This window comes from Lithobates pipiens, unplaced genomic scaffold (assembly GCF_037356315.1).
Source record: "Lithobates pipiens isolate NorthernLeopardFrog02 unplaced genomic scaffold, aLitPip1_a1.2 Scaffold_68, whole genome shotgun sequence".
Classification (NCBI taxonomy): Eukaryota; Metazoa; Chordata; class Amphibia; order Anura; family Ranidae; genus Lithobates; species Lithobates pipiens.
Window position 1 is genome coordinate 400154 of NW_027507890.1, and position 72089 is coordinate 472242.

General features: G+C 42.9%; 1 protein-coding gene across 1 annotated transcript; it reads right to left on the bottom strand.

The window, feature by feature from the left end:
* Positions 1-2380: 2380 nt before the first annotated feature.
* Positions 2381-38339, bottom strand: LOC143959268 (uncharacterized). Its single transcript, XM_077467945.1, has 23 exons — positions 38067-38339; positions 23428-23526; positions 22296-22403; positions 21994-22047; positions 20988-21041; positions 20827-20880; positions 20545-20598; positions 20347-20454; positions 19558-19611; positions 19373-19426; positions 17223-17384; positions 15888-15995; positions 14160-14267; positions 12977-13030; positions 12290-12397; positions 11554-11607; positions 10636-10743; positions 9015-9068; positions 8806-8913; positions 7419-7656; positions 7106-7296; positions 4323-4565; positions 2381-3026 (listed from the first exon to the last, which is right to left on the bottom strand). Exons 1-23 carry the CDS (start codon positions 38337-38339, stop codon positions 2880-2882), a joined length of 2595 nt encoding a protein of 864 aa, XP_077324071.1. The 3' UTR covers positions 2381-2879.
* Between the last annotated feature and the right edge of the window lie 33750 nt (positions 38340-72089).

Below are 72089 nucleotides of genomic sequence, written 5' to 3' on the forward strand. Positions count from 1 at the left end.
ATCTTGTCCGCCAGACTCCTGGCATTGGTGAACATGCCACATAATTTAGACCGGCCGCATACTATCCTCTTATTGGGTGTTCTGAGATTGCAACTAGGACTTATTACTATACTTACCTTGGATTTAAGTGCTTTAGTCAACCTACCACTAATTTACCACTAATGCCCCCAATACTACCCTCTGGAATATGTTCTGTGCTGACCCCCCGTCACCTAGTTAAAAAACCCCTCTTGCTTTTGGCCATCCCTATTCCCAGCTGATCTGCACCCTTCTATAGTACCGGTTATCGACTGAGAAGTCGTCCCAGTCCTCCAGGAACCCAAACTCCTCCTACTACACCAGCTCTTCAGCCACTTGTTTACTTCCCTAATCTCCCACTGCCTTTCTGGTGTGGCTCGATGTACTGGTAGTATTCCTGAGAATACTACCTTGGAGGTCCTTTTCCTCAGTTTAGCTCCCAAGTCCATAAAATTGTCTTCAGGACACTGAATCTTCCTCTGACTTTGTCATTGGTGCCAACGTGCACCATGACAGCAGGGTCTTCCCCAGCCCCTCCTTCTAATCTGTCCACCAGATTTGTGGTGTGCTGACCCAGATCGCCCGGTAGACAACATACAGTTTGGTGCTTCAGGTCTTTGTTACAGATTGTCCGCTCTCGCCTTCTAAGAATTGAGTCCCTCTACCACCAGAATCTGTCTTTCCTTTCCCTTCGCTTCGCCCCCACTCTTACTGGAGGAGTTCTTCCTCCGGGAGCTAGGAGAGTCCCACAGCTCCAGCAGTGCTGATCCCTAACTGGTTTCACCAATATCACTCAATGGAGCGTACTTATTTGAATGGATCGGCCTCCCTGGCACTTCCCCCTCCACCCTTCCTGACTGTCACCCATCTGCTCTTTCCTAGTGCCTGCACCTCTTTGTCTCCACCCACTTCCAGGCTGGCACCTGCCGTGTATGTCCCTGGTTCTCCTTTAGTATGGAGGGACTTCTCAGTGCTGACAGTTGCTTCGCCAGATTCAAAACCTGAGCTTCCAGGGAAACAATGTGCTTATATTTTGCACAGCAGTATTCGCCCTTGATCGGATGATCAAGGAACACATACTTGCCTCAAGATGTACACTGAGTCGCATCTCCAAACCCACCGGGCATCTTACCTAATAATTTAATGAGGATTGGGGATTATACCCTGTCCAAATTACCTAACAACTAGCTTCCTTACACTAATACTCAACAAGACAATACACAGGTACTTGCTGACCAACGTGCACTTGCTGACCAACAAGTACTCGCTGACCAATCTGCACTAGCAGACCAACATGCACTCGCTTACCAATGTGCAATCACAGATTAACGTGCACTCACTGACCAACGTGCGCTCGCAGACCCACGTGCACTCACAGACCCACGTGCACCCGCTGACCAACGTGCACTTGCTCACCAACGTGCACACACACAATACACAAGTACTAACAATACACACACGCTACTCAAAGAATACTCATGTACTTAGAATACACAGGTACACACTCACCCTACACAGGCACTTGACCCCTGTTACAACCTCTTGTTTTAACTCACCACTTAGTCCAGTTCCACTAACTCTGGTTTTTTAACTCACCACTTAGTCCGGTTCCACTTGGTCTGAGTTTCAGCAAGCTCAAAGATGAGCAGGCTCACAATAAGTTCTACAGTAGGTTATATAGGCCTCAAGCACCTGTGACCAATTAACCACTCCCCTTAATTTGTAGGCTGAAGGAAGCAAAGAAAAAAAAGCTGTTTGAAAAGTGACAGAAAAAGGTGTTAAAAAGCTACAAGAAAAAGCCCCAAAAATAACCTAAAAATGCAACCCAGCAATCTTCAGCAATCAAAAAGCAAATCTTGTTCACACTCTCCACTCAAGGTCCCCACCGTTTAGCTTCCAACCAGTAGTCTGGTTCAGTGGCAGTTGCATCTAGGAAAAATAGAGGAGCAGATCTTTTTTATTGAGAACTTGACAGAGGGTCTAACCCTTTCCTACGCTATCTACAACTAAAACTACAATGTTTCCTTTTCATATACTTAAGAAGGCCCTAAACACCTACAAACTAAATTTTTACCCATCCAAAAATGAATTGTTTGTGAGCACTGGACTAGTTTTTAAAATTTTCACAATTTATTAAAACATCTCACATATACAAAACACAAACACTTAAAAAAAAAAAAAAAAAAAAAACCTCCCTCAGCCCAGTCAAGATGATGAGTTTTCCGATAACATGAAATACAATGAACACCGGAATTTTAGAATGATTGGCCATTCCAAGTGTTTTACTGGCTTCTGGGCACAGCATTTGGTCTTTTTCCAATAATTGCCACCAACCCCAGACAATTAACACAATACAACTTGATATGAAAAAAGTTGGATGTTAAGCTTTATTAGCACCATTGAATATGTTCAAGTACCTTAATTAGCACCTCTGCACAATTTTATTGCTCACTCAACACCATTTTTGACTTGCTGGAAATCAGATGATACTTTGAGTTATTTAAACCCTACAGATGTTGTTGGTTTTTAACTTCCTCCATTAAAGATATTCAAAAGGCCACAAATGGTGCAAGTTTTCACGTTTTTTTATTTGGGTTTTTTCATTTTTTGTTACAAAAGCTGACAATTATTTTCTTTCCAAAACGTGATGTTAAACTCGTGGAAGACTTCCAACTTTGTTTTGACTTGTATTAAATTGCATTGCACGATGCTCCCTTATTGTTCCTTCTCTTTTGCCCAAGGTGGAATCACATCGACAGTTGGAAAAACACATGGAATGTGTCAGCTTTTGTTGTTGCGAATAAAACAGGGCAAAGAGAGGATGGTTCTTAAGTTAGTTTTTTGGACTGTAATAGTTCATGTTATTTGAAACAGACTGGGCCAATTTCAAATCCAATTTCTTGATCATGACCACCAATGTCCAAAGGTGCAATGTCTAGGATGGGTAAGCGTGACGGCTTGTTGGTTCTGTACTCTATGACTGTTGTGCCCCATTCGCCGGTATGTTTCTGAAAGGAAAAGGTAAAAAGCAAATCAGTTATGGGTCCTTCATTTTACTTGGGCCATTTACTCCATCTGGGAGCCATTTCTTTTTCAATAACAAAGGAATTACTAATTCATAATTCATGACAGTTTTCAACCAAAATTTTTTTGTTGCCCTTTTTTCCTTTTTGAATCTCTGAATTAGATCCCTCAACCCACAACGTTGTTCGATTATGGAGCAGGTTTTCGCAAAAAGGGTTTCATCGAACCTTAGGGTTTCTCCAAAGGTTTCTAGGAGTTCCTTGAGCAATGAGCAAGTTCTGCCTCTCAGATAAGCTCCCATTGACACCATTGATCCATTTAGCTATCTGTAAGGGGTAGTTCTTCCCAATGATTACATGTGCAAGGAGCATTCTTCCCACTGATCATCACACCAATGTATTATGAGTTTTAGATATAGTAATTTGTAGCAGGGGTTCCCTGAGACCAGAAAGATTTTTCAAAGGTTCCTCTGTGTGGAAAAGTTTGAGAAAGGCTGTTCTAGAGAGTTAAATCATGTGACAATGGGGGTTATTTACGAATGGCAAATCCACTTTACACTGAAAGTGCAGTCGCTGTAGATCTGAGGGGAAGATCTGAAATGAGGGGAAGCTCTGCTGATTTTATCATCCAGTCATGTGCAAGCTAAAATTATGTTTTTTTATTTTCCTTGCATGTCCCCCACCGATCTACAGTGACTGCACTGCCAAGTGCACTTGTAGTGCAAATTGGATTTGCCTTTCGTAAATAACCCCTATGTCTTCTACCTATCAGATTGTCTGCTTTGAGTTCCTAGATCTGCTCACCTGCTGTACCTATCATGATGGGCTCCTACTCTCCATGCTGGACTTTTTAATTTATAATACAGAGATTGTAGCAATAGGGGCTAGAGCACAGAAAGGCAGGGCCACCCACAACCTTCAGTTGAACCAGGACAGAGCTGGGGATTACAGGAAGAAAATCTTACTCTTGGAGCATCCAAGGCCTATAAGAAGCCTAGAACTGACTCTAGCAGTGGGCTGTTTGATTGCTTATGGCACCACTCAAAGTAGAAGTGAAAGCATTCCCCTATGTCACAGAACATGGGATGCAGGCTTGTTTTGATACCAATCCATGGGGTTAGTAAATGTACATGGATGGCCACTAATCCTGACCAGCCCAGGTGAATAAACGATGAAGCGTGGCATCAGCCTACATGTCAACTAACTGTGGTCTAGTGGACTGAAACTTTAATAAGCCACTTTGATTATTGTGGACCAATTTTGTTTTGCCCCTTGACCTACCGTGCAACCATCTTCGAGGACGCTGTACGTGAATCTGGTGTTGCCTTCTGCCCTCAGCTCAACATCGTTGGATCCTTGCAGGATGACGGCCTTCTTCAGGTTTCCAGTCTCTTCATCCATGTAGGCAATGCTGTTCTTGCAGTGGTAGGTGATGTTCTGAGAGGCTTGGTTAGCCAAAAGGCGCATGAAGGCGAGTTGAGTGGCCATATCCTTGGCTGTTATTCCTTCGTCATGGTATTCAAACTGTTAAAGAGAAGGAATATGTTCTAGCTTAAATATTTGGATAAACATATACTTAAAAGAGAATACTGAAGCTTGAAAGAGTCATACACCTTTCACCTTTAACTATTCAGAACTGTTATTTTACCAATAGTTGTCACATATTTGCTTTGGAGTGTTTTGGGAAAGTAAAAGAGGTTTATAACATTATTAATAGAGGTCGACCGATATGGGTTTTTCTCTGGCCGATGCCGATATTTAGAAATCATGGCGGCCGATAGCCGATATATGATGCCGATTTTTTTGGGCCGATATGTTAGGCCGATTTTATTTTATTTATTTATTTTTAATCCCCCTTGATCTAACACACCTTTCCCACTGGGGCGTTTTTTAAGGCGCTTTTGGGCTAAAAATAGCGCCTGTAAAGTGCCTGCAAAATGGCTCCCCTGCAGTCTGTGTGAAAGACAGAGTGCTTTCACACTGAGGCGATGTGCTGGCAGGATCTTAAAAAAAAAAAGTCCTGCAAGCAGCACGTTTGGAGTGGTGTATACCGCTCCTCCACCACTCCTGCCCATTGATATGAATGGGCACCACTGCCGAAGCGCATGCAATGCGATTTGGCAGCGGTGCTTCATGGGCGCATTTAACCTCTTCCTTGGCCGCTAGCTGGGTTATATGTGCCCCACTAGCAGCCAAATAGCACCGCTAAAATGATGGTAAAGACCTGCTAAAACTTGCGTTTTACCATCAACGTCTGCCCGCTCCAGTGTGAAAGCAGCCTTCATAAGTGATACAGAAAATTTCTTACACTTAAAGCGGAGGTCCACCCTAAAATGGACCTTCCGCTCATCGGATTCCTCCCCCCCTCCGGCGCCACAATTGGCACCTTTCAGGGGGGAGGGGGGTGCAGGTACCTGTACAGTACAGGTATCTGCACCCACTTCCGGGCTAGCTCTCTGCGGAAAGGGGCGTACATTACACCCCTTTCCGCAAGTGCCCGCCCCCTTCCGCAAGTGTCCCGCTGCCTGCTGGGAAACACACAGATCCCAGAGGCAGCGGGGACCGTCCTCATTGCGCAGCGCGGCTCGCGCATGCGCAGTAGGGAACCGGGAAATTAAGCCGAAAGGCTCCATTTCCTGATTCCCATACCCAAGATGGCGGCGGCAGCACTCGAGTGTCGATCTAGAGATCGGCTTCGGGTGCCGACATCGCGGGCGCGTTGGACAGGTAAGTGTCACTATTTTAAAAGTCAGCAGCAGGAGTATTTATAGCTGCTGGCTTTTAAAAAAAAAAAAAAAAAAACGCGGAGTCCCAGCGGACTCCCGCTTTAAACATTTATTAAACAAAACAAACCTCCAATGAATGAATGAATGAAATACTTATATAGCGCACAATGCGAACTGAATCGCCTCAGTTTACTTGTATGTATGATCTAGATAAAAAAAAAAAAAAAACCTATATATTAAATAAAAAACGGGTAGTCAAAACTTTTGGACAAAAAAAAAAAAATGGGCTAACTTTACTGTTTTTATTTTATTTTACTTTTTTAAATGGTGTATTTTTTTCCCAAAAAAATGCATTTGAAAGACCTCTGTGCAAATGCCGTGTGACATAAAATATTGCAACAACCGCTATTTTATTCCCTAGGATCTCTGCTAAAAAAATATATATAATTTTTGGGGGGTCTAAGTGATTTTCTGGCAGAAAATACAGGATTTTTACTTGTAAGCAACAAGTGTCAGAAAAGATTTAGTCTTTAAATGGTTAAACTGAGAACTTCTACACAGAGATGATTTCATTCATTCAGAAGTGTAAACATTGTATCATTTAGTTCTTTTCTTGGCAGTCTGCCCAGAGAGGAGGAAAGTGTTGCTATGACGACTCAGGCAACTCACACTGACTTCTTACAGAAGTCATTTCAAAGTCCCGCTGTAGAATCGGCTTTTTAGCAACACAATCGGCCGATGCCGATTATTTAAAAAACGGCAAATATCGGCCGATATATCGGCCGGCCGATATATCGGTCGACCTCTAATTATTAATGGTTATTTTAAATCCCTATTCTGTGTTTTATTGTGTTCTGCTGTGCAGTTTCATGTTCCCCAACCTTTGTTGGACAGTTGTGCTGTTGCTTCTCTCACCTGGGCGCCTCAGGCCTTTGCTTACCCCAGGTAAAGAATACAGCATATCTCCCAGTTTTTTTCAATAAGGGAGACTATTCTGTCTCTCTTAAATACATAATGGAGGTTACATTATATGAAGGCTTCACATCAGTATGAGCTAATAAAGAATGGACAAGTCTCAGCAAAAAAATATGTATTGTGGCAGAATTTTAACAGATGGCTACTGAACCTAATATTATAGCACACGGGAAGCTTATTCTATAGCCTGCTTAAAATAAGGTAGTTTGGAGAGTTTTAGTCCAGATTGTGCTCTGCATACGTGTTATAGATGTAAATTCAACATGTATTTACACTCTAACTGTAGCAGACTGTTAAATAAAAGCTTTCAAAGGAAACACTCTTTGGTTCTATGCCTATACAAAGGCTAGAAATTGGACCCACCTGTGTGCCTCCATTAAGAATCTCGCCGAACCAGAGGTGCTTCTTCTCCTTGTTGGAGGTGTTGATGTACCAGTTCTTCTGTGTAATTTCATCTGGGTTGGCGTGGATGTAAGTCTCGCCAGAGGAGAAGTCGCAGAAGACTCTGATAGCATCAGAAGTGCAGCCTTGGTTGGGGTCAATCCAGTAGAATCCTAGAAAGGAAGTTTACAATGAGTATTTGTTGCAATGCGAGCTTTCTCCTCAAACCTATCTTATCACCTTATCCACATCTTAAGAAAAGCTGATATATAATCTGGGCAGGTTTTCTACTCACCACTTGTCCATTCAGGGTGGCTGAGTCTTAAGTCACGGCAAGTACGAGCAGGGTTCTTCCTGGAGCCTTCTGGGGTCAGGATGACCTCAATTTGTTGGTTCAGGGATTTTAAAGTAGCGTCAACTTCATAATCCTTAGGTTTGCGTTCAGGCTGGTCAGCTCTGTAATATTCACCGCCATCACCACCATCATATCCACCACCAGATGGACCAGGAGGACCAGGGGGACCAGGTGGACCCTAAAATTATACAAAAAAAAAATAGTAAATACATACTGAAGTTTTAATGTTATAATGCACTTTATTTGTTAAATAGAAAATATGAAATCTAATTAAGCCACCCTTCTACTTTAACATCATCTTCTTTAGATTTGCAGAAACAAAAATGGAGAAATACCGCAATTACTGTGATCTTACATAGTCTGTGAACCAGCAAATTTTTGATTTGTTTGTAACCATCTAATATATGATGATCTAATTTATTATTTCTGTAAAGCACTAATTTATTCCACTCCAAAATTAAATGTATCATAACCCTAAGTAAGAAAAAACAGGCATAAGCTTCACCTAAGTATAAACCCCAAATTGGCCCCTAAGTCTAATCAATAAACTCAACTTAACTTGTAAACTTAACATAAATGTTATCGGCCAGCTCATTAATGTAACCCTAAATGAACCCTTAAACTCAACCTATCCCCTAAACCTGATGCTAAACCTATGCATTATTACAATGGCATCAGTTGTACCATTATGTGTGAATACTAGCATTAACAGCATCCTAAAAATTGTTTGCACCATAAAACAACACGCTAAAGTGACAGTTATCAAAAATTGCCACTAATTATTTTCTTTTACACTAAAGGCTATTGACTTATCTATAAGCATTATTTAATAACCCTCGTTAATTTTTTGCTTTTGCAGTTGTAAGACACCAAACTACCCAGTTATTGCAATTTTTTTTTAAATTTTCAAATGTGAGAACAGAATTTTGATTTAAGAATCCCTGATAATTGATCACCAGCACTTGTACAATTACGATTTTCCATTATGACTTTACAGCTCAATCACAGGCAGATATAAAATTCAAAAATGAATGCAGCTCTGTATGCATTGTTATATTGTTGCATTTATTTTTTAAGCTTAAGTACTTCTATTTGACTTGGAATCAGCCTTTTGCAATCTCATATAGAGCATTATTTAGACTGGGAGAGGGAAAGGCAGGACTGGGAACCAATCAGGTGTACTGCATTCAATTGTAATAACAAGGAACATGCTGATATCCTGGAATTCTGTTAACCTGGAGTTCAGGTTTATATTGAATAGTACATCAAAAGTTTCCTGAAGAAAGACACATTTGATTTTCTTCTTTTAAACTAAAAAAATACTTACAGCAGGACCAGTGAAACCAGCAGGACCACGTGGACCAACGGGACCCATGGCACCAGGATGTCCAGAACGACCCTCTTTGCCAGGAGGACCAGAGGGACCAGAGGGACCCTGTAATAAAAACAAAAAATGTTGTTTTATTAATAAAATAAAGAAACATTATACCTAAATATATGCCTCTGATTGGACATTGTTGGTTGATCATTACATACCCTTGGACCAACGGGACCAACAGAACCAGAGGGACCAGTCTCACCAGGAGTACCCTAAAGGAAAAAGAGAAAATCTATTATTAAAATTTTACTTAGATGTAATAAAATGAATCCCTAGTTTTGTGAGATAGAATATCAGGTTCTTATTGTCATCTTTTTCCCTGTTGGGAAGATTTACCATGACTTTTTGGCAGTGATAGGATTTTTTTTCAATAAGGTTGTCGACAAAAAAATGTAAAACAAAATAAATTTTTTAGTGGAGTGGGGAAGAGTTAGAACTTAATGTTTTAATGCTGTTTGATCTTTCCTTTCCTGGTGACTAACATTCTCTCAATTCCTTGCCTGGATGGCTCAGGGACAGGAAGTGTGGGAAAATCTGCCCAACGGGGGTCATAGACAGAAAAAATAACCAGACAAAATTTGTCTTCCAAACTCTATCCAAACCTAAAGGAAAGATTTTTGGCTGGAGGTGGGCTTTAAAAATGGCCGAATGGAATTTGATAAACTACATTGCAATATACATTACAGTTCATGAAAATAATATTTATGTTTTAAAAAAGAATATTACATTCTTTGTATTACGATAGAACCACTGGTTGTGGCTAACCCTAAATTAACTAGAAATAGAAAGTGCGCCTTCAAAAGCAAAGGCAGCGACCATATTTCTGTCCGGATATGGTCCCTGAACCTGTCATATAATAATATAATATGAGGTAAATTATTAAAAAGCCATTTAACCTCTCTGAATTAGAGGAATAATAATTTGGTGTTGTGGGCATTGTTTGTTTAGAATTTTAAATGTCTTCTCTATATTGTCTGGGGGTTCCATTTTCCTTACCAGTCCAGAACTATCCCTTTGGATTTGCCTTTCTGCGACTTTGGAAGGAAAATTTGACTATAATTAAGGAACACTGTACTAAAGGAACACTGATAATTAAAGTTCTCTATAATACATTGAAAATAGAAGAGTTTATATATTAGGACCAGTGGTCACCCTTTGGAACTTATTTTCACCAAGAGTATACTCTGATGAAGCACTGTCTAGTTGTAAAACGTCTTAGAGATTTGTGTGTTACACACAATATGTTGTTCTACTGAATCTTCATTTTTCAAAAGATTTTATGAGCAGCAAATATGTGCTCTTACCTATTTCTGCTCTAATTAAACCTATATACGGTAAGTGATAAGGAAGTATAGTATAGAAAAGACAGGAAGTGGTAGGCCATATGGCTGGATCCATCAGATTTGTAGTCCATCTTTTAAAAATGGGAATATTGTGGAATAAAATTAAGTAATTAAATGAAGATGTAAGTAAAGTTCAACATACTCCACACATCTACATTTAAAAAAAACAACATGTATTCAACTCTAGTGAGAACTGAGGCAGACATAGAGGCCTGTTTTATCGATCCTATATGCAAAACATTATTGAAGTATTTATTTCCCTACGTATAGTGTTGGATGATAGGCTGGTTCATTTTGAAATCTCCTTTGTGACTTTATAAATGAAACCTAGTAGTATTTGGACTTACTTTGCTCTCAGGATTTTTTATTTTTTTTGCTTTGCATGTTTTTAATTACATATATTATAATTTATAAAGACTTTATTCTTTTTACTTACAGAAGGACCGGGAAGACCTGACAGACCATTGTGTCCTTTGCGACCATCCAGACCTCTGGCTCCTCTCTCTCCAGCTTCACCCTTGTCACCACGAACACCTTGTGGACCCTACAAGTAAAAGGTGGTTAGATAATCGCAGCTTGCAGACCACTGTTGTAGACTAAACCATAAACCTTTGACGTTTACAATAGAAAACATATTTAGAATGGTTTTAAAAAATAAACCAAATAGGTATTTGTCCTAAGAAATCTTACAAAATGGTAGCAGGTTCTGGAGATCAATTTGGTGGGCAATACAGGAGTCTATATAAAATTGACTTTGCTTACCTTTATCTGGCCCTTGGGGCACTATTTTCATGCACTAATACCAACCCATTTACACCAATTATGGGGCACTATTCCTACCAATAACACCAACAATGGGGCCCAACGACACCAATGGTCGGGCACAATTCCTCCCAATGACACCAACAATGGGGTGCCATTCCTCTCACACCAAAGATGGGGCATTGCTTGTTCCCACTTACTTCGGGACCTTTTCTACTTCCACTGGCCACAATCCGGCCCCTCTTAAGGACAGTAAACTAGCTTTTTGTTTAGAAAGTTTGGAGACACCTGGTCTACAACAACCACAAACACCAATCCTTTTTCCCTTTATTATCTGTATATGTTTTCAGCAACATTCCCTATTATATATGCTGTGAGTTCCATACACTAATTCTTCTGTGTTGTTTTTAAAGGATCTCCCATCCTGATTTTAGTTATGGTTGAAATTTGGTAGGCTAAATACTCCTGTGACAAGATCATCCAGAATGACCACCCATAATGCAACCTCGATGAAAGGTTCAAGAGGTAGATCGAAACATGAAACGAGCTTTCAAGATTTTGAATGTTAATATACAGTATATAAGATACTTACAGCAGGACCTCTTGGACCAGATGGGCCAGTGATACCAGCAGGACCAGATGGACCCTAAATGGTGAAAAACATGAATAAAATGATATATACAGTAAACAAGTCACAAACTATTGGCTGATCAATGATTACCCCCTATTTGTTATCTGCTGCTGTTTTCCAATCTAACACCCCTTTAATTAATTTAAGAGTAGACTTTGAGCAGTGGTAGACTTACGGCGAATACCCATTTGATCCCTTAAGCAAAAATGTCCTGATCATGTGGTCTACTACATTATTTATGGAATACTGAATGTTTAAGAACACCGCCTCTAATATAGATTGCCTGCAAACTAATGTCTCACTAATACTTGAAACCTATATCATACTACTTCAACCACAAGGCATTCACATATGTTGTGATGTGCTATAACACATGTGTGCTTCTGGTTATTGCATATATGCATTGCCACTGAGGAAATGTTGGTGTAATGTATACAATTAATGTAAATAAGATACCTCTCACCCAAATGTAAAACTGGAGTTTGCCAATTTCCTATATATTGTAAGGTCAGTACATTTATATACTGTATATGTATCTACTCTTTCCAAGACATTGAGACTTGAAAATAATCTGCCTGTTTTGGTTTTATCTATATGATGTACAAGAATTACAGTTATTGTCTGATACAGAAAAAGCAATGATAATACCACTAAACATGATAAACAAATTGTAAATGTATAAACGCTGTCAACTTACAGTTTCACCACGGTTTCCAGATTTACCAGCAGCTCCAGCAGAACCAGCTGGGCCGGGAGCTCCAGCAAGACCAGAGGGTCCAGTGTTGCCAGGATAACCACGCTCTCCCTAAAAGTGAACACTGAATGTTAATGTTGCAGTAAGAAGAATAGCTGAATAATAATGGTATTTAGATGTTTAACTTGAGCCACAGAGAGCATTCAAACTCCTCTTGGGTCATAAAACTTATTTAAAAATTGAGCTGGCAGAAATGGTAGTTGTCTCAAGAATTGGCTGATACATGACCATCAATCCTACAGGTCAGTTGCCTTCAAAAAAATTGCAGATGCTACAGAACGTGGTAGGGGAGCAGAAAGGGATCTTGGGTAAAGTGAATGGGACATCTCCATAGTACTGAAAGACTATTTAAACTGGCAGGTTTCTGGCTGCCTTGATAGTTATCAGGAAACATTATTATGGGTTTACATTTTTGATCAAGCCCAGCTACCCAAGGCAGCTAGCCAAGACTTTATCTGAACTTTAAGGAAGAAATGGCTGTTGTACCAACCAAATATGTTCTTCCTTTCATTCCCTCTCAGTTGAGCATATGACACCATGGAACAGGATTATTAAATGCTATTGTCAATATAGACAGTTTTTGTTTTAAGCTCTTGACACATCATGTTATATTTGGTACATCAAACTTACCTTAGGGCCTGGAAGACCGTCACGACCAGGAGGGCCATCGTTACCAGGGTTGCCCTAAAAAGTAAGAAAAAAATAAAATATGTTAATTTTAATGAAACAAACATCCTGTTGTTAGAAAAGCAGTGTGATAGTGACTACAAAGTACCTGGATGTAGTTAGTTATTAGGATATACTTTATCTTTTTTACTTTCATGAATGCAAGTTTGTAACTTTATGGCCTTTTGATTAAACATCAAGAAGAAATTAGTTAAATGTGAGCATTTTGTAGTTTGTGTAACACACTTTCCTATCTACCTAATAAAACGGAAAATAAAAAATAATATTTTACGATTTTTTTTTTTTTTGCATAAATGAGCTGATTATTTATTTTAAAGTACAGTAATAAGTATTGTAAAGACCAGCCTGCAAGGTGGACAGGGCAGTTCAAGTAGCCCTTACATGTTTTTGAAGTTCAAGGAGCCTAACTTTCAATGCAAAGCTTTGGGTAGTAATTTGAAGGAATCATTAGTGAGTGGAAACCAGAGCCTAAACATCCACAAGTCAATGTAGGCAGGATCCTAAGGCACTGTTAATGTCCATAGGGTGCAAACTACAGTACTAATGCTTGTGTAGCAAGCCAGATAGCCAAAGCTGTTCACCTCATTCCCCATTAATCCACCAATTATATGGATGGGCTGTTGCCTTTGTGATATTGCAGGTGGTATAGAAGTAATGGAGAACAAAGGAATCTTGGGTAAAGTAAATAGGGCATCTAAAAATAATGACATTTTACCTAAGCTGGCAAAATATATACCTAAAACCACTGAGAAGAGAACATATTAATAGTGGAAGCATATGAAGAGGTTCTGTCCAGAATAAGGACTACAATCCAGGACTTACAACCAAGAACTTTAGTTACTTTTTTCTTTAACAGACTTGTATACATTGTAAAGAATAATCAATAAAAAACACCTATACAAAACAGTGACCTAAGAATTCATTGTTTATCCAGTTTGGCTATAAAATGGGCAACTTTTACATATCCGGAAACAGAAGACATTGGCTAAGAAGATTATTGATCCACAAATGTTTATCTAATATTTTCTCTCACCTCTGTTCCTCTTCTGTTTTTACATAATCTTATATTACCAGACTTTGACCTTCATATGTATTTTAAACCTCCTGATTTTAATTTACTACTTACATCACGACCAGCCTCTCCGGAATGACCAACTGGACCAGGAGAACCAACAGAGCCAGGGGGACCACGGGGACCAGAAGAACCAGCAAGACCAGAGGGACCAGGCTCACCCTAAAGTGGATAAAAGCAAACTTTGTCTATTATACAGGAGACTTAAACTTCTCAACAGTCCAACGTATTAACTTCCAAGTCTACAGAGTAACCTAGAAAATGTTGTTCTGATGTTTTTTTCAGGTAATAAGTAAAGAAAAATCTGGATAATGTCTATTCTCAAAAAGATTACAAAGCACATATGGCAATTCTTAATGGTCAACTTAAGTTTACTGGCTCCTTTCAGCCCACCCTAAGCAATCTAGATATATTTTCTCTTGTTCCCCAAGCCCTACTCCAAAGAAGCCATGGTTTTCAATATTTCTGAAACAGCTATATGCAGTTTTGAATACATTTCTGTAAAATATTAGACTGTATCTTTGTGGTGAACCAGTAGCTTTGGATGTACAGCTAACTCTGGGGGGAAAAATAGTTATCTGCATGGCTCCATGCACTATTCTGAATTAAGGAATGTTCTTCCTATTGGGATTTGTGAAGGAAGCAATAAAGGCAGAAGTAGACCAAAAAGGTTCATTGAGATGCTCCCAATAGAAATTGCTATTCTAAAAGAATCATACTTCTAAACAACAGGAACTGATATTTGTTTTTTCATTATGCTAGTTGATGTTTGTTCCTTAACCTCTATCCTATTATCACAGGTAGAATTCAAATATTCTGTCTTGTTGGTAGGGAATTAATAACCCCCCATAATTGTTTTCATTAATTTATTTATTTATTGCTGCCTTTGTCCCATTGGGAAAATGTTCCTGCATTTCATTTTCAAGAGACACAACAGAAGGTAAAAGGAATCCCTCCAAGGTGAACTGTTATTATGGTGTCTACATTGGAAGATACCTCTTCACCACCTGCTTTGTTGATGAGCATAACTTTTGGCTCTCCCATCACTTTGTGTCTCGTTAACAATGGTTTCCAGGATGACTCAGAAATGTAAAAATTCCAAGGCAGCATTAAAATTTGACAGGGGTCTTATTTTATCCAAAACTTAAAAAAAAAAAAAAATTGTTTGGCTATAGGATATGCACATTGGCAACTGTGCTGTATTTGCATTGTAGTTGCTGTTGGATTCATTAGCATGAGGTCACTATTGTGAACCCCTGTGTAGTACATACTAGCCAAGTTTGGTCTACTTTTCAATAATGGCTGTAACATTTCAATAATGATCTCTAAAGAGCCTTGGGGCAAATGAGATCCAATGCAAGCACAGAGCACATGCAAGACACTTGCCAGTGTGCATAAAACTCCCATACACAGGCCCAGTGTCTGCAAGATAAACTTTTTTTTAGTCTCAACCTGTTCAGCCTGTCAAAAACCATTGAAAACGGCCATACTCAGAAATTAAAATTACCCCATTTATATTGACCACAATACCAAGCCGAAAGAACGATCTGGCTTAACAATCAAGTGAAAGTGATCATTGAATAACTTCAAGATCCAGAAGCATGGCTTGACCAAGCATTCCTCTTTTACACTAACATATACTCTATATGGAAAATAATTTAAATGTCTTGCCCAGTACTCTCAAGTGTGGTCACTTCCTGGTCCACTAATGTCATATAAAGGACATTTATGAAATGTTTGCTGTGGGTTTAAAATGTAAATATGGTTAATCAATGTTCTTACGTTTGAGCCAGGTCCACCAGGAAGACCACGTTCTCCTCTTGTTCCAGGAAGACCAATAATACCACGAGCACCCAGAACACCAGAGGGGCCAGAAGCACCAGGGGGTCCCTATTTGCAAATACAAAATATAAAAGGGTTATTACTTTTGTGATTTCATTATACTATTATATTTCTGCACTGGACAAATAAAAAAATCCATTGCTGACCTGCGCACTCTGCAGTGTTATAAAAAAATGTTGTCGGCTCTGCCTAGTTCACCTCTGTGAACCACTGAACACCTTCCTTATGTTATAAAGAGGGAGGTGTTCTATAGTCCTTACATACTTTTTGTCCTAGGTTGATATGCTGCTACTCCATAGATAGGGAAAAATAAAGGAAAAATGTTTTGATACTCTTTAATCAAATCCAGTAAATCAGTGGTTCTCAAGGCCAGATGCCCCAACAGTAAAAAAATAAATGTATGCTCACTTAATAAAAGAATGGATATACAAATTGAAATGCTGGAAGACTCTGGATGGGGGTCCTTATAGGGGGATGGGGATGTGGAATAGGTTATGTTAGGGAACCCTCCAGTAGACTTGGTGGCCTTGGAAAGGGTGAGATTTCTGAAGGGGGCTGTGGGACACTTGTAAGTTGGGGGCCCTATGGAGGTATAGAGGCTCCACAGCAAGCTGGGGGGCACTGTGGAAGAATGGGGGATGGGACACTGTGGGGGCGTAGAGCTTTCAGGGGGCCTGGGGGCACTGTGTGCCACTGTGAAAGGTTGGGGGGCACTATATGAGCTTGGAGCACTATGAGAGGTTAAGGGATCTGTAGCTGGCTGGATGTAGCTAGATGTCACTCTGGATGGGGCTGGATGTCACAATGGGGGGATGTGGAATGGGTCAGAGGACTATGCAGTAGACTTAGTGGCCTTGTAAAGGATGAGGTTTCTGAAGGTGGTTGTGGGACATGGTTGGGGGCACTATGGAGGTCTGGAGGCTCCACAGCAAGTTGGGAGGGGGGGACACCATGGAGGCTTAGGGCTTGCAGGGGGGAGGCACTGTGAGAGGTTGGGGGGAAGAACTATATGAGCCAGAAAGCACTGTGTGAGTTTATTGGATCTGTAACTGAACTAAATTTGCCCCAATAAGGCCAAAGCTTACTAACAAGATTTGTCTCCCATAGTCTTCATTGGAATATGCCGCTAAATTCAGGTTCACCAAATTTCAAACAAGATTCACTGAACCCTCAGATAATCATTCTCGGGCAGATTTGGTCATCCCTATTGGTTAACTAAGTCGACCACCTTTTGTTTTAACATCAACAATTCAATGTAATGGCACTATTACTTACAGCGGGACCAGCTTCTCCGGATGGGCCTTTATCTCCAGCAAGACCTACTGGGCCAGGCTGACCTTGTTCACCGGGACGACCGATAGGGCCAGAGTCACCACGAGGACCTCTTGCGCCATCTTTGCCAGGGTGTCCAGTTGGGCCAGAAGAACCAACATTGCCCTGTAAAACAAGTGCAAGTGAAACACATCAACAATAAATAATAAACTTTTGTGAAGGTTCATTTTAAGACTTACTTCAAAGGAAACATTTCATCTTAATCGCAGAAAGGTAACTGAGCTGGATAAACTAGCAGCTGCAGACAACTGATTTCACTATCTGAAAATGGGTGTTATGTCCAGTTTGGCACATTGTGGATGTGCTTACTGGAATTCTTTTTATACTTATATGGCTTTTGTATTCAAAATCACTGACACTGAGCTTCTTTTATGGAAGTTTCTACCCAGGGCAGCCAATTTAATTCCCACACTTCCTTGTTCACTGCAACATTGGAGCATGAAAATAGATACCTGATCACTGAGACATGCCTTCCTCAGACTTTTTTTTTACAAATGAAGTTCACAATTTGTTCTGTATTCTCTGTAGAAGAGTTTCCAGACTGCTATACTGTATGGTTATTTTATAGTGTATATAAAACCAAAACTTTTTTTTTAAGTTTTGGATAGAGTAGGAAAGTATGCAATAAACCCTGGAAGTTTATTTTTGGTTGTTTACATACCTCTGGGGAAAAAAACCTTTCACTCAGTCACAGAGGAAAACTACTTAAGTGAGGGAAAATTGTCCCTGAAATAGATGTCACCATTGGAATATTCCCATTCACTTCTTGTTCTGGGGCATCTCTAATATTTTTGGATTTAGCCTCACTTTCTTCCTTGGTAGCAATGGCTACCTGTTCTAACACAGTGGGAAATATCCTCAATAGTGACTCAAAAACCTCACGGAGGGTATATATATATATATATATATATATATATATATATATATATATATATATATATATATATATATATATATATAATTTAAAAACTAGAAATACACTTGCAACTGTAACCCACATTGGTTTGTAAGAGCATCAGTTGGGTGCTTTATTGCTACCTGCATTCTTGCTTTGCTTAATTTCCCCCAAACTTCCTGTTCTGTTGTATACGCAGAGAGTAAGAGTAAACCTCCTCAACCGGGGAACAACAAAAAACAAAAAGTATGCCCTTCCACTTCAAAAGATAAAATTGCTTGCACTAACTGAGTTGATGGAATAGATCCAGTAGGTATCTTAATTCTCCCCACCTCCACCATGCCTATATACAAATATCCTTTTCCAATACTGGAACTGTCTGCATAAACGATAACGTTTGAACATTACCCACTATTATCATAGAAGCAGCATTGCAAACATTACCCAGCAAATTTGTTATGAATAAGCACTAGCATATGTGTGAAACGCATTAACAGCTCCAGCCATCCTGTCTTTGTGTTGTCCTTGATTAACATATGGAGTAAAGATTTGGCATCTCTACGGTGTGGTGAGCCACCAACTTTCCTCACATAACTACACTGTGGTGGCACGCCGGGGCGAGCACCCAACGTGGGGACTGCATCATGTGAGTGATACCTTCACCTGGAGCGGTACAACATTCGTGTTTTATGTGAATGTCTCCAAAATAATGTTGGGTATTTTACGGCCATCAGGAACTTTGACAGTGGGCATTCTATAAAGCTAAAAGTTCAGAATTTTCATCATCAATCTTCTTCATTCCCATGTTTCCTAAGACACGCCCTTTCTAGGTCTGTCTGAGTTCATTCTAAAGTATAGGATAGGCATATGATTGATTCCGATTTTTAGTTGGGGTGTCTTTTATTGTCCCCTCCTTTATGCCTCTATACCTGCTACAGGTATATGTAATTAAAATAAAATAAGGTGTTTAATAAGGATATACAGCATCAGGGAGGAATCCAAGGATTTCATTATGACAATGTTTATAAAGAAACCGGGTAAGATCCACATTTTAAATAATGGTTTTGGGTAACTTTAGATACGGTAGGATACATGACTTTAAATCAACATTGTGTCTCTCATTTCATATTCCCCTTCTTAGTCATTGTATTAAAAACAATTACCAGTAACAGACTATTATAGATGAAAGTGTACTTACAGGGGGTCCAGGAGCTCCTGCTCTACCAGCGGGACCAGGGAATCCAGTAGCACCCTATAGATAAAAAAAAATTCTTCTCAAGATTTCTAATTTAGTGTACCATGACTGGCTTCTTAAAATCACAAACACAATCACAAAGTGGCTTTTTCTTTTTTTTAACAGAAGGACCAACTTGAGTGACTTACAGCAGGACCGGCATCACCACGAGCTCCAGTGCTTCCAGCGGGACCGTTTGGACCCTATAGAGAAAAAAACCCACAATATTAAGGACAGAACTTTTTAATTATGGCTATAAGTGACTTTGGTTGAAAACGTAATCCTATGGGTTTGGGTCAGTAGGTTACTTGAACTCCAGCAATGACTGCATCATTCAAGGTAAGTAACATTGAACACTGTTACTAGCCTAGTATTTCTCAACAGTTCTGTTATGTATACCTTGTTGTATGCCAGTTTATCTGAAGTACCGCAAAATTTTGTGCATTCGTTGCCAGTACCCCCCAGTCAAATATGCATACTTGTCTGTGACTGCTTGTGTTTTAAATAGCAACAATAATCCTACTATAGTACCTTTTGTATAACATATTACCTTCTGCATTCACCGAATGATATACATAATTCTGGTTCAGTCTAATATACACAAAACTCTGAACGTACAGCAATATTCTTGGGTAATTATCACTGCTAGGTAAAATATATATATATATATATATATATATATATATATATATTGCATTTTAGATCACACCTAACCCACTGAGGCCAGAACATGCCTGTGTCTACTCTAGTCCTACTATTTCTTTTCCATTCTGGAACATCCAACAGATGTTTGCACCAACCTACTCTAAGCCTTAGCCAAACCATCTATTTCAGTCTTTCAGATCTTTAACAATGAAATATTAGACCAGTTTATTGGTGCCTCTATATTAAAGCATATGGTAAACATTGTAAATGTATTTATAGATTTAATAACTTACAGCAGGGCCAGCGCTGCCATGAGCACCCAAAGGACCAGGGGAACCAGCTTCTCCTTTGGGACCTTTGGCTCCTCTATCTCCCTTAGCTCCAGCGTGACCAGCTGCACCCTGTTAAGTGAAAAAGGCTGATTACAATGATTTCCTTAGGACAATGAAAAGAAGTGTATATTTCAATAAAAAAAAAAGTTAATTACTTACAGGAGGACCAGCAAAGCCAGTTGGTCCAGCGGGACCGGCTTCACCACGTTCACCCTGCACAGAGCCAAAACAGGAAAATATTTATATTTTAAAGTGTATCAAACACCTATAACAAGCCTTTTTAAAAACTGAGCCAAAATGTATCATAATGAGAAACTAGCAACATCTCTGATAAGCATTGGTAACATTCTTGGTAAGTACTGATTCTGCTCACAAAATGGCAGACTCCACTTGCTACTTTTAAGTTACATATATTAATATAATTTTGTATTTTTCACTTACAGGTGCACCACGAGGACCAGCAACACCAGAGGGACCAGCAGGACCAGATTCACCCTAAAAAGGCAAAATAGATATCAGGGTCAGAGTAATTGCCTTGTCCTTACTGAAGGTTTACAAAATAGAGGCTGCAGTGTTCAGCTGCATCCAAGAATTGTACTTACTCTATCACCAGGACCACCAGCAGGACCGGGGGCACCAGCAGCACCAGCTGGACCCTAAAGAAGACAAATTAAAATATTAAAATAGTGTCACCATGGATACTACATCCTTGTCTTTTTTCAGTAATATAAACAGTCGTCCATCTGTCAGACACTCCTCTTCCCAGTCAGTAGGACCCCACTTCCCAACCAGTAGGACTACCTGTTCTATTTACCAGAGACACCTCTTTCCAGCCAATTGGACCACCTTGTCCCAAGTACCAGACACATCTCTACCCAGCCTGTAGGATCACATTGTCACATTTACCAGGCACACATTTTCCCAACCAGCAAAACCACCTATTCCTAGCTAGTAGATCTGTCTCTTTTTAGAAAGTAGGGCTGTCTCTTCCCATGTTCCAGACACACCTCTTCCCAGCCAAAAGGACTAAATTGTCCAATATACCAATTACACCTCTTCCTAGATAATAAGACCAAATTGTCTCAGCTACCAAATGCATCTTTTTCCAGCCAGTAGGACCACCTTTTCCCATTCAACTTGTACACCTTTTTTCCAGCCAAAGAGTCTACCTTTTCCCACCTATCAGGCACACTGCTTCTCACCCAATAGGAATACTTCATTACATCCACAAAGGCGTTCTCTACTCATACATGAAGGCTACTTTTTCTTATTAAATAAGCAGTCATCCAGCTGCCCCATAGGACCACCTCTTCCCGTGTAGTAGGTACTCCTGTGGAGATTCAATATTGCTACCTCTTTCCACTGGCCAGGCTTCAATTCAGTGGGGCCAAATATTGACACCCACAGGACATGTTTCTCCCCATCTAATAGGACCACATGGACTACCTCTTCCCCTTCCCATGTTTTCATATCCCTTACTAGTAAATTCAGTCATCAAGTAAGGCCACCACATTTTGCAGTCCTCTACCTATTCACCACGACATCCTTATCCTATTCATTTGGAATTTCTCTTCCCATTTAAAAAGGCATGATAAAAAATTTACTTACACGAGCGCCATCTCTTCCTGGGTTGCCATAATCTCCAGAATTGCCAGCATCACCCTGTAGAGTAAGAATAGACACTGCAATGTTTTTTCTGTGTATTCTATTTGTGTGTAAACCCATCCAATGAACTAACTGGGTTTTTGTTTTTTATATATATTTTGATTCTCAAACAAATTAGAGTGTCGACAATTGTTTTGGGAGCGGGAGTGTGTGTTTAATGGGTTTGAGAAAGTAATAAGTAAGGTTAACGTTTAAATTTGCATGTACTTGGTGGTACTTGTTGAGTATCTTATCTCTTATTTTACCTTCTCTCCTTTGGTTCCGGGAGTTCCAGCAGTACCTCTTTCTCCAGGAATACCAGCAGGGCCAGAAGGTCCAACGCCTCCATTCAAACCAGCAACACCGGGCTCTCCCTAGGTATGAGGAAGTCATAACGTGTTAAATCTTTAAAGAACGATCAAAGCTGTTTTGCCAAATATGTCTGTCATTTCATTATTAATATCCAGTGATGGTTACCAACATTCCACTTTCCTCAACCAATAACTTTAAAACCATCATATTCTTGGCCCCTGTGCAGTAGAGTCATGTTAATTAATGTTGTGATTTAGAAACATCCATAAATGTACCATGTCCGCTCCCAGGAATTAACTTTATTGAACAAACAAGCTGTAAGAGCAGCCTGTTGACTAAATAAAGTTGCTTTATTGAAGACAACGCGTGAGATTACCTTTTTTTGTTGCTTCTAAGAACTTTAACTGGTTAAATGACATCTGCACCTATAGAATTGGAGCTTGTGGTCACTTTGGTAGCTTTTTAGGACAATGCATTTTTATTGTGACTCTGCATGCAGATTTATGCAAACTGCACGATAACCTCTACTCAGTTTAGGAATACTACAGTTCTTTGGGTTCTAGCCACTTCCAGTTGGCTACTCACTCTGTCCCATGGCATATATTTACCTGTTCAATTTATTGTCTGTCTTATAGATAGTTCAGAAATGAACAGTTGATAATAAGCCACAGTAAAGGGCAGGTGGCCAAGAAGCATTGTTGGGGACCAATTAGAAGACCAGGGCAAGAGACAGGCAGGTGAAGGTAAAATGACCCACAACTAAAGGCAACAGATCAGAAGTGGATAACAGAGACCAAGCTAGAGACCGAGTCATTACGTGAAGGTCAGAAACAGATTCTAGAGAGTATGCTGAGTTATAACCAGGAGTAACAGATCAGGATAATTGCAGGAAGACTTGTTAGGGTGCTGGCAAGTAGTAACAACATGTTTAGTATAAATTCCTGGCCTAAATCTGAAGAAGTCAGAAAAAGGGAAAGGTGAGGGAATGATTTGCTGATTAAACTACAGCTGTAATGCTCATGAGCTTTATTTTCAAAGCATATGTTTTATATCCCTTATATTCTTTTATTACAACACCCAAAATACCTTTTGTCCATCAGGTCCAGGAGTTCCAGATGGGCCACGGGATCCCAAAGGTCCATGAGGGCCAACACCACCACTTTCACCAGGGGCACCACGTTCACCCTGTGTTGGGATAAATACAATTAGGATACATTTTTTAACTCTCAATTCATCAACTATATAATCAAAAATTTTTAAAACCTACTGTAGCAAATAGCAGTCTGTGGGATTTTCCTGACCCCCAGGGAAGAAACAGGATGTAGCGACCTCAGCAGCAGGCATTCTGAATGTGGTACGCACCAAATCAGTATAATATTGCACCTGTTTTCTGAGCTCCTGGGAGGGGGGTACTCTCTCCTCTTCCTCTGATTCCTCCGACTGCTCAAGATCCCTGCCCCAAGATAGGGATCTCTCCTCATTGTCAGAAGTGTCATCTGAAAGAGGAATCTCAGCAGAGGGAGGGGATCTACCCCTTTTCCTGCTATCTTTCAGCGAAGCTGAAATAAAATTCATGATTCTCCCTTCAAAACCCTCCAATGTAGCCCTAAGGGAGTCCTCAGTGACAAATACCGGGGCTGAAATATTAGGAGAGGCTGCAAAACCTGACAGGGGCACTGACTCATCCTGTGAGGCTGGTTCCAGTCTTGCAGGGGGGGATGGTAACCTACAGGCATTTTTAGAACCCTTAGACCTAGGCGGTGATTTACCAGTGCCCTTGTTACCTCCCCCTGAGACCCTCTTACGAGGAGACATAGTCCTAAGCTACAAAGAAGAGGTACTAGTACAAAGTGCAATCACTGTTGTGCTCAAAGTCTCACAATAAATATATATGCTTAAATTGCACAACCTGATGCTGAGTAGGTGTCTTAGGTTTGTCTGGTTCCAATCCCTTAGGATGCTTACTGCCCACAGCTCCTGTGTCTCCACTTACAGCCCCCTAGCGCTCTGGGCTTTGAAAACTACCGCCTGGCGCCTGCGCAGTACAGCGCCGTGCACACCGGCGTGCACAGCTCGCAACCACACTCCCCCCCATTAGCACGGGGGCGCGCTCGGCACACGTGCATGAGGACCGCCGGCCATCCAGGGGGGGGAAGGGGATAGCCATCGGAGCTGCGTGGGACCCCCAGACTATGTGGGACCCCTGCGCTACCTTCATTGTGGCAGAGATCGCAGTGGAGACGTGAGTCATCTGGGAGAACCAGGCTTCACTGAGCGTGTGTATCTGAAAGGAATGTAAGTATGCATCAGGCTGCTCTTACTCCCTGTAGTGGTGGAAAACAGGTAAGACATACAACTACTCAATGAAGAAATCCATAATATATAATTTATATAGGATTAACTTCCCTTACCTGTCCTCGCCGCAGGAATTGCTGAAAACAGACAGATTCCAGCCTTCACCCATCACGGCGGGCAGAGTTGTGCCAACCTTCAGGATTTTTTGGGTTCCTTCTCAGAGGAACCTCTTACCTGGACCTTGTAAAAGACTCTGCCAGAAACTTTCGTGCCACATGTGTAAACAGTACACCAAGTCTGGTTTTCCCAGAGCCCAGTCTTCCAATAGGAGAGGACTTACAGGCAAAACCTTGTTTCTTCAGATGACGAGGCCCGGGTACCATACCATCTTGGGAGTCAAAATATCGGCCCGAGATATGGATCCGGTTATTGTAGCCCTTAGGCCCCCGCAGGGACCTGCACAGAGCTTTCTTCATAGCACATGTTTTACGTGACCAACCACCATGGACACTGGCGAAAAAACTGAGGTGCCTCCCATATGGGGGGGTTATATAGGGGAGGAATTTTCCTTAATTGGGGGTTAACCAGTGTCCAATCACCAGAGGTGCCTATATAACCCACTATGTAATGAAGCTCCTGTGTCCCATGATGTATGATCAAGAAAATGGGCTAACTTTAGTGGTTTTTTTTTTTAATTCACTAAAGTGTATAAAAAGTTTCAACGACCACCATTTTACTCTATAGGGTCTTTGCTAAATATACTGTTTGGGGGTTTTAAGTAATTGTCTAGCAAAAAATACTGATTGATATTGCAACAAATGTCAGAAAAAGTCCCAGTCAGCAAGTGGTTAAAGCAGAGTTCAGCCCGCCCCTTTAAAATCGGCTGGTCAGATGCTGCCGCCACCATTGCAGATAAGGGAACCCGGAAATGTAGCCTTTCGCCTTCATGCCCGGGTCCCTACTGCAAATGGGCGAAGCGCGCTGCACTCTCTCACTGGCCTGGCAGAAGAGGAGGAAAGGGACCGAGCTGCTGATGTAATTTGCCATTGCCTGGCCTCCCGGAAGTGGGGTTAGGGTACCTGTAAAAAACAGGTACACCCACTGGAAGGTGCCAAATGTGGCATCGGAGGGGGGTAGGGATCAGATAAGTGGAAGTTCCGCTTTTGGGTGGAACTCCGCTTTAAGTTCATACAGCGACCAGTTTTCCTGTACTTGACGCTGTAATTTTATAGTCTAGCTTGCAGTGCCATCTTCTGGCAGATTTAACTGCAGTGCAGTGTATTAGTGGTGCATAGGAATTTTTTTGTATTTAAAAAAAAAAAATTAAGAATTGAACAAGATGCCCCAGACCGCAAGTCTAAAAAAGCCTACCAAAACCCCATCCTAATAAGCAAGACAATTTGAAAAAACATATACTCCTCTAGGGAGAGGACTTTAACATGGGCAGGTGGTCATAAAGGCATACAAAATTATATCAAAAATACAAAACATAGTTTAATAATAATAATAATTAAAACAGTGTAAGATACCATATACATTGGAAATGTTTACAGACATAAAGTAACAAGTACATGAAAAATATACATATCCTGTTGTATCGTCTATTTCCTTGATCCAACTGTAAGAAAACACCCCACAGTGGACGAAGGGCAAAAAACCCAACGCGTTTCGAGAATGTAAATATATACTCTCTTCATCAGGGGTATAGACAAATTGCATTAAATAGAAAACAGGAAATCTGCAAACAAAATGACACAAAATTAGGTATCTAAGTCAGAACAAACATACCCAGACAAATAAGAATAGAAAATTAGGAACAATTGTGGGGTGTTTTCTTACAGTTGGATCAAGGAAATAGACGATACAACAGGATATGTATATTTTTCATGTACTTGTTACTTTATGTCTGTAAACATTTCCAATGTATATGGTATCTTACACTGTTTTAATTATTATTATTATTAAACTATGTTTTGTATTTTTGATATAATTTTGTATACCTTTATGACCACCTGCCCATGTTAAAGTCCTCTCCCTAGAGGAGTATATGTTTTTTCAAATTGTCTTAAAAAAAAATAAGTTTATTTTTTCAGGTATTTTTCATCAGAAAAATGTGTCACGGAGGACGTCATTATCTTTCAACTGCCTGCCCAGCCATGGGTGAGATGAAAAGTCCACCTTCCATCTCCCACCACCACCTAGCCTTTCCCTTGGCTTAATAATGGCAGCATCTGGTTAAACACATACACAACCTCACAGGTTGAATCGAATGGACCGGTGCCTTTATTTAACTTTACCAACTATGTAACAAGAGCCTACAGGCAGCATCTGTTATCTGTTATCCACTATCTTAGTTTACACACCTTGGAGGTGTCACCCTTATATTTATTTCTGATGCAACCTCTGCCTGCAATCCAATATAAGACACAGAACATGCTAATAAAAATGTTTACTCTTAGGCCTCTTTCACACGGGGCGGATCAGTAATGATCCTCGCCGTGAAGATCCGCTCGCTCAGCGGGGATCGCTCCGTTGTCCCCGCTGAGCTTGCTGCGGACAGGGCGGTCTCCGCACACTGTGCGGGGACCGCCCTGTCAGCTCTCCGCTCTCCTCTATGGGGATCGGACGAGCACGGACCGTGTGTCCGTGTTCGTCCGATCCGTTCTGCAGACGGATAGAAAAATAGGATTTTCCTCCGTCTGCAGAATCGGACTGTTGCGGAGGCGGACGAAATCGGGTGTCTGCAGATGCTCATCCGCAGACACCCGCTATCCCATAGGGATGAATGGATGTCCGTATTTCATCCGCAAACGGATGGATGAAATACGGACATACCATCAGCATGTGTGAAAGGGGCCTAAGGTTGGCTCAGGAACATTACCAGTTTATAGTCATCCTAGAGAATTTTTATACATGTGTTATTAATTTTTTTTTTTTACAGTAGGGATGAGCCGAACACCCCCCGGTTCTGTTCGCATTAGAACTTTCGAACGGACCGAAAATTCGTATGAACTTTAGAACCCCATTGAAGTCTATGGGACTCGAAAGTTTGAAATAAAATGTGCTAATGTTAATGGCTAATGTGCAAGATATTGTCCTAAAAAGGATTTAGGGACCCCGCTCCCGCCCCAGGGGACATCGATCAATGGCAATTTTTTTTTAAAAACTGATGTTTTTTCGGGAGCACTGATTTTAATGTTAATCAAAGTGAAATATTCCTTTAAATATTGTGCCGGGTGGGGGTGTCTATAGTATGCCTGTGAAGTGGAACGTGTTTCCCGTGTTTAGAACAGTCCCTGCACAAAATTACATTTAACGGAAAAAAAGTCATTTAAAACTGCTTGCGGTTTTAATGTAATGTCTGGTTCTGTCAATACGGATAAAAATCATTGAGAAAAAAATAGCATGGGTAGCCCCCCCTGCCCATTACCAGCTCCTTTGGGTCTTGTACAGATATTAAGGGGATCCCCGTACCCAAATTAAAAAAGCAAAGGCATGGGGCCCCCAGGCCCTATATACTCAGAACAGCAGTATACAGGAGGTGCAAACAAGACAGGGACTGTGTAGGCTTGTTGTGTTAAGTAGAATCTGTTTGTAATTTTGAACTGGTACATTTTTAAAGTGTAGCTCCAGTCAAAAAATCTATTTTTAAGCTTTTTTGAAAACATAGGAAAGGGTTATCACCCCTGTTTAATTTTTTGGGCCGTTTGTCTTTTTTCATCTCACTTCCTGTTGTCTCCTTCAGTTTGCAAGTAGGAGACGTTTGTAAGTTGGATGTTTGAATGTAGGAGCCTGCCCTATATGCTCTGCAGAAATGTGGGCCTAAGGTATGGTGTTGCCACAACACTGTAAGCCCCCAAAGTGACTCTTGGTGGGCGCTGGAGCGCCCTGCTGTGAATGATTATATCAAGAATTGTAATAACATGACATTGTCGAACAGTGGTAGAAAAAGTAGGCCTTTGGTGGTTGTGGTGGTGCTGGTGCCACAACATTATAAGTCCTCACAGGTACTCTCGGTGGAGCGCAGGAATGGGCCCTGCTGTGAAATATTGTATCAAGAATTGTAATTACATGCCCCTGTTAAACAGAGGCTGAAAAATTGGGCCTTAGGCACTGGTGCTGGTGCCATGACACTGCAACCTCTCCCAGATACTCTAGTTGAAGTTCAGGAATGAGCCCTGCTGCAAAGCATTGCATCAAAAATTTTAATTACATGCCCCTGTTAAACAGGGGCTGAAAAATTGGGCCTTAGGCACTGGTGCTGGTGCCACGACACTGCAACCTCTCCCAGATACTCTAGTTGGAGTGCAGGAATGAGCCCTGCTGAAAGGCATTGCATCAAAAATTTTAATTACTGGGGTCAAAACACCACTATGTCTCTAAAATTTGTCTCCTGGAACGTGAATGGGTTGAATGTCCCTGAAAAACGATCCAGTTGTCTAGCGGATCTATGGAGGCAAAGACCTCATGTAGTCTTCCTACAAGAGACCCACTTACGGGCAGACCAGATACCAAAACTCTACAGTAAACACTTCCCAGTAGCATACCACAGCACCTCTCCCACCTCCAAATCGAAGGGCACGTGTATCCTCCTCACCAAAAGAGTACCGTGGCGGCTGATAGATCTCCAGACAGATGGAGAAGGCAGATACCTATTTCTTAAAGGCACGCTTTACTCGCAGACCTTTACCCTCGCGAACCTGTACCTGCCGAACGTGGACCAGCTTCCGGCTCTATGATGCTTGCCTAAATGCCCTGGCCTCCTTCACGGAGGGAACCTTGGTCATAGGAGGCGACTTCAACCTCACCATTGACCCTTGCAAAGACTCCTTGACGGGTACTTCCGCCCTGTCCGTGAGAGTGTGTAACCAAGTTAGAGCTATTCCACTCCTACCGCTTGATAGACATATAGCGCACTCTCCATCCACAAGAGAGGGACTACACGTTCTTCTCTGCGGTGCATGGCTCATATTCGAGGATAGACTTGTTTTTGGTCTCCCACAGCACGATCCCATTGGTCACGAACGCCCAGATTGGACATATAGCCCTGTCAGATCATGCTCCGATCTCCATGGTGTTGGGCTTGCATCAAGAAGCATTCAGCCCAAACACCTGGAGGCTAAATGAGTCCCTCCTGAAGGACCTGGAGGTTCACTCAGACATATCCCGGTAAATAGAGCATTTCTTTGAGAACAATAAAGATTCGGTTCCCAAACCCCCTAACGGTGTGGGCTGCACATAAGTGTTATATTAGGGGAATGCTTATTAAGCATGGACACAGACTCAAGGCAGCTAGAGCAAAAACCCTCTCTGACCTGATCTCCAAATAACACGCATGCGAGAAACACCATAAGTCTCAACCAAACAGCGCCCTAGAGGCAGAAGTAGTAGGCCTCCGAGAACAAATTAGAGAGCATTCCCTTTTTCAATCTAAAAACAAGCTTTTATGGGCTCATAGATCATTCTACGAACATGGGAACAAATGCAGCAGATCTCTAGCAAACGCTATACGGGCTCAACGTAGCGCCTCTCATGTCCCGGCCATATCCTCTGCCATGGGCACTAAACTCCACGACTCAGCAGACATAGCGGAGAACTTACGTGCCTTTTACAAAACCCTCTACAACTTGCACCCTCAATCATCGGGAGACGGTCTTCAAGACCGATTGGAAGCTATTGTGTCCTACCTCGCAGCAGCGAATGTACCCTCTCTTAGTAGAGTCACTCTCACAACCTATCTCTCCAGAGGAGCTTGCATCAGCCCTGGCGAGTTTGCCCAAGGGCAAAGCCCTGGCCCGGATGGGTTTACAGTCCCCTATTATAAAGCATTCCAAACCCAGCTAGCTGCACACTTCACTACAGCCCTTAACGCAATTTTTGAAGGCCAGTCCGTTCCCCCAGACCTCCTTCAGGCCAGAATTTCTGTCATACCCAAACCAGAGAAGGACCCGCTTCTTTGTTCTAGTTATAGGCCTACCTCACTACTTAATTGTGACCTCAAACTATTTACAAAAATTCTGGCAGAGAGGCTAGGGCCTATGCTTCAACACATGGTACCTATGGACCAAGTGGGCTTTATTCGCAATAGAGAGGCGAGAGACAGCACTACGAGGACCATTGATGTAATAGCTAGGGCCAGACATCTTAAAATCCCGATTATGCTCTTATCTGTAGATGCCGAAAAGGCGTTTGACAGGGTGAGCTGGACTTTCTTGTTGGCCACCCTGTGGCACCTTGGTATGCTGGCCTCCATGTTATCGTGGATAAAGGCCCTCTATTTGTCCCCTACAGCGGCAGTTAGGGTGAATGGGGTTACCGCTAATCGTTTCAGAATTAGCAACGGCACCAGGCAGGGCTGCCCGATGTCCCCCCTGCTATTCATACTCTCATTAGAACCCCTGCTTCAACACATCAGGCTCTCCCCAGCGTTAAAGGGCTAGAAAAAAAATCATATCATCATAGGGTCGCTGCCTATGCAGAGGGATCTGTTGTTTTACGTCTCAGAGCTGCACACTTCCCTACCGGTCCTTCTGTCTGAAATACGACGGTATGGAGATCTGTCGGACTTCAAAATCAATCTGCAAAAGTCGGAGGCGCTCAATGTTTCCCTCCCCCCCAGCACACAAGCCCGTATAGGCAGTAATTTTCCTTTCCGCTGGGCACCTCAAGCCATCCAATATTTAGGCACTAAGATCCCCTTGAACCCACATCTTATTTATCAACTAAACTTCCAACCCCTCTTAAAAACCTTCGCTTTAGACCTAGAGAGATGGAAGAATTTGGTGGGCTCATGGTTTGGTAGGTGTAACGTTCTAAAGATGAACGTAATGAGGAGATTACTGTACCTCTTACAGGCCCTGCCCATCAAGATTCCCCAGACTTTCTTCAGAGCATTGCACTCCACATTTGTTAGATACATTTGTCAGAATAGGCCACGAGACTCGGCCGGACCTTACTACAGAGACCAAAACACAGAGGTGGGGTTGGACTTCCTGATCTGGCATTGTATTACACGGCTGTCCATATGAATAGGACAGTGGACTGGTGCAGACACCTGCCTAGTAAATTGTGGGTGCGGCTAGAGCGTGAATCAGTCCCATTCCCCATTGAGGGATTGCCCTGGAGTGGGACCGGCCTCACTGGTTTGACTCAGGCGCATCCTCTCATTGAGCCCACTCTGCAGGAACTGAGCAGGTACTTTAAACTGGCGAGGGTACCCAGCTTCCCCATAATAGGACACCCACACTTTCTGCCAGGCACCTCAGATAGGTCCTTTCAAATCCATTGGGATCAGGACCTGGTGCGAGCCTCTATTTTCATGGGAGCGGGAGAATGGGGAGATCTCTTTGAAGTATATACGGAACTGGAGGCTTCCGCGATGGGCAGATGGAGACTGCCCCAACTTTCCCATTTCCTCAAATCCCTACCAAGGATTGACAACTTAAGTAGATCTTTGACCCCGTTTGAGGAGCTCTGCATAGGGGAAGGACCGCTACGCAGGTCCCTCTCCTGTTCATATAGCATCCTACTGGAACATACATCACAGGTGGACCCCTCATTCCTTAAAAAATGGGAAAGAGACCTCAATATCCAGTTTACAGAGGACCAAAAGAATCGGATACTCCTTTTTGCTCATAAGTCTTCCTTATACAGCATATACCAAGAAATCACGTACAAAATTTTGACTCGCTGGTACAGAACTCCCACAGTGTTAGCTGCCATCTTTCACACAGCCCGATGTGTTGGAGGTGTGGCACGCAAAATGGAACATTACTACACATCTTCTGGGAGTGCCCGACCCTGACCATGTTCTGGAGACAAGTTCTCCGGATCATCTACAATCTTACTAACATTGACCTCCAGGATAACCCTGCAGCAATATTTCTCAACTTGACTCCCATGTCTAGCAGGAAATATTGTAAATCTCTGCTGAAGCACCTCTTTTTTTTTTTTTTGTTACCACTCAGTAAGATTTGTTATTTATGGATTCTAATCAGATTGACTGTCTGAATCTTATCCTGTGTACTTAACATCATTGTGGCAAAAGTTTCGTTTTCTTTTCTCAATCTCTTTTATTTATTTTATTTTATTTTATTTTTTTCCTTTTATAAGCTTAATTCAGTTTAATATTTTTCATTAAAAAAAAGAAGCCGTACATATATAGAGAAAAAGGGGAAAAAGAAAGAAAAGAAAAACCAACACTAAAATTGACATCTACTTGGTTATCATTGCCAACTTATTCTACTACCTTATCTCTTTATTTAACTCCTTATTTTGTTAGATTTTTCCACACCCACCCTTCCCTCTTCTCCCCATCTGTTGACCTTCCCCTTACCCACTACTCTTTATTCCATTAATGCTTGGGAATAATGCTTCGTCTTTTTAAATATTCTCCACTTTTACCACGTTCTGCGGTATTTTATCATTTTATTTTCCTCCATTTTTCTTAGGTATTCCATATTATTGATATATTCTATTCTTTGGATCCAATCTCTGATCAGGGGTTGTTTCACCTGTAACCAATTTTTTGGTATTAAAGCTTTTGCGGCATTGAGTAAAACGGGTGTTAATGAGTTTTGTATACTTCTTTTGAAATGCTTACTCGTTTTTACATCTACCCCTAAAAACAAACATTCCCCTGGGGTTAAAGGTATTTTTTGCCCTGTTATTTTCTCTATATATTCTGTAATTTTACTCCAATATTGGTTTATTACTGGGCATTCCCACCAGAAGTGGAATATCGTTCCCTGTTTCCCACATTTTCTCCAGCATAACTTGGAGTTGGATGGTTCCATTCTATGTAATTTATCTGGTATTAAATGCCATCTCATTAGGCATTTATAATTTACTTCCATTGATCTTATATCAAATACAGAATGATATACTGAGTTAATCATTTGGGTCTCATCAACTTCATAACCCAAGTCCCTCTCCCATTTAGCTATCAATGGGATATGTCCTTGGCCTTCTATTTCCGATAAACAGTCGTATAGCTGTGAGACACAATGTTTAACTGCTCTTTTCTTTGTACATAATTTTTCCATTGCTGTTAACCTTTTTTCATTTCTTATTGGTTTTGGGATGGAATTAACGAAGTGCTGAATCTGGAGGTATTCCCAGTCCTTCAATATTTGCCAATTGTGCTTCGTCATTAAATCTTGTTTTGACATTATCTTCCCCTCCCTTATAATGTCTTTTAATTGTAAGTCCCTCATTCGATTCCCTAGTGATGTGTCGTGCCCTGGTGTAAAAAAACTCGTTCCCTCCAGAGGGATTAATGGTGAATTATATTGCCATTTGTTTTTACGCTGTGTTGTGTCCCATTTTTTTAGTGCCGTTAAAGTGATTTCGTGCGTCCTACTACTAATTGCTCTAAATTTTGGTGGAATCCATATGTTTTTTTTTAATTGTGACCCGGTCAATATCTCCTCCATTTTTGCCCATTTCTTTTTCGTGTTTTGATTTGTCCATTCAACCAATCTCGTAAAAATAATTGCTAAATAATATCTGTGAATGTCAGGTAGTGCCATTCCTCCCCTATTTTTTTTCCTAGTTAATAAATTAAATTTTATCCTGGGTTTTTTATTTTGCCAAATAAATTTTGAAAATAATGTTCTTAATAAATTAAAAAAAACCTATAGGAATATTTATCGGAAGCATTTGCATTTTGTATATAATTTTTGGTAATACCACCATCTTCAGCACATTGATTCTTCCCATCCAAGATATTTTTCCTTTATTTAACTTCATTAATTCCGCTTTGACTTCGTTTATCAACGGGACATAATTAGCTTGATATAACCCCCCGGATTGTTTTTGTTATTTTGATCCCTAAATATGTTATTTCTTTCCCATGTGAAAGGGAATTTATGCCGTATCTTTTCTTCCTCATGCAGATCTAATCCGATATTCAGGATAACTGTTTTAATTGGGTTTATTTTAAAATTAGAAAGGGCCCCGTAGTCTCTGATCTCCTTCGTCATACCTAATAGAGATGTTTGGGGGTTGATCAAGTATAGGAGTATGTCGTCCGCGTATGCCGCCACTTTATGTTCTTCCCCCCCCATTCTTATACCTTCTATGTCTGGGTTGTTACGAATTTTTGCTAATAAGGGTTCCAGAGCTAACACGTATAGCAATGGCGAAAGGGGACACCCCTGTCTTGTACCATTCTGCATATCGAACGCGGACGACATACTCCCATTTACCCCCACTCTGGCTGATGGATAAGTATATAGATTGTTTACCCATTTTAGCATTTTTGGGCCAAGTCCCATTGACTGTAATGTTTCCATTATAAAGCTCCAATCGACTCGGTCAAAAGCTTTTTCTGCGTCGATCGAGACCAAAATCATTGGAGGATTGGTTTCCTTATCATTCCCCATTAATAACAGCGTTCGCAAACTGTTATCGCGGCCCTCCCTCCCTGGTACAAATCCTGCTTGATCTTCGTTGATCAATTCTGGGAGTAGGTTTTTTATCCTCGTTGCCAACACTTTTGCATACAATTTAATATCCGTATTCAAAAGTGCTATTGGACGGTAATTAGAGCAACTCGAGGGATCTTTACCCAGTTTTGGAATTAGTATGATATTAGCTAGGAGTGATTCTTTCCTCGGGAGCTCATCCAGTTTGTTCCAGAGTTTACATAACTGTGGGACCAACAGCTGTTTGAATTTTTTATAATACCTGATGGTGAAACCATCTGGTCCTGGGCTTTTCCCGTTGGGCATGTCCTTTATTGCATACTCAATTTCCTCTGGAGTGATTGGAGCCTCTAGGCTATTAGACATTTCGGGGGTTATCTTTGGTAGATCAACTTCCCTCAGGTATTCTTGTATTTTAATTTTCCTGGTCTCCTTCTGACTTTCAGTCTCCTTGTTCCTGATTGAGTATAGGGCGCTATAATATGTTTTAAACGCGTTTGCTATTTCTGATGTTCTGTATTTTATTTCACCATTCGCGTTTTTGATTTTTTCTATATAATTAATAGCTTTTTTATCCCTTACTATTCTAGCCAGTTGTTTCCCCAGTTTATTACCCCACATGTATCTTTCTTTAGCTACGTGTTTATAGGTCTTTCTTACTTCTTGCTCCAATCTATTGTTTAGTTGCATACGTTTATGTATTATTTCTTTATATGTGTTTTTATCGAGTTGACCCTTATGTTTTTGTTCTAATAAATGAAGTTCTTTTTTTAAATCGTTTAGCTTCTTTTCACTCTCTTTTTTTACCCAGGATCCTATGGATATTAATTTCCCCCTGATTAGGGCTTTGTGGGCCTCCCAGAGTGTAGCCCTTGGGATCTCCTCTGAGTCATTGGTTAGAAAATATTGTTCAATTTCATATTTAATAGTGTTTTCTGTTTCCACATCCTCCAGAAGGGACTCATTTAGTCTCCATAACCCTTTACTATATTCTCTTCCTAGATCTTTTAATTTTATTATTACAGGTGCGTGATCCGAGAGGGTTATAGATCCTATTTTAACTTCCAATATATTTTCTAGTAGTTCATGGTCTACAAATATATAGTCCAATCTAACATACATATCGTGTACTGTGGAATAGTATGTGTAATCCTTTTTCCTTAAATTAAGTATGCGCCAGGTGTCCATTAATTGATGCTGCAGCATCTTCTTTTTCAAGGTTCTATGTTGTTTGATTTCGTGTACCATGCCCAGTGAAGTGCTATCTATATACGGATCCATGGCGAAGTTTAGATCCCCTCCCAAGATTATATGGCCCTGTTTGCATGTTTCTAAAGTATTCAGCATTTTGTTTAAATATTTCTTTGGGCCTTTATTGGGACAGTATATATTTACTAATGTGTATCTAACTCTTTCTATTAGTCCTTTTACAAATAAGTACCTCCCCTGTGGATCCGTTTTTATTTCTTCTACTTTCCAATTGACTTTTTTAGAAATCCCAATTGCCACTCCCCTAGAGCCCCTGATTGGGGTGTCTGCATAATACCACGTTGGAAAATTCTGTGTGTTTAATCTAATACTTAAGTCTAGAGCCAAATGCGTTTCTTGTAAAAACACGATGTCTGCTGAATAACCCTCCAGCTCCCTTAGTATATTGTACCTTTTTTTTGGAGAATTCATTCCTCTGACGTTGTATGTTACTATTTTGATTTCCGGCATTATACGTGTTTAACATTTTTTCGATCCTTTTTTAGTAGTGGCAATGGTTTCTTGTCAACAGATTTAACCCTCCCCCCCCTCCCTCTACCCACCTCCCATTCCCCCTTTACCCTCCCATTTACCCTCCCGTCCTTCCCCCCTCCCTGACCCCTCTTCAGATGTAAAATTGACCCACTGGTCCGGGACCTTTTATCTGGAACTCCCTCGTTCCATTTGTCCCTTGGCCCTAGGGTGGAATTCTGTTTAACGGTGTCGTCACCCAACTCGCCTTTCATTGACAAGGTGATTATCCCGCATACCAGGGGCACCCCAACCCCCACCGCACCCTCCCCCCCACCCCCCCAATTCCACCCAACCCGCCCCACCCCCCTCCCCCCCAGCAAAGCCAAGGGGGAAAGGGGAGGGGCAAGGCGAATGCGAGCAGGGAGAGGCGATCCAAAAAACTAGAACTCCACCTTCTCAATAATTTACATCTCTATCGACCTCTCCCTCCCCCCCCTCCACCTCCCGGCAGAGAGGGGCGGGGTTGTTTCCCATCTCCCCCCCATCTCCTCCCCCCTCCACCCCCCTGGGACCGGGACCCCCAGTTTTCTACAAAATTCTGCAGTTTCTTCAAGAAATCTTAATCTTGCTGTGCGGCCATTTTTTTTTCCTATTAAACTTGCAGGGAAACCCCAGTTATATTGCACTTCATTCTCAAACAGAACTGTCAATAACGGTTTTAAGGCTCTTCTCCTCCTCAAGGTTTCCTGTGCAAAATCTTGGAATATCTGAATGTCGTTCCCTTCATATCTTAATGGTGTTTTTGCTCTTATGTTCCTCCATATTTGATATTTTTCCTCTTCGTTTTGGAATCGCACTATAATGTCCCGTGGCATTTCTTGTGGGAGACCTTTGGGTTTCCTTACTCTGTGCACTCTTTCTACATTTATTACGTTAGTTATCTCTTTATTCACTAAGGGGTTACAAATCTTCTTGATTATATCATTCAGATCCTCTCGTTGTTGTGCGTCTGGAACTCCTCGGATTCTTAGGTTTTTTTCTTCTGTCTCTATTTTCTTGATTTTCGATCTTATATGCTTGCTCTTGTTGTGCTTTTTTTAAACTTTGTATTTCTACTTCCTGGTTTTTTATTATATTCGTATCTCTTTCCACTTTTTTCTCTACTTCTTCTACTCTTTCTAGTATGTGTCCAAGATTCTTATGTAATCTTTCCATTTCGGATTTCATAGTATTTTCCAGGGCTGCAAACATAGATATTATCTCATTTTTAGTGGGCAATACTTGGCGGTTATCTTGTTGTACCTGTTGAATTATTAAGGGTTCTACATCTCGATCTAGTTCAGTTATTGGGTCTATTCCTTCTTCTGATGGTACATCAAGTAATGTTTCTGAGTCATGTACGGAGATATTTTGAGTTTGATGTTTCCTTTTCTCTTTTTTGCTCTTTTCTCTCTCCTTTTTATCACTGCTTTCCGCCTGTTGGGGTTTGTTGTGTTGAGGTTTTTCAACGTGCTGCTTATCTGTAGCTACTGTCTGTGTAATGTACTTATTCATTGCACCGGGACTGGTAATCAAGCTCCGGCGTGGTGATTTCGAAACAGCCCCTGCTTTTACTGTTTTTCCCTTCATCTGGCACCGCGATATTTGAGCACCTTTATTACTCTTGTAATGGCTACTCAGATGTGATTTTAAGATTTTTTCTCTGTCGCAGTGTTTACGTGCTACCGTCGAGATGGCGCTAATACCCCCTTATTCCATTCTCAGCATACTCGTTTTTTCACTCTGTTTTTTACATCTAGAGCATTCACGTGATATAAAGATCTGTCCCCTTTTATTTTATTTTATTAAGATGGATCACTGTTGTGTTGTGTAATTAGTTGCTTACTTGCCCATACAATTACACCAAAAAAAAAAAAAAAAAAGGGGAAACTGTATTTTCCTAGTATATTAACTTTTTATCTTCGCGGATTTTCCAGTCCGTCCCGTTACTTAACAGAGAATATAGTGCAGAATATTTTAATGCTTTATATTATATGACCATTATATGACCACTTACCCCGTGGTTACTTGCAGTCTGGTTTATCTGTATATTTTAATTCTGCCCGACATTCAGCATTCTCCTGTAGATTTAAGTTCTAGGTTTTTTTTTTTTTTTTTTTTTTACTGACCTTCTTGGGATCCTCTTTTTTTTTTTCCACAATACCTTTCAATGTCTTTTGAGAGCAGTACCTTACTTTGTCCAGTAGATGGCGTCCGGAGCACTCGTAAGCCTTCCCAGAAGATTAACCTTGCTCTGCACAGCCAGTACTACCGAAAAGCCGACATCCCCGGCATCCCTCCGCTCTCACACAGAAATCTCCACAGACACACAGGAGGTCCGGATCTCTGCCTGCCACGCCGCTCAGCGCAATGCAGCGTGTTCCGACCCGAGGGGGAAGAAAGCCAAGGGGGAAGGTAGGAGAGAGAGAGGACCCACCACACCAGTGGTGGGGCTCCGCCGAGGGTTAGGACAGGAGGGTGGGGATCAGAGGAGGACCGCAAACAGCGGCATTGTCCATGCGGTGGGGGACTTGGAGCGCTCCAGCACGCTAGGTACAGACACGCACCATTCTCAGACTCCTCCCCCGGAAGGGCGTCCTCCTGCTGAAGCACCTCTTGAATGCAGCCAGAGCGTGTGTCCCTAGTGCGTGGAGGCAGCAGTCCCTGCCGGCGGATGCTCAGCGGTTTGCGAGGGTCTGCGACATTCAGCACATGGAGCAGCTTACGTCGGCCATGGGAGATAGGGAGGAGGAACACAACACCCGATGGATGCCCTGGAATCTTTTCAGATTTTCAGATGAATATAAGACTTTTTTGTGAGCCCCCTCTCCAGAGCTGAGTGGAGGGCCCGGATCACCGGACCTACTGGAGTCTCTCTTCTCTGCTTTACTCTCTTTTAACTACTCTGGTTTGCCTCTCCCTTTCCTTTTACCCTACTGCTTTCTTCCCTCTTGACCTAACCTTCCCCTTTCGCAACCCCCTCTCTGCCCTTGCCCCACAGAAGTTTAAAAAAATCTTGTGATTGCCAGGGTTCTGTCCCACTGGCTCCTCACCTTCCTTACCGATAAGTGGAACCTGTTAGTGAAGCTTTGACTAGACCCTGCCCCCCGTTGGAAAATGCCCACCCTAGATGCTGCCACTCATGGTCAGTCCGAGATGGGAATGCATTAGAGATTGCTTTTGTGGTATGGGCCTTGCTATCAAGAGGGTCAGTAAAGAGGTTCAGAGTCAACAACTTATAGTCTTAACAGTTGGTAACACTAATGCTATGTATTTCTGTATTCAAACTGTATAATGTGCATTATGTACTGATCGGTGTCAAGGAGAGCTGAGTAACATTTTTTTTTTCTCAGTTTAATATTGTATATCCTGCAATCCTTAAATAAAGAATTAAAAAAAAAATGTAATTACATGCTCCTGTTAAACAGGGGCTGAAAAATTGGGCCTTAGGCACTGGTGCTGGTGCCATTACACTGCAACCTCTCCCAGATACTCTAGTTGTAATTACATGCCCCTGTCAAACAGGGGCTGAAAAATTGGGCCTTAGCCACTGGTGGCATCACCCAGAACCAAAAATTTTCTTCCAAGCTATCAGCAGGATCACTGAGGAGGAAGAGGATAGTCAGTCAACATAACAGGACAGTCACTCAACATCAGCATAGGCAGTCTTGAAGGGATGTGACATTTCAAAAAAATTATTCGGTTACATCAGCTTCAGGTGCTTGGTAGCTGGTGGTGATCCAAGACTGATTCATCTTTATGAAGCTCAGTCGATCAACCGAGTCGGTGGACAGGCGCACCCTGTGATCGGTTACAAAGCCTCCAGCAGCACTGAAGGTGCGTTCAGAAAGAACGCTGGATGCAGGACAGGCCAGTAGTTCAATTGCATACTGTGCAAGCTCTGGCCAGTGATCTATCCTCAAGACCCAGTAAGCCAGAGGATTTTCGGTGGGAAAGGTGTCCAAGTCTGACTTTGCTCCTAGATATTCCTGCACCATGTAAATCAGACACTCGCGATGGTTGCTGGAACCGATCATACCTTGGAGCTGCTGACTAAAAAATTGTCTGAACGCATCGTTCAGACAGTCACCTTCTCCACCGCTCCTTCTGTGATTGATCAAAGCCTCAGCAACACGTTGTCCAGGACCAGGAGTTTGTAACCTCCCAGTCTCTGGGAACGTGTTGCACAGACCTTTCTGCAAGGCCTCCCAGAGATGTCTCATCCTCTGCTCCCTCTGCGATGGCAAGATAAGGTCCACAACATTACCCTTGTACCATGGATCAAGGAGAGTGGCCAGCCAGTAATGGTCCCTCTCCTTGATCCGAAGAATACGAGGATCCTTCTGCAGGCTTTGCAGGATCAGGGAGGCCATGCAGCGTAGGTTAGCTGAGGCATTCGATCCGGAATCCTCTTGGTCACTAAGGACAACATGATCCGCAGCCACCTCCTCCCAGCCACGTACAAGTCCACAGGTTTCTTGGGACTGTAAATCATCCCTAAAAGACTGCTGCTGCTGATGCTGAGTGCCAGGCTCCACCTCCATGCTGACACAAGCCTCCTCCTCCTCTTCCTGTGTGATGGAACAGCAGGGACACTGTCTGGATAAAGGGGGCCTTAAGAGGCAAGGAAGTCCTCCTCTTCCTGCCTCTGTTCTGCCTCAAGTGCCCTGTCCATTATTCCACGCAGCGTATGCTCCAACAGGTGGACAAGAGGTACAGTGTCACTGATACATGCACTTGCCACCTCACCTGTTACATATTGCGGATTGTCACTTGCCACGTCACCTGCCACACATTACAGATTGTCACTTGCCATGTCACCTGCCACACATTGTTGATTGTCACTTGCCACCTCACCTGCCACGTTTTACGGATTGTCACCATCCTCGTGGCCTCCTCAAACAGTGACAGGAGAGTGCATGCATCCCTGATCATGCCCCACTGGTGTGATAAAAAAAACAAGCTCCCCTGACCCTGTCCTAGTGCCATAGTTGCACAGGTACTCATTGATGGCCCTCTGCTGCGTGTGCTGCCGCTGCAGCATGGCAAACATTGAGTTCCATCTGGTGGGCATGTCACATATAAGGCGGTTCTTGGGCAGGTTCAACTCCTTTTGGAGCTCAGCCAGCCGAGCACTGGCATTAAACGATCAGCGGAAATGCACACAGACTTTCCTGGCCTGCCTCAGGACCTCCTGTAAGCCCGGGTACCTGCCCAAGAACCCATGCACCACCTGGTTAAGGACGTGAGCCACACAGGGCACATGGGTCATTTGTCCCTGTCGGAGGGCGGAGAGGAGGTTGGTGCCATTGTCGCAAACCCCCATTCCTGGCTTAAGCTGGCGTGTTGCCAACCACCTCTCGGCCTGCCCCTGCAGAGCTGACAAAATATCTGCCCCAGTCCCAGTGTGGCTCCTGTCCCCCAAACAAACCAGCGCAAGCATGGCATGGCATCTTTTTGTCTGTGTACTTGCGTAGCCCCTTGAATGCCTACGGAGGACAAAGCACTGGAAGAGGCCATGGAGGAAGAAGAGGAGGGGGTAGAGGAGAGATGTGTCACAACCACTAGTAGCATTTTGGAGGCATGGTGGCGGAAAAACCTCCAACACTACAGCACCTTGTCCTGCATCCTTCCGAGCTGGCAGAAGAGTGACCCAATGGGCCGTGAAACATAGGTAACGTCCCTATCCATGCCTGCTGGACCATGAGCCAGCGCTAATATGCACCTTACCGCTGACCAGGGGCGGATCCAAAGTCTAGTCTCGGGAGGGGCACTGCTATAAAATATGTTTTTTTGGGGGCAATTTATATGGGAAATAATATATTAGAATGGGGTATTTGGCGCTACCTGGAAAAGTGGACCCCAGTTTCTAAGGATCCAGATTTCCCATCAATTTATCAGATTTTTATAGTACAATGATTTCTCCCCTAATATCCGTAACAGACTTATATATATTATAGTTACCGAATCCCTAAAGGGTAAAGACAGTATGTTGAAATAAATGGGTATAGGTGCCCATAGAAGGTGCTTTATGCAGAGAAAGTGAAAAGTGATAATGTAGTGCTCAATGTGATTATATTTAAAATCGCATAAGTACTAATATGTGTTAAATTTTGTCTAAGTACTGTTAAACTATATAGGATAAACTCATCAAGTTATAAAATGCAAATATATGAGAGGTAGTAAATAAATATCAATTGTGGCTATAAGAATATATAAGCCTATATGACCATATACTCAAATGATCATAGATATACAGTGGTGTGAAAAAGTGTTTGCCCCCTTCCTCATTTCCTGTTCCTTTGCATGTTTGTCACACTTAAGTGTTTCGGGAACATCAAACCAATTTAAACAATAGTCAAGGACAACACAAGTAAACACAAAATGCAATTTGTAAATGAAGGTGTTTATTATTAAAGGTGAAAAAAAATCCAAACCATCATGGCCCTGTGTGAAAAAGTGATTGCCCCCTAAACCTAATAACTGGTTGGGCCACCCTTAGCAACAACAACTGCAACCAAGCGTTTGCGATAACGTGCAATGAGGCTTTTACAGCGTCCTGGAGGAATTTTGGCCCACTCATCTTTGCAGAATTGTCCTAATTCAGTTACATTAGAGGGTTTTCGAGCATGAACGGCCTTTTTAAGGTCATACCACAACATCTCAATAGGATTCAGGTCAGGACTTTGGCTAGGCCACTCCAAAGTCTTCATTTTTGTTTTTCTTCAGCCATTCGGTGGTGGACTTGCTGGTGTGTTTAGGATCATTGTCCTGCTGCAGAACCCAAGTTTGTTTCAGCTTGAGTACACGAACAGATGGTCGGACATTCTCCTTCAGGATCTCTTGGTAGACAGCAGAATTCATAGTTCCTTTTATCACGGCAAGTCTTCCAGGTCCTGAAGCAGCAAAACAGCCCCAGACCATCACACTACCACCACCATATTTTACTGTTGGTATAATGTTCTTTTTATGAAATGCAGTGTTCCTTCTACGCCAGATATACTTGGACACACACCTTCCAAAGAGTTCCACTTTTGTCTCATCGGTCCACAGAATGTTGTCCCAAAAGTCTTGGGGATCATCAAGATGTGTTGTGGAGAAATTGAGACGAGCTTTGATGTTCTTTTTGCTCAGCAGTGGTTTTCTCCTTGGAACTCTGCCATGCAGGCCATTTTTGCCCAGTCTTTTCCTGATGGTGGAGGCATGAACGCTGACCTTAACTGAGGCAAGTGAGGCCTGCAGTTCCTTGGACGTTGTTGTGGGGTCTTTTGTGACCTCTTGGATGAGTCGTCGCTGCGCTCTTGGGGTAATTTTGGGCGGCCGGCCACTCCGGCGAAGGTTCACCACTGTTCAATGTCTTCGCCATTTGTGGATAATGGCTCTCACTGTGGTTCGCTGGATTCCCAAAGCTTTGGAAATGGCTTTATAACCCTTTCCAGACTGATAGATCTCAATTACTTTCTTTCTCAATTGTTCCTGAATTTCTTTGGGTCTCGGCATGATGTGTAGCTTTTAAGGATCTTCTGGTAGACCTTACTGTGTCAAGCAGCTCCTATTTAAGTGATGCCTTGATTGTGAACAGGTGTGGCAATAATCAGGCCTGGGTGTGGCTAGAGAAATTGAACTCAGGTGTGGACAACCACAGTTATAGTATGTTTTAACAAGGGGGGCAATCACTTTTTCGAGTGCGTGAGATATATGTCAAAAAAATTCTATATATCACAAAACAAGAAACCAAAAATATATAAATGAAAACCACTCTATTAAAAAATCAATCAAAAATTAAAGTCTTTAGTGAACACAAGTGAAAAAAAAAAGTCCTCAATTGTGCAAATCCAGCAGGAGAGTATATTCATAAAGTGACTTTAGTGCTTAGTATATATCCTTCAGGTGACTCGCGTGCTCCCCCACAAGGGTCCCCACTCACCAGAAATTTACACCCCTGCGGGGGTACTGTGCCTATAGATCAACTTTATGCAGTTCCAGCGCTCGGGCCCATATAAGATATATTTCTTCATATCCGGAATCCAGTTTATTCTTTGGAGATGCTTCCTGGCACAGGAACTTAAAGGATGTGGCGCGGTAGCCTCTTTGTAATGTATATATGGGAAATGGCTGTTATTGGCGCTTCAATCATTACAGCACCATGGTTGTTATGGTGTCAGGATGATTGAAGCGCATAATTTCTATTATTACATTGTAATATAAAATGAAATGGTTCAAGTCACCATAATGCAGAATCAGTGGGAGCCCTGACGGTGTGACTAGCCATGTCGCCTGCCACCAAATGCGGATTGTCACTTGCCACGTCACTTGTGACCAAATACGGATTGTCACTTGTCACGTCACTTGTCACCAAATGTGGATTGTCACTTGCCACGTCACTTGTCACCAAATGCGGATTGTCACTTGCCACGTCACCTGTTACATATTGCGGATTGTCACTTGCCACGTCACCTGCCACACATTACAGATTGTCACTTGCCATGTCACCTGCCACACATTGTGGATTGTCACTTGCCACCTCGGCTGCCACATTTTACGGATTGTCACTTGCTACGTCACCTGTCACACATTGTGGATTGTCACTTGCCACATCACCTGCCACACGTTGTGGATTGTCACTTGCCACGTCGCGTGCCACACATTACAGAATGTCACTTGCCACGTCACCTGCCACACATTGTGTATTGTTACTTGCCATGTTGCCTGCCACACATTGCGGATTGTCACCTACTGTGTCACTTTTCTGCTAAGGTGGTCTTTTACTGTGTCCCAGAGTGAAGTTAGTCAGCAGAGACATGATGTAATCTCTCTGCTGCACACAGCTTCCCCCACAGTGAGGGTGGAACTGGAGGGATGCAAGGCAGTGAGAGATGATGTAATTTCCCTGCTCCCCTGCCCGCTGGCTTCCTAATTGGTCAGCAGCCCTCAGACACTAAGCCGCCCAGCTGCCCCCTCTCACCCATGCACTCACCAACACCAGCACTCAGCGCTGTCACCCATGGAACCGGCCACGGAACCGGCCGTGCTTTCACCCATGGAACCAGCTGCGCTGTCACCCGAGGAACCGGCCACGGAACCGGCAGCGGAACCGGCCGCCCTGGCACCCACCGGCCATATTTATCCTCATCATCCCCTCCCTCTTCATCAGGAGGAGCAAACCTGGCAGTTTGCTGCAGCTGATGGAACATGACTGACAAATTGCTGTCCTTCTTGAGCATCGCCTCTCTCTGCGCTCATGCTATTGCCTTCCTCTAGCTGGGTATCATCATCAGAGCCTTCAAAACGCTGTGCATCCTCCTGGAGCATGTACCTAACACTGTGGTCAAACAGTTCGGGGGACTCCTCAGGAGGACATGGTGGGTCTAGGGAAGGAGTGACTGATGACATTGAGACGAGGGAAGAGGATGCGTTGACAGCTGCTTTGCTATTACCCTGAGCCTGGGTGAGAGAGGATGAGGAGGATGAGGAGGGCTTGGTCATCAGGATATAGGTGCAGGTGGTGTACGCTGTATAATGGAGTGCAGTTGGTGTACAGTATATAAGTGTAAGGCTGATGCAGTGTTTGTAGGAGGAGTCAGGCTGTATAAAGCCTGCCCTCCTCTGCCTCCTCCTCACGTGATCGCTGGCTCTCGTGTGAGCCGTTGCGTCATTTCCGGGTTAGGACAGCTCACGTCGTCACTTCCGCTACAGAGCAGCAGTGCGATCGGCTGTAGGATCTGGCTGGTCCTCTCTCCCGGGGGTCGTGGTTCGGGTAAGCGTGGGTAGGTGGCATCTACCGAGGACCCGCATCGGATGCCTCCCATCCCGCTCAGGTACCGGCTCGGGCGGGGGGGGGGGTTTGTTTATTTGCAGGGGGGCTTCGTGGATCGGGGGGGCATCATGGGTTATTTTTCAGGTTTTTCTGCCCCCATCCTACTCCCCAGCAGTGCTGTTACAGTGTACAGTCCAGGGTGGCTTTTTTATATTTATATAGGCTGGGGTTTGGGGTGTCTGTGGCAGTTCACTTTACAGACAGGGCCTGCAGTGTGCTGCCTTTTCACCTACATGAGGCCATGCTGCTAGTGCCCTGTTACCACGTGCTATGCACGCATGTCAAGTATGGGGGTTTTCAGGGGTTAATTCAGGCTGCAGAGAGGACATGACGCTTGCTCATTGCCTGTCATTATTCTGTGGGGGTCCTTGGGGGCAGCATGGTCAGAACATTTCTCAGGCAAGTTACGCTTCTAACGCAATTTATGTTCTCATGCAATTTACGTTATCATGTAATTCACGGTTTCTCATGTAATTCACGGTTTCTCATGCTATTCAAGGTTTCTCATGTTATCCAAGGTTTTTCATACAATTCACGGTTTTCTCATGAAATTTGCGGTTTCTCAGGCAATCTACATTCTCGTGCGGTGTACGTTCTCACACGGTTACGTTCTCATGCAGTGTATGTTCTCATGCAATTCACGTGTCTCGCGCAATTTATGTTTTTTGATGCATTCTACCTTTCTCATGTTTTTGGTTTCTTATGAAATTTACGGTTCTTACGCAGTTTACGGTCTCATGCAAATTGCGTTGCTCATGCAATTTTGCGTTTCTCATGCAGTTGACGTTTCATTGGTTTCTTACGCAATTTACCTGTCTCATGAAATTTGCGTTTCTCATGCAATGTGCGTTTTATGTTTTTATGGTTTTCATGCAGTTGACGTTTTTTATGCGATTTACGGTTCTTACGCAATTACGGTTTCTCATGCAATTTACTGTTTCTCATGCAATTTTATAGTTCTTATGCAATTTTGTGGTTCTCATGCAATTTTTTTGACTTATGCCAATTCATGTTTTTCCCATGTTCTTACATTTCTGATGTTATGTTTCTTACCTTTCCCATGTTTCTTACGTTTCCCATTTTTCTTGTCTATTCCCATGTTTCTTGCGTATTCCCATGCTCCTTACGTATTCCCATGTTTCTTACATATTACCATGTTCCTTACTTACTCCCATGTTGCTTATGTATTCCCATTTTTTTTATGTATTCCCATGTTTTTTACATTTTCTTACGTTTTCTCGCGTTTCTTTTATTTTCCCAGGTTTCGCACGTTTCATGTCATATGCCTTTCATGTCATTTCCCTTCGTTCGCTGCATTTCCGTTAGCTGGGGATTACATCCAGGATCTGTCACGTCTACAGGTCTATACGGGCTGAGGTTTTCGTTTTTAATTGATTGACGCCCACAATCTTCTCGCCTGTAGTCCATACGTCATACGTACACGTTCACCATTACACCCTTACCGTACTGCTACCCACCACGGTCTGTGGATACCTTAGTCCTGAGTGTTCGTTTTAATTTCTTGTCTTGGCGCTGCAGGTTGCTCGGGCTCACGTCTGCATACACTAGGGTGGTGTTGTCATTAGGTTAACATTCATGCGCTGTTGGTCCTGTCATTTCGGCACCCACGTCCTTATACTTATCAGGTACCAGGGGGATTGTTATGTTATGGGCGAGTTGTCTGTTATATTCTCTGGTTGTTTCACACAGCTGGGTTGTCCATATTCTTCCACCGCAGGTTACCCATCACGCCTATGGGTTTAACAGATTGAGGTGATCGTTTTTAATTGGCTTGTTCGGTGGCAAGTCTCCTCATCTGTTCTTACACTGCTCACATTTAGTTCTAACTCACGTTTCTCATGCGGTTAGTTTCTCATGCGGTTAGTTCTAATGCAGGTAAGTTTTCATGCAATTTGCATCTCTCATGAAATTTACGTTTCTCATGCAATATTACGTTTCTCATGCAATGTTACGTTTCTCTCGTGTTCCCAGATTTCTCTTGTTTTTCCTAGATTTCTCTCGTTGTTTCATCAATTCACGTTCTCATGCAACCTTTCTTATGCAGGTGGTGTTTTTCTTGCAGCCTTGGTTCTTATGCTGCTCACGTTTGTATCAGCTCGCGCTACTCATGTTTCTCCTTCAGTCACGTTTCCTTCTCGCAGCTTACATTCTTGTCACAGATTTCTCTGTCTGCTCGCGTTTCTCTCGCAAGTTGTGTTGCTGACCAGTTGTGTGTCGTTTCCACACTACCTTTAATTTCCTAGCTGCGTCCGACCAGGAGTTGCGCAATGGTTTGGAACGATTGGTAAGTCAGCCTATTGCAGCTCCAGCAGCTTCTACTGGCTCAGGGGCTTTAGTGGATCCCAGAACCCTCTCGGGGCCTAGGCCAGTTTCAGTAGGCCTGGGTCTCAGAAGCAGGTGGCGGCGTCGCAATTTCTCTTCAGTTCCAGTTTCGTGATGGATTGGTTTTCCATTTGGCTGACGCAGCAGCCTTGATCATTAGGTTTTGTTTTGATTACCAGGAAGGCTCATGACACTGCTTGGCATGTTTTCCAGGCTTTCCAGCCTAGGTTTCCAGTCCTGATGGTTAACATCTAGTTCCTATTTGCTTTTCTGTTTTTTGCCTCTTCCAGCTCGTATCGGCCCACAGCACTTTCAGCATTTCATGTTGGATGACCCATCAGGTTTTCTAATTTTCTGCACTTTCGATTAAAGCCATCCTCAGGGATCCGGCAGAGTAGAACCCCTGCTGTGCTCAGCTGACTTCCCATTGTGGGTCATATTTTTCGTGACGTATCTGACATACTCTCAGGTCTCCTTTTGCATTGGTTACCAGCTTGGTGCTCAAGGCAGTGCTATAGCTGGCTTTTTGTGGTTCCTAAGGCCAGGGGAGTTGGGCTTTTGGCCCAGGGTCTCGCTTACTTTAGCCAATCAACTGGTTGGCACCCCGGCCTTTTCTGTTACATCTGCATGTTCGCGAGATGCAGCAATGGGGGGGGGGGGGGCACTGTTATCAGGTTCTTGGAGCCCGTTGGTTTTATACCAGCTTGTTAGTGTTACATTTGTCAAACCTTGGGATGGTCCTCTGCTGCCTTTTCCTAGCGCTCCCCTTTCTGCAGCTAAGTACATACTTCATTGCCGCCACCCATTTTTTTGGGCGAAACAGGGTCTGGACCCTAAAGCATACTTTTGGCTATTCATTCAGGGTAGGAGTGGCTTCTGTGACTTTGCGCCAGGGGGCCCCAACCCTTATTATTTGGTATTTGGGTAGGTGGAGGTCGATTTGTTTCTCTGGGTTTGTCCCAGAGCCACTTTTGAGATTCCACAAGCGTTTGTCGATTTTGTCAGGTTAGACATTAATTCACTGTGTAATCTGGTTGTTAAGATTTCATCCTACTATGTTATTTTTGCCCCCTTTTAGGCATACTAACCACGTGACCCCGGCACACTTCAGGTCTATGTTCTTTTTGCTCTTTGTTCCTTTCCATACTATCCACAGATTTACTCAGAGTACAAGTGTAAGGCTGGCCGCAGGTCAGCCTGTGTTTGTAGGAGGAGTCAGGCTGTATAAAGCCTGCGCTCCTCTGTTTCCCCCTCTCGTGGTCGCTGGCTCTTGTGTCCCACCCACCCATTCCCTTTTTCTTTTCATTTCATTCATTACATTTCATACTTGGGTATGCCCCCTTTTAGGCATACTGACCACATGACCCGGAACACTTCAGGTCTATGTTCTTTGTTGCTCTTTGTTCCTTTCCATACTATCCACAGTTTGACTTTGAGTACAATACAGTGCAGTCAGTGTACAGTATATAATACATTGCAGTCAGTGTAGAATATATAATACAGTGCAGGCAGTATAGAATATATAATACAGTTCAGTCAGTGTACAGTATATAATACAGTGCAGGTAACGTACAGTATATAATACAGTGTGGTTGATGTACAGGATATAATACAGTGCAGTCAATGTACAGTATATAATACAGTGCAGTCGGTTTACAGTATATAATACATTGCAGTTGGTGTATAGTATAAAAGTGCATGGGGTGTACAGTATATAATACAGTGCAGTCGGTGTATAGTATATAAGTGCAGGTAGTGTACAGTATATAATACAGTGCACTCAGTGTACAGTATATAATACAGTGCAGGCGGTGTACACAGTATATAATACACTGCAAGTGCGCTTGAAAGTGCACTGAAAGCGCACTTGGAAGTAAAGTCGCTGTAGTTCCAAGGGGCTCATACTATTTTGCCGTTAAATGCAGCTGCCAAAGCGACCTATTCCACCGGCTCCTTGTCCACAGTTACTCCTTCCATAGCCCCACCATCATGCACAGAGGAGTCACCAGAATTTTTCGACCATAGTGTCGGTTACATGCTGCTGGAGGATCCGCAGCAATTTGAATGCTCCAGTGTTGGCTCTCAGATTGAGGAAGGGAGTAATGTGAGCCTAGAGAGAGAGGGTGCCACAGAAGGACAAGAAACTAGCAGTCATGTTCCCCCAGCTGCAGCATACTGCCAAGTTTGCTCCAGTGATGAGGGGGATGGGATGATGAAGTCACTGACTGTACTTGGGTGCCTAAGAGAACAGAGGAGGAAAGTGAGGAGGAGGCACAACTCCAGCAAGGCAGGATGTCCTCCAGGGGTCGGCTTGAGGGCAGCCACCCTATTGCATCACACCACAGAGCTTCACAGGTGCAGGGCACTGCTGACTTCCCACAGAATTCCAAGACTTCATTGGTGTGGGCTTTTTTCAACACATGTGCAGCAGACCGTGTCAACCATAGTGACTTCAGAATCCTTATTTCATAAGGTATATTCTTGTATATACTGACTGTTTTCTGCTGTTAAATTTTATTTTAATAAATTGATGCTTCAAATAAGGAAGAATTATTCACAGAATTATTGGTTGAAATATATTGTATGTTACAGTCATGTTTAGACACAATGGAGGACATTTTGTCAAGTAGAGTTGCGACACAATTGGACAAAATTTCGCTGCCTCTTGTTAAGCACAGTCTGTGTGATGTTTTTTTATACATATTTGTGACCCCTGCATCGGGTACTACTGGGCCTATGGTGGGTTTTTCACTAAAGATGAAACCACATTTTTCTCTAAAGAGAGGTGATAGGGAACCCCCAGAAGTTAGGGGATTCCAATAACATGTTGACTGCTGAACCACATTATAAAAGATGTATTTAATATACAAGCCTATGGTTTTAGCCATAGGCAGGGAGAACAACTTTGTATCAGTACATGGTATACATTCAAATATATTGTTCTGACTAAAGCTGGGCATCTGACTATATTTATACACTCTAAAAGGGGGGGGGGGGAGTCTTGTGCGTCTCTTTGAAGGTCTAATCAAGTTGTAATTGTATTTATATTCACAAAGGGATGGTCACTTCGCACCTAGGTTTTACTTCCAGATTCTCTGGGAAAATGCCCATTTACAGCTGGAGGTGTGATTGGCATTTAGACACTATCAAGACAGTTATAAACACATCCTGTGTATTTGAAACAAATACTCTTGCTTAATCAGAATACATGATTTTGATAATCATGACAAAATTGTTTATAAATAAATGGCGATTCCATTTACCCGCTCAAGGGGCATAATTAGGAATTGGCTGGGAGCAAGTATTATTCCAATGCAGTGCTATTTTAGAGCAGCAGAGGTTGAACATTTTATGAATGAGCTATAAGCTAATAGTAAATCTTTCTTCTAATCCATCCTACTACTCTGTGCTGTGTAACTGAGTACATGAATGTCCCGCAGTAACTTTGAAGCAATGCAAGAAACACAGCTTAGGAACTTGCACCCACTGTTGTAAAAGTTTTTTACATTTTTATTTTTTTATTTTTATAATTATCCCTTAGGGTTAAATGCTATCCCTTCGTGCTTGGTGGCCTAATTTTCACTCTAGCATGGAGAACAGGCCTTCTGACTGTAAAACGTCACAACCCCATAACATTGGAAGTAGTGAATGCACACCATGAACTGTACCGGGGAGCAAAACTTGGGCCTGTACTTTAGGGGGAGTCAGTGAAAAAGTGAATGACCCTGCTACCTCCAAAATTGGTTCACTTTCTGGGTACATTGTGATTGTGGTTTCAGCTAGAATTGTGTGTTTTGCTGTTGTTTTTTCCTTCGGTGTCCAATTCAGAGATTTTCTTTTGACTTCCTGTCCTGTAGACACAATCAGAAGTAGAGGAAATCTCTCCAAAGTGAGGCGAATCTGCCCTAATGCCTTGTACACCCGGTCGGACATTCCAACATCAAAATCCATTGGATTTTTTCCGAAGGATTTTGTGCCAAACTTGTCTTGCATACACACGGACGGACAAAGTTGTCGGAAAATCCGATCATTCGGAGCGTAGTGACATTCGTTGCGTATGACGGGACTACGTAGAGGCTAGTAGCCAATAGCTTTGGTCTCGTAATTTAATCTGAGCATGCGTGGCATGGCCATCGGAATTCTCTACAAACGATCGGAAAAAGTGAGATCGGATTTTGTTGTTGGAAAATTTTAGATCCAGCTCTCAAACTTTTTCCGTCGGGATTTCCAATGGAAAAAGTCCGATAGAGCCCACACACGATCGGATTTTCCGACAACATAATCCAATCGGACCTTTTCAGTCGGAATATCTGACCGTGTGTACAGGGCATTAGATGTTTGTCACTGGAAAAAATGCTCTGTCAGGAGAATTTCCCCTCTTTTAAAGAGGACTATCCCCTAAAAAAAAAAAAAAATTAAAAGTCAGCAGCTACAAATACTGCAGCTGCTAACTTTTAATAATCGGACACTTACCTGTCCCAGGGTCCAGCGATGCGGGGGAATGCTCGTCCCCCCCCCCTCTCAGCGTTGCCGGCATTGCAACTGTGGGCACCCGGCTGTGGCTTCACAGCCGGGCACCCACTGTGCATGTGCGAGTGGCACCGCCCGCCATGATTGGCCGTGCAGTCATCTGGGAACTGTCACGTGTCCCAGATGACTGACAGGAGGGAGGGGGTGGAGCTGAGCCCTTCCTGCACTGAGGGGAAGTGACGTCAGGAGCCCAGGCACTGAAGGAGGCAGACTACGAGGGACCCCCTAGCAACAGGCATTTAGAGGTGAGTTCAGTTTTTTTTTCAAATATTTTTCTTTCTTTTTTTTTGGAATTTTAAGCATTTTTTTTTTTTTGGTGTGTGGAACACCACTTTAAGTTCTGGTGACAACTCAGAAATATGGGATTTCTCTTATTTTTATTCCCAGTGAGAGGGCGCCAGGGAAGATGGTGAGGGGACACAGAAAGTAATAAAAATTGGACAGGGGTGCTAACACCTCCACACACTATCCAAAATGAAATAAAATTCTCCTTTTAAAACATTTTAAGTAGTGCTGAATGAGTCATTAACCTACATGGTTTGACTTGTTGCAGGGACTGTACTATCAGGTCCGTGATGTGGTGTCTGTCATTGATGAGGATGAAAAGATGTACTATGCTCAGATCAGAGGCTTCATTCAGGATCAGTACTGTGAGAAGAGTGCGGCTCTGACCTGGCTCATCCCTACCGCTGCCAGTCCCAAAGATCACTTTGATCCAGCTGCCTAAATCATAGGTGTGTATAACAAGCCTTTCTCCATTGAATCCTTCCAGACTGTACAATAAAACTAATAACTACATCCAGGTGCAAATTTCTCAAGATCTGATGATATTTAACAAACTGCACATAGAAACAAGGTTTTGCAAACATTAAAGTGTATACCCAGACATTACCCAAATTCACTCCCACATATTCTTTAGAGCAGGGTTTCTCAACCAGGGTTCTTCCAGTGGTTGCTGGGGGTTCCTTGAGAAATGAGCAACTTCTGCCTTTCAGATAAGTTCCCACTGCCACCATTGATATTTTTATCTATCTTTAAGAGCTAATTATTCCCAGTGTCCACAAGTATAAGGAGTATTCTTCCCACTGACCATCACACTAATGTATCATGAGTTGTAGATATAGTATTTTTTCGCAGGGGTTCCCTGAGACCAGAAAGTTATATCAAGGGTTCCTCAGTGTTGAAAAGGTTGAGAAAGGCTGGTTTGGAGTATGTCCTATCCAGTGGTGTAGCGTGGGGGGGTGTGAGGGTGGGTGTAATCCTGCGCCAGTATGTGTCACCCTCGCTCCATACATCTAAATAATTTTTTCTGTGACACCATGCTCTGGCCGAACCCCTGTGATTGGGTGAAAGGGGTCATGTGCGGCAGGTGGGGCTGGCCTGTCCTCAATTGCGGGGGAGCGGGGCTGGCTTTCGCTGTGGCCGCTGTCTTCTCCTGCTCCTCCTCTTTGGCCCGGGTCACCAATCATGTCCCCATCGCGGCAGGCAGTCTGTGGCCGCCGTCTTCTCCTCCTCCCCTCCAGGCGGGTCACCGATCATGTCCCTGTTGGGACAGGCAGTCTGTCAGTGTGACAGCAGGGCCGCACAGAGGCAGAGAAGATTGATTGAGTAGTGGTTTGTGGGTAGTGTATTGTGTAGTGGTCAGTATAGCAATCAGGTAGGTTAGTGTATAGTGGTCAGTGTGGTGTGTAGTGTAGTGTAGTGCTCAGTGTGTAGTGTGGTCATTGGTGTGTAGTGGTCAGTGTGGTGTGTAGTGTAGTGTAGTGCTCAGTGTGTAGTGTGGTGTGTAGTGTAGTGTAGTGCTCAGTGTGTAGTGTGGTCAGTAGTGTGTAGCGGTCAGTGGTGTGTAGTGTGGTCAGTGTGTAGTGGTCAGTTTGTGGTCAGTGGTGTGTAGTGGCCAGTGTTGTGTAGTGGCCAGTGTGTAGTGTAGTGGTTTGTAGTGTAGTGGTCAGTGTGTGATGTGTAGTGTGGTCAGTGTGTTGTGGTCAGCGTATGATGGTCAGTGTGTAGTGTGGTCAGTGTGTAGTGTAGTGTAGTGTAGTGTGGTTAGTGTAGTGTGTGTAGTGGTCAGTGTGTAGTGTAGTGTGGTCAGTGTGTCGTGGTCAGTATGTGATATGTAGTGGTCAGTGTGTAGTGTGGTTAGTGTGCACTGGTCAGTGTGTGGTGTGGAGTAGTCGGTGTGTAGTGGTCACTGTGTGTAGTGTAGTGTAGTGGTCGATGTGTAGGGGTCAGTGTGTGTAGTTTAGTGTAGTGGTCAGTGTGTGGTGTGTAGTGTAGTGGTCAGTGTGTGTAGTTTAGTGTAGTGGTCAGTATGTGGTGTGTAGTGTAGTGGTCAGTGTGTAGTGTAGTCAGTGTGTATAGTGGTCAGTGTGGTGTGTAGTGTAGTGGTCAGTGTGTAGTGTAGTGATTAGTGGTGTGTAGTGTTCGACATCCCACAACATGTTTCTGTTAGTTACCCCCAATAGACCCGTCTGGTCTGAAGTAAGGATCCGTCTGTTCCCGAGTCTCGAAGCCGGCTGGTCCGAGGAGCAGTAACTGAGGGAGGATTCAAGGTGTCCGGGTGTGCTCTCGGCTTGGAGAGGCACCATAGCTCGTGGAAGTGACCGGGGGAGGACTCTTCGGAGGAGGGCCAGAAAGTCGCATCCTGGGAAGTGCCTGGTTACTGAGTTGGGAAGGACATTGACGAATCCACACTTTTTACAGTACTATTAAGGAGACGGAGAACGTTCCAGGTACTGAGGAAAAAGGTTCCTGTTCACTCATAGTTACAACCTGTACACGTGCATAGGATTGTTTCAAGTTTTGGATCAACGTGCTGACTGCCATGATCTCTGGCTAGAGATCCGTTCGACCTTGAAGTGGCCAGCTGTGAGTGGCTACTCTCTGGGTGGAATTAGAGACTTTGTTAGATCTGCAGTTCAAGGTGCCTGAGTTCTTCACCCGTGCCCTCTGTTCCCATGAGAGACTGTGTTATTGGATGTTATCACTGCAAAATAAAACCTTTAAAAAGGACTTTATTTGTGTCAGTGCGGAAGTTGTTGGGTATCAACTCTGGGTACCCCTAGACGTGGAAGTGGAAGGACAAGCCAAGCAAATGTAACCGGTAAGCCCAATAAGTTAAGGCCGCACTACAAAGGGTTATGGCCGCTACATTATATATACAGTATATATATATATATATATATATATATATATTTTTTTTTTTAGCAGAGAATCTAGAGAATAAAATGGTATTTGTGCAGCTGTGTTTTAAACGCAATTTTCTGGGAAAAGGGACACTTTCATGAATTAAAAAAAAAACAGAACAGCATAGTTATCCACAATTTTTTGTATAATGTGAAAGATGATGTTGCTCCTAGTAAATAGATACCAAACATGTCATGCTTTATAACTGCACACACTCGTGGAATGGAGACAAACATTGGTACTTAAAAATCTCCATAGGCAACACTTTAATTTTTTTTTACGGGTTACCAGGTTAGAGTTACAGAGGAACTATAGTGCTAGAATTATTGCTCTCACTCTGACGATCACGGCGATACCTCACATGTGTGATTTGAACACCGTTTACATATGCGGGCACGACTTCCTTATGTGTTTTCTTTGCTGCGTGAGCTCGCGGTGACGGGGGCGGTTTAAAAAAAAAATTCTTATTTATTTTTATATGATTAAATTGTGTTTTAAAAAATAAATAAAAAATGTATCACTTTTATTGCTGTCACAAGGAATGTAAACATCTCTTGTGACAGTAATAGGTGGTGACAGGTACTCTTTATGGAGGGATCGGGGTTCTAAAAGACCTCAAATCCCTCCTTTGCACTTCAAAGTATTCAGATCACCGAAAACGGTGTATCTGAATACTATATATTATCTAAAATTTTAAAACCGGCGCCATTGGCAGCCGAGTAAACAGGAAGTGACGTCATTACGTCGCTTCCGTGTTTACATCAAGGAGACTGGAACAAAGCTGTTTCCGGCTTTGTTCCAGTCTGTCACTAGCCGTCGGAAGCGCCGGATCGTGGATCAGCTCTCCGGTGCCACAGGGAGGCCCGGGAAGAATGGCAGGAGGCGGCGGGAGGGGGGACGTCCCCTCCCGCTCCTCTGGGATAACAGCCGAGCAGATTTTAACCGCATCGGTTGTTATCCTCGGAAAGCCGATCGCCCGCTCTAAACAACAGTATCGGGATGATGTCTGCAGTTGCTGTCATCAGCCCGGTATAACCCCCGAAAGCTGAGTACGCACATCTGTGTACACTCGGCGGGAAGGGGATAAAGTGAGAATGTCTTTCAACATACAGTGCCTTGTGAAAGTATTCGGCCCCCTTGAACTTTTCAACCTTTTGCCACATTTCAGGCTTCAACACATAAAGATATAAAATTTTAATTTTTTGTGAAGAATCACCAACAAGTGGGACACAATTGTGACGTGGAACGAAATCTATTGGATAATTTAAACTTTTTTAGCAAATAAAAAACTGAAAAGTGGTGCGTGCAAAATTATTCGGCCCCTTTACTTTCAGTGCAGCAAACTCACTCCAGAAGTTCAGCAAGGATCTCTGAATGATCCAATGTTGTCCTAAATGACTGATGGTGATAAATAGAATCCACCTGTGTTTAATCAAGTCTCTGTATAAATGCACCTGCTCTGTGATAGTCTCAGGGTTCTGTTGAAAGCGCAGAGAGCATCATGAAGACCAAGGAACACACCAGGCAGGTCCGTAATACTGTTGTGGAGAAGTTTAAAGCCGGATTTGGATACAAAACGATTTCCCAAGCTTTAAACATCCCAAGGAGCACTGTGCAAGCGATCATTTTGAAATGGAAGGAGTATCAGACCACTGCAAATCTACCAAGACCTGGCCGTCCCTCTAAACTTTCAGCTCAGACAAGGAGAAGACTGATCAGAGATGCAGCCAAGAGGCCCATGATCACTCTGGATGAACTGCAGAGAACTACAGCTGAGGTGGGAGAGTCTGTCCATAGGACAACAATCAGTCGTACACTGCACAAATCTGGCCTTTATGGAAGAGTGGCAAGAAGAAAGACATTTCTCAAAGATATCCATAAAAAGTCTCGTCTAAAGTTTGCCACAAGCCACCTGGGAGACACACCAAACATGTGGAAGAAGGTGCTCTGGTCAGATGAAACCAAAATTGAACTTCTTGCCCACAATGCAAAACAATATGTTTGGCGTAAAAGCAACACAGCTCATCACCCTCAACACACCATCCCCACTGTCAAACATGGTGGTGGCAGCATCATGGTTTGGGCCTGCTTTTCTTCAGCAGGGACAGGGAATATGGTTACATTTGAGGGGAAGATGGATGCAGCCAAATACAGGACCATTGTGGATGAAAACCTGTTGGAGTCTGCAAAAGACCTGAAACTGGGACGGAGATTTATCTTCCAACAAGACAATGATCCCAAACATACAGCAAAATCTACAAAGGAATGGTTCACAAATAAACGTATCCAGGTGTTAGAATGGCCAAGTCAAAGTCCAGACCTGAATCCAATCGAGAATCTGTGGAAAGAGCTGAAAACTGCTGTTCACAAACGCTCTCCATCCAACCTCACTGAGCTCGAGCTGTTTTGCAAGGAAGAATGGGCAAGAATTTCAGTCTCTCGATGTGCAAAACTGATAGAGACATACCCCAAGCGACTTGCAGCTGTAATCGCAGCAAAAGGTGGCTCTACAAAGTATTAACGCAAGGGGGATGAATAATTTTGCACGCCCCACTTTTCATTTTTTTATTAGTTAAAAAAGTTTCAAAAATCCAATAGATTTCGTTCCACTTCACAATTGTGTCCCACTTGTTGGTGATTCTTCACAAAAAATAAAAATTTTATATCTTTATTTTTGAAGCCTGAAATGTGGCAAAAGGTTGAAAAGTTCAAGGGGGGCGAATACTTTCGCAAGGCATTGTATAATAGGGCATTCCAGGAAAATGCTCCATTATTGACCTTAATCAGAATTTCAGCATTTCTTATTGATCTTAACCCCAGCTAGATGGTTCTAGTGGGCAGTTTCTAGGCACACCACCCCAGTAGCACTTGCAGGCTGGCTGTGAGTTGTGCTTATCAAAAAGTGACCTATCCTTACGCCTTGTTCTCATCACCCACACCCTGAACACATATAATTGGTTGCCGTGGCCCAAAAACTTAGGATCCTCTGTCTGCCTCCCTTTTCCATAAGCCTAAAGCAACTTGAATACACCCCCTAAATACCAACTGGATGTGTCAGATGTCATCAGGACCGCATCGGGGCTGTAAATGTTCGCTGAGCTGCGCATACGCGGCTCAGTGAACATGACAGCTGACATGCAGAAGGATGCGTTTATAGCAGAAGAGACCAATACGGTCTTTTCTGTCATAAATACCCTACCTGTCAGAAGATTTTAAATACAAAAAGTTTACTTCCACAATAAAGTAGGCTAAAACCATCCATGATCGGAAAATTACGGGGGGGACGGGGGTTAAAAATATTTTATTTGTAGAATATTTGTAGAATATTTGTAGAAGCAGAATTCACACATGTAAAACTCATGGGGTGGGCCATCGAAAAAAATAAATAAAAATTCAGCAGCTACAAACACTGTAGCTGCAAATAGGTGGGGGGGGGGATGGGGTGGGACTTTAAATGAAGCCTGTAAACACTGTAGCTGCTAACTTTTAATAAGCACTTACCTTTCTAGGGTGCCAGCGATGTCGCTATGTCGGCCGCCCGAGGCAGACCTATCTCTTGGCTCTCGGATCCCGGCACCGCCATTCAAAGTAAGGGAAACAGGCAGTAGAGCCTTGTGGCTTCACTGCCCGTTAGGGTTGCCAACTTTTGTTCAAGTCAAACCTAAACACTTTAGCGGCGCACAGCAAAGAGTCCCCCTTTACATCAGAGTCCACAGAGTTCCCCTTTTACATCTGAACTCACAGAGTTCCCTTTCACTGTAAGGGGGGACTCTGCAGACTCTGATGTAAGGGAGAACTCTGGGGCCTCTAACATAAAGGGTGCTCTGGAAAACCCGATTTAAGGGGGAACACTGAGAACACTGATGTACGAAGAAGTCTCTAATAACACTGGGTAACACTGTGGCCTCTGGTGTAAAGGGGAACTCTTATGTAAGGGGTGCTCTGAGAACCCTGATTTACCTTTGTGTACTTACTCAGAGGCAGGGGAGAGAAGGGGGGTGAGACTTCAATCACAGACAGGGATGTATGATGAGCTCACTCACCCTTTGGCAGCACCTCTCATCCAGATGTATCTGAGGCTGCTTGACTTCAAATTTCCAGCCCCAACTTTCCTTTTCTGAGGCACAGCACCAGGGAATTGAGTGAGAGAAGACAAAAAGGGGTAGGGGTGGAGTAAGAGGTGCAGATCGAACCCTCTCTCCTCTCCGATCTGTGTTTTTTTTTTGGGGGGGGGGGAAGTTAGCGTTGCCTTTAGGCAGTGTGAAAGAGTGTAACAGACACTCTCAGCTGAGACAACTGCAGCCAGCAATCCTGCTGGGAAGCCATAGTCCAGTCTAAATAATGTGTCCGGGTTTCAGTCTGAAACCCGGACACATGATTCCAAACCCGAACTGTCCGGGTGAATCCTGGACAGGTGGCAACCCTACTGCCCGTTTCCTACTGTGCATGCGCGAGTCGCACAGCGCTCTGTAAATGGGGAATGCTGTGTTGTGGGACACACAGTTCCCACAACGCACCGCACCCCATTCCCCAGAAGACAATGTGAGGAGGAGAAGACAGAAGATCACCGCGGAATAGGAAGAGGCAGATTAGGACGATCTGCCTAGCAACAGCCATTTCTGGTAAGTGAAAACATTTTTTTTTCTTGCAGCCTTTTTATGCATTTTTTTTTTATTTTTAGGGTGGACCTCCCCTTTAAGTGGTTGTAAATGTTAATGAAAAAAGAAAAAAAAAGTTCTACTTACCTACTCTGTGCAATGGAATTGCACAGAACAGCCCGAACCTCCTCTTCTTGGGTCCCCTGCCGGCATTCCTGGCTGCTCTCCTCCTGCTCCACTTTCTATGGGGCACTCATGTGGGCTTGCTCTTGAGCCTCGCTGTCCGTATCGATTGAGATTTGAAAGCAGCGCTCCATCGTCACTGGCTTTGATTGACAGCAGCAGGAGCCAATTGATCCCTCTGCTTCAGCAAAGCCAGGAAGTGAAGGTAGAGTAGAGTTGCAGAGGTGTGCAGCACTGGATGGAATAATAATGCATTAACATTATTTACCTTCATGTAAGGAATGCATGAAAGTGTTACTAAACCCACAACAGTAAAACCAGTCTGTATATGCAGCATAGCATGCTTGTTATACTCACTGTGGACAGGGCTGCTGTTAGAAATCATGGGGCCCCGTACAGCCTACCCGACGGGGTCCCCTTTAACCCCGCCCTCGTCCCCACCCCAGGCTCCTCACCTGACCCAACCTCTGCAGATTTGTCACTGTTTACATATGCACACGTGTGCATTATTGTGCATGAGTACAGGGGGGCAGAGGCAGTTTAATAAAGTTTTCAATTTTATTTTATTACAAAAAAAAATGTACACTGTATCTTTAATTTCCTTTTGTATCTATTTTATTGCTATCAGAAGGGATGAACAACATCCCTTCTGATAGCATAGGGCAGTGACAGGTCATCTTTCTGGAGAGATCTGGGGTCTATTAGACCCCAAATCTCTCCTCTGGCCTCCAAAGCAGTTGATCAAACAAAGATCGATTTGATCAGATGTTTGTTTAAGCCAGTAATGGCTTGCTTATATGAGACCATGTAAGTAGGAAGCACATCATCAGCTCCTCTCACTGTGTCCCAGGAACTGGATGTTGCTGCCCACATCCCCTAAATGCATGGGAGAGCAACGGTGGTGAAACCCCCTTCCATTGCCTGCAAAAGTAATCCAGGGGCTTCTTGGCCACTAGGATTACTTTTACTTTGTGCAGACTTGTTGGGGCTAAAAAATAATATCTTGATCATTGCTGTAGCCATGACCAAGATATCACCCTTCCAATCCAGCAATGTACCCAATCCAGCAATGTACCAGTACATTGCTGGACAGGAAGTGGTTAAAGGGGGTGATTGGGAGGCACATGTTTACTGCCCCCCCCCCCCCCCAAGAAAGTGTAGCATCTCACAGCGTCTTATGATTATCAGAAATATGGAAATTACAGAGGTAGCACAGTCAGCATGTGCTCTGTCATGGATCTGTCAGTGTCGCATGGCTTTTGGGTGCTGACTTTGTTAACTGATGACTGTACTGTGTGTTACAAACTTGAACCCTGCAATAGCATACAGCAATAACAAAGTAAGCACCAAACAGCAATATGACACACTGACAGATCCATGACAGAGCACATGCTGACTGTGCTGCCTGCGTGAGTATCAGAATGATGATAATCATGACCTGCTATGCTGTGTAACAGCGTGTAAGCCTACGTGAGACAGTGAGGATTCTATACTGCGGTCAAGCCAGCCGTGGTTTGCAAATGCACGGTCTAGCCAGCCGCCCAAAAAAAAGTTGTGTGTGCGCCTATTACGATGAGTACGGTAGTGACAAAACACACAGCCCGCCCCGAGTTTAAGGGGGTGGGGCTGCGAGGCCAGTCGGCACAACCCCTTCACAGCTCAGATCAGTCTCTACAGCGGCTAACACAGCCGAGCACAGTGAAGCCGCCTATTGAGATTTTTAGGTGCCGTAGTTTGTCGTCATTCCACGAGTGCATGCAATTATAAAGTGTGACATGTTTGGTATCTATTTACTCGGCATAACATTATCTTTCACATTATGCAAAAAAATTTAGCTAATTTTATTGTTTAGTTTTTTTTTTAATTCATGAAAGTGTCACTTTTCCCAAAAAGTTGCGTTTAAAACACAGCTGCGCAAATACCGTGTGACATAAAATATTGCAACAATTGCCGTTTTATTCTCTGGAGTCTCTGCTAAAAAAAATATATATATATAATGTTTGGGGGTTCCAAGTAATTTTCTAGCAAAAAATATGGATTTTAACTTGTAAACACCAAATGCCAAAAATAGGCTTAGTCATGAAAGGGTTAAACTTCCCTCCTGCCCAGACCAATTTTCAGCTTTGGTGACACACTTTGAATGACAATTGCGCGGTCATACAACACTGTACTCAAATGAAATTTTAGCATTTTTTTTCACACAAATAGAGCTTTCTTTTTGTGGTATTTAATCACAGCTGGGTTTTTTTTTTTTTTTAGCTAAAACAACAAACAAAAAAAAATTGAAAATTTTGAAAAAAATAAAGAAATAATGTTTCATAGTTTTAAAATTCATAGTTATAAAATTTTGCAAACGGGTAATTTTTCTCCTTCTTTGATATGCGCTTATGAGACAGCACTGATAGGCACTGATGGGCACTGATAGGTCACACTGATGGGCACTGGCAGGTGATACTTATGAGCACTGGTAGTGGACACCGATAGGTGGCACTGTGGGCTCTGATGGGCGGCACTAATGGATGGTGCTGGTGGTCACTGGTAGGCAGCACTGTTGTGCAATGGCAGGTGGCACAGAAGAGCATTGACTTGCTGATCACAGAGTGTGCCCTGCAGGGGGCGTGCAGGCCGCTCGAGCCCGTGAGGATGTCCTGGGACGCTCTCACTGCAGTTCAGGTCTGCACTGTAGCCTTCTTTCGGCTATAGCACGGTTCTGTAGAGGTTAAAACTCACATTGTCTTTGACTAATGTTTTTTCTTTATAGGTCACATCTCAATACATTGTTTTATGTAAATGTTTTCAGCACAAGCAGAAAAAATAAAGTGTCTCTTTCTAAATACATTTACTGCATATGTTTTTGGTTATTTTGTATTCAGTGTCCCATACATTATACACACCCCATGTGATATAGGACATTTTTGACTCCAGAGGCCCTTAAAGACTTCATTTAAATTATTTAGAATAAGAATGGTCAGTTACTGGACGTCCCATACACTAAGCACAACTTATTTGAGACCATTTTACTGTAGCGTTTTGGAGATATGTCACGTTATTCGACTTTTTGAAGGTCTATAACGACCTAATTTCTAATAAGTAGAAATAAATAAAGGTCGATTCTACTACAGGACGTCCCATACCCTATGCACGCCTCATTTGAAACCATTTCACTGTAGGGTTTTGGAGATAAATCACAATATTCGACTTTGGAGGCCTATAAAGTTCTAATTTCTAATAAGTAGAAAAAAAGAATGGTCAGTTCTGATACAGGACATCCCATACACTAAGCACACCTCATCTGAAACCATTTTACTGTAGCATTTTGGAGATATGTCACTTTATTCGACTTTGGAGGCCCAAAACGACCTCAATTCTAATAAGTAGAAAAAAAGAATGGTCAGTTCTAGTACAGGATGTCCCATACACTAAGCACACCTGATTTGAAAACATTTTACTGTAGCATTTTGGAGATATGTCACTTTATTTGACTTTGGAGGCCTAAAACGACCTCATTTCTAATAAGTAGAAAAAAAGAATGGTCACTTCTAGTACAGGATGTCCCATACCCTATGCAAACCATTTTACTGTAGCGTTCTTTTTTTCTACTTATTAGAATTGAGGTCGTTATAGGCCTCCAAAGTGAAAAAACGTGACATATCTCCAAAACGCTACAGTAAAATGGTTTCAAATAAGCTGTGCATAGTGTATGGGATGTCCTTTATTATAACTGACCATTCTTTTTTTCTACTTATTAGAAATGAGGTAGTTTTAGGCCTCCAAAGTCGAATAAAGTGAAATATCTCCAAAATGCTACAGTAAAATGGTTTCAAATGAGGTGTGCTTAGTGTATGGGCCATCCTGTACTAGAAGTGACCATTCTTTTTTTCTACTTATTAGAATTGAGGTCGTTATAGGACTCCAAAGTGAAAAAACGTGACATATGTCCAAAACGCTACAGTAAAATGGTTTCAAATAAGTTGTGCTTAGTGTATGGGACTTCCTGTATCAGAACTGACCATTCTTTTTTTCTACTTATTAGAATTGAGGTCGTTATAAGCCTCCAAAGTGAAAAAACGTGACATATCTCCAAAACGCTACAGTAAAATTGTTTCAAATAAGTTGTGCATAGTGTATGGGACGTCCTGTACTAGAACTGACCATTCTTTTTTTCTACTTATTAGAATTGAGGTCATTATAGGCCTCCAAAGTCGAATAAAGTGACATATCTCCAAAACGCTACAGTAAAATTGTTTCAAATAAGTTGTGCATAGTGTATGGGACGTCCTGTATCAGAACTGACCATTCTTTTTTTCTACTTATTAGAAATTAGAACTTTATAGGCCTCCAAAGTCGAATATTGTGATTTATCTCCAAAACCCTACAGTGAAATGGTTTCAAATGAGGCGTGCATAGGGTATGGGACGTCCTGTAGTAGAATCGACCTTTATTTATTTCTACTTATTAGAAATTAGGTCGTTATAGACCTTCCAAAAGTCGAATAACGTGACATATCTCCAAAACGCTACAGTAAAATGGTCTCAAATAAGTTATGCATAGTGTATGGGATGTCCTGTAACTGACCATTCTTTTTCTAAATAATTTAAATGAGGTCTTTAAGGGCATCTGGAGTCGAAAATGTCCTATATCACATGGGGTGTGTATAATGTATGGGACACTGAATACAAAATAACCAAAAACATAAGAACCCCATTGAAGTCTATGGGACTCGAACGTTCGAAATTAAAAGTGCTAATTTTAACTGCTAATATGCAAGATACTGTCCTAAAAAGGGTTTGGGGACCTGACTCCTGCCCCAGGGGACATGGGTCAATGCAAAAAAAAGTTTTAAAAACTGCCGTTTTGGCGGGAGCACTGATTTTAATGGCGATTAAAGTGAAAAAAAAGTGAAATATTCCTTTAAATATCGTGCCTGGGGGGTGTCTATAGTATGCCTGTGAAGTGCCACATGTTTCCCGTGTTTAGAACAGTCCCTGCACAAAATGACATTTAACGGAAATAACGTCATTTAAAACTGCTTGCGGTTTTAATGTTATATCTGGTTCCTGCAATATGGTTGAAAATCATTGATAAAAATGGCATGGGTAGCCCTCCCTGCCCATTAACAGCCCCTTTGGGTCTTGTACGGATATTAAGGGGAACCCCATACCCATATTAAAAAAAGGAAATACGTGTGGCCCCCAGGCCCTATATAATCAGAACAGCAGTATACAGGCAGTGCAAACAAGACAGGGACTGTATAGATTTGTTGTGTTAAAGAGGGAGTCCACCGGGAGTCCACGTTTTTTTTTTTTTTAAAAAGCCAGCAGCTACAAATACTGCAGCTGCTGACTTTTAAAATAGTGACACTTACCTGTCCAGCGCGCCCACGATGTCGGCACCCGAAGCCGATCTCTTGATCGTCTCTCGGGTGCTGCCGCTGCCATCTTGGGTATGGGAATCAGGAAGTGGAGCCTTTCGGCTTCATTTCCCGGTTCCCTATTGCGCATGCGCGAGTCGCGCTGAGCAATAAGGATGGACCCGCTGCCTCTGGGATCTGTGTGTTTCCCAGCAGGCAGCGGGGGATTTTCAGAAAGGGGCGTAATCTACGCCGCTTTCCGCAGAGAGCTATCCCGGAAGTGGGTGCAGATACCTGTACTGTACAGGTACCTGCACCCCCCTCCCCCCTGAAAGGTGACAATTGTGGTGCCGGAGGGGGGGAGGATTACAATGAGCAGAAGGTCCACTTTAGGGTGGACCTCCGCTTTAACTTGAATCTGTTTGTAATTTTCAACTGGTACATTTTCAAAGTGTAGCTCCAGTCAAAAAAACCTATTTTTAAGCTTTTTGGAAAACATAAGGAAGGGTTATACCCCCTGTATAATTAGTTTTGCCGTCGGTCTTTTTTCATATCACTTGCTGTTGTCTCCTTCCGTTTGCAAGTAGGAGATGTTTGTAAGTTGGATGTTTGAAAGTAGGGGCCTGCCCTATATGCTCTTCAGAAATGGCAGAACAAGGTGTTGGTTTTGCCACAAAATTGTAAGCCCTCAAAGTGACTCTTGGTGGGCGCTGGAGCGCCCTGCTGTGAACGATTATATCAATAATTGTAATTACATGCCATTGTTGAACAGTGGTAGAAAAATTTACCTTTGGTGGTTGTGGTGCTGGTGCCACAACACTATAAGTCCTCACAGTTACTCTGGGTGGGCACAGGAACGGGCCCTCCTGTGAAATATTATATCAAGAATTGTAATTACATGTCCCTGTTAAACAGGGGCAGAAAAATTGGGCCTTAGGCACTGGTGCTGGTGCCACGACACTGCAACCTCTCCCATATACTCTAGTTTTGTGCAGGAATTAGCCCTGCTGCAAAGCATTGCATCAAAAATTGTAATTAAACGCCCCTGTTAAACAGGGGCAGAAAAATTGGGCTGATGGCATCACCCAGAACCAAAAATGTTCTTCCACCATATCAGCGGAGGAGGAAGAGGATAGACAATCAACATAACAGGACAGTCACTCAGCATCAGCATAGGCAGTCTTGAAGGGATGTGATATTTCAAAAACAATTATTCGGTTACATCAGCTTCAGGTGGTTGGTAGCTGTGGGTGATCCAAGACTGATTCATCTTGATGAAGGTCAGTCGATCAACTGATTCGGTGGACAGGCGCACCCTGTGATCGGTAACAAAGCCACCAGCAGCACTGAAGGTTCGTTCCGAAAGAACGCTGGATGCAGGACAGGCCAGTAGCTCAATTGCATACTGGGCCAGTGATCCATCCTCAAGACCCAGTAAGCCAGAGGATTTTTGGTGGGAAAGGTGTCCAAGTCTGACCTTGCGCCTAGGTATTCCTGCACCATGTAAATCAGACGCTGGCGATGGTTGCTGGAACCGATCATACCTTGGGGCTGTGGACTAAAAAATTGTCTGAAAGCATCGGTCAGACGGCCACCTTCTCCACCGCTCCTTCTGACCGATGCCTCAGCAACACCTTGTCCAGGACCAGGAGTTTGTAACCTCCCAGTCTCTGGGAACGCATTGCACAGACCTTTCTGCAAGGCCTCCCGGAGATGTCTCATCCTCTGCTCCCTCTGCGACGGCAAGATAAGGTCAGCAACCTTAACCTTGTACCTTGGATCAAGGAGAGTGGCCAGCCAGTAATGGTCCCTCTCCTTGATCTGAAGAATACGAGGATCCTTCCACAGGCTTTGCAGGATCAGGGAGGCCATGCAGCGTAGGTTAGCTGAGGCATTCAGTCCGGAGTCCTCTGGGTCACTAAGGACAACATGATCCGCAGCTACCTCCTCCCAGCCACGTACAAGTCCACGGGTTTCTTGGGACTGTAAATCATTCCTACAAGACTGCTGCTGCTGATGCTGAGTGCCAGCCTCCACCTCCATGCTGATACAATCATCCTCCTCCTCCTCCTCCTCCTCCTCCTCCTCCTCATCCTCTTCCTGTGTGATGGGTGGCACAGCAGGAACACTGTCTGGATAAAGGGGGCCTTGAGAGGCAAGGAAGTCCTCCTCTTCCTGCCTCTGTTCTGCCTCAAGTGCCCTGTCCATTATTCCACGCAGCGTATGCTCCAAGAGGTGGACAAGAGGTACAGTGTCACTGATGCATGCACTGTCACTGCTCACCATCCTTGTGGCCTCCTCAAACTGTGACAGGACAGTGCATGCATCCCTGATCATGCCCCACTGGCGTGGTGAGAAAAAACCGAGCTCCCCTGACCCTGTCCTGGTGCCGTAGTCGCACAGGTACTCATTGATGGCCCTCTTCTGCGTGTGCAGCCGCTGCAGCATGGCCAACGTTGAGTTCCACCTGGTGGGCATGCCACATATAAGGCGGTTCTTGGGCAGGTTCAACTCCTTTTGGAGCTCAGCCAGCCGAGCACAGGCATTAAATGATCGGCGGAAATGCACACAGACTTTCCTGGCCTGCTTCAGGACATCCTGTAAGCCCGAGTACCTGCCCAAGAACCGCTGAACGAACCAGGTTAAGGACGTGAGCCACACAGGGCACATGGGTCAGTTGTCCCTGTCGGAAGGCGGAGAGGAGGTTGGTGCAATTGTCGCAAACCCCCATTCCTGGCTTAAGCTGGCGTGGCGTCAACCACCTGTATTGGAACAGTAACGGCAGAAAATCCAAAACGGTTACAGTTGTCACCAGAACAAGAGGTGAGTAATAATCTTCCAATGAGTACACCTATTCCGGTGACAACTAATGCGTTCTTTTTTCTTTTTAGGCCGTTGTAGTCACGCCTTTACTATGATCTCATTCTCATTTTCTCCCAGTGTTACAATAAGAAATTCCACAGTTCCCCTCAGTGTCTATATATATATGTGCAGCACTTCTCACGAGTACCTCATCAAAGATGGAACATGTGGACATTGCTGGGGGTTCCATATTCTATGCAGCAGGCTGTTAACAGCTGAAAATCGAGCTCTGTGGTTACAGGAGTACAGCAACGAAGATTCTGGAAGTCTGGACTACAAACTTTATTGCAGTTTCATCAAAGATGAAATACATTTATTTCAATTGGCTTTTACAGGAAATGATGGCTAACTGTGCAAACAGATTTTTTTTTTTATCAGCGCCTACTGGTGTATGTAATCTTTTAATAAAGATCTATAACTTATGATGCAATATCTTTGAAGTAAAATTAAAATTATTTCTTTCTTATTGACACATGTTTTGTTTTGTGTCAGATTCTTTAAGAGGTGCACCTCGAATATTGTACATTTTAATAATATTAAAAACATGATTGCTGGGATAGCAGTATGTAGGCCTGGTTCACACTTATGCATTTTTTAGTGCATTTTCAGTTTTGCAGAAATGCACTACAGTCCATTTAACATGGTTTCCTATGGATGTAGTTCACATCTGTGCGTTTTATGGAAAGGGCCAGGGACTTTTTTCTGTGTTTTTTTGGTTCCATAGACTGAGTTTTTTTGGTTCCATAGACTTCAATGGAGCAAAAGCGTAAATTGAAAAACGCAAAATGCACCCACAATATGCAAACTGCAACCTGCATAGGTGTGAATCAGGCCTAAAAGTGAAACGAATGCTCGCAATGCTTTCCTCTTCTTAACCACTTGCCGACTGCTGCATGCCGATATGCATTGGCACAATGGCCGCGGTGGGCAAATAGGCATACCTGTACGTCCCCTTTAAGAGGCGGGGACTGTGCCCGCGGGACCAGTGAACTCGATGCCCGGCGGTCTCCCGGCGATCATGTCATGGAGCCGCAGAGCGGGGAACTGCCTATTTAAACAAGGCATTTCCCCGTTCTGCCTTGTGTCCTGACAGAGATCACTGCTCTGTCATCGGAAGCAGTGATCGCAGTCATGTGAGTTGAAGCCCATCCCGCACAGTTAGAATCACTCCCTAGGACACACTTAACCCCTTCATCGCCCCCTAGTGGTTAACTCCTTCCCTGCCAGTGTCATTTACACAGTAATCAATGCATTTTTATAGCACTGATTGCTGTATAGATGACAATGGTCCCAAAATAGTGTCAAAAGTGTCTGACGTGTCACAGCCCCGATAAGAATTGCAGATTGCCGCCATTACAAATAAAAAAAAAAGTATAATAAAATTGCCGTAAATCTATCCCCTATTTTGTAGATGATGTTATAACTTTTGAGCAAACCAATCAATATACGCTTGTTGCATTTTTTTTTTTTTAACCAAAAATATGTAGAAGAATACATATCGGCCTAAATTGAGGAAAAAAAATCTTTTTTTTTATATATTTTTGGGGGATATTTATTATAGCAAAAAGTAAAAAATATTGCGTTTTTTTTTTCAAAATTGACGCTCTTTTTTCGTTTATAGCGCAAATAATACAGCAGTTCAGTTGTCCTGGTACACAGGATCTGTGCCAGAATCTAAACAGAACTGCGCTCGCACAGCTCACTGTACATTATAAAAACTGTTATAGGTAGTTAGGTATTTTTTTTGTTTTCTCGGCAGAAGAGACATCATATAGCCTGCCTGCTCCCAGTCTTTGAAGCCTGGTTCACACCTACGTGTTTTTTTTTTTTGTGCTTTTTGCACTACAGTCCATTTAACATGGTTTCCTATGGAACACGTTCACACCTGTGCTTTTTTCAGCCGCTGCATTTTTGGAAAGGGTCAGGGACTTTTTTAAATGCAAAACTGCTTTTTTTTGGTTCCATGGACTTCAATGGAGACGCTGCAGAAAAGCATGTAGTGCGTTTTTGCCAAAATTTGCATTTTTTAATCTGCCCAATAACAAATTGCCCAAAAAAGCATGAAAAACGCAAATCGCTGTAAAATCGCTTATGCAAAAATGTAAAATGCACTGTAGAACATACCAATTGAAAACTGCATAGATGTGAACCGTGCCTAAATCATTAAACTATAAACAAAAACATTAGTCTTTACCAATTGACCGTTTTTTTTGCTACATGGCTCTCCGTTACTTTAAGGCTGGATTCACACCTATGCATTTTTAGTGCTTTTTGCATTTTGCAGATTTGCACTACAGTCCATTTAACATTGTTTCCTATGGAACATGTTCTGTAGTGCAAATCTGCAAAAAGCACTAAAAATGCATAGGTGTGAATCCAGCCTATCTGTCAATTGT

Bases quoted from the DNA above. Each gene is read 5' to 3' on its own strand.
- LOC143959268 (XM_077467945.1), bottom strand. From the start codon at position 38,339: ATGAATAAGTACATTACACAGACAGTAGCTACAGATAAGCAGCACGTT. The intron at 21,042-21,993 runs GTAAGTAAATTT...TGTCTTCTTTAG, and splicing joins CAGGAAGAGATGGCGCTCGT to GGTCCAGCTGGTGCTGCTGG. The intron at 20,881-20,987 runs GTAAGTACAATT...TTGCCTTTTTAG, and splicing joins CTGGTGGTCCTGGTGATAGA to GGTGAATCTGGTCCTGCTGG.